Source organism: Protopterus annectens, chromosome 14.part0, assembly GCF_019279795.1.
Source record: "Protopterus annectens isolate FY-2018-M chromosome 14.part0, PAN1.0, whole genome shotgun sequence".
Lineage (NCBI taxonomy): Eukaryota > Metazoa > Chordata > Ceratodontiformes > Protopteridae > Protopterus > Protopterus annectens.
This window is the reverse complement of record NC_056748.1, coordinates 801,283,896-801,355,984: the sequence shown is the minus strand read 5'-3', so window position 1 is coordinate 801,355,984 and position 72,089 is coordinate 801,283,896.

Below are 72,089 nucleotides of genomic sequence, written 5' to 3'. Positions count from 1 at the left end.
CAAATAATATCGCAACTGCCTGTGAACATCCAAAGTGTGCAAAATCTTTTCCCCTTTATTTTGGGGGTTTGCATAAAAAGTAGGCAAATGAATAGTTTGGTTTAAAGCCACACTAGAAACCACTTTAGGCATAAAGGAAGGATTAGTATGCAAAGATACCCTATCCTTATGGAAAATTAAGAAAGGCTCAACCGCCATAAGGGCCTGTAATTCAGAAACCCTTCTTGCAGAGGTAATGGCCAACAAAAAGCAGTCTTCCATGATAAATATTTCAACTCGGCAGTAGCTGCAGGCTCAAAAGGTTGTAGAGTGAGTTTCTCCAACACAAAATTGAGATCCCAAGCAGGAGTAGGAGCTCGGGGTCTTATATTCTTTGCCCCTCTAAGGAATTGCTTAAACAAAGGATGAGAAAACAATGGTGGGTCACAGTCATAGTGAGCAGAAATTGCTGCAGCATGAACCTTAATAGAAGAGAAGGACAAACCTTTGTCCAGTAACTCAGTAAGATATTGAAGAGCCACACTTAAATTAGGCTCAGAAACATCAAATTCCTTTGCTGTACTCCAAAATAAAAATCTCTTCCATTTATCTCACTTTCCTTGTACTAGGCCTTCTGGCCTCCAAAATAACATTCAAAACTTGCTGTGGAAGCTGAGACCCTCCAGGGTTCAAAACAGAATATGCCAGGCTGTTAGGTGAAGAGAGTGAAGTTTGACATTGAGTAAATGACTGTTCTCCTGAGACAGCAGGTGTGGAATCGAAGGCAAAGGCCATGGAGGCTCCCATACCAGACTTCTCAGTAATGGGTACCAGTGCTGTCGAGGCCAATCTGGAGCTATTAAAATCATCTTTGGCTTGTCCTGTCTGACCTTTAGGAGTACCTTTGGGAGGAGAGGCAGAGGTGGAAAGGCATACACATGAAGATTGCTCCAATTGAAAGAAAGAGCATCCACTTTCCAGGCTGTGGGATGAAACCTTTTGTGCAAAACTTTGGCAGCTGGTAGTTTAGTGGAGAAGCAAACAGATCTATGTCTGGAGTTCCCCATGACACTGTCAATTTCTGAAATACATGAGGATCCAATTTCCACTGGGATCCATAATTCTGCTCAACACATCTGCTAAGGAGTTCTGTGCTCGGCAGAAACCTTGCCTGAAGATTTAGCTGTAAACTGAGAGCAGTCTCCCACAAAATCATTGCTTGCCTGCATAGAGGATAAGAATGTGTTCCCCCTTGCTTGTTGATGTACCACATGACAGTTGTGTTGTCTGTTAGAATCAACACCTGCCCTGGAAGAAGTAAATCCTTGAAAGCTATTAATGCAAATTGGACTGCTAACATCTCCTTCAAGTTGATATGTAGATGTTGTAGTCTGGCGTCTTGTATCCACTTTCCATTTAGATGAGCTCCCCAAGCTTTGTCTGAGGCATCTGTCGTTAGAATCTGACTCTGGCGGGTCACAGAGAGTCCCTTGTTTAGGTGACATTCCTGAGCCCACCACAAAAATTCCTTTTGAATGCAAGGTATTATCTGAATGACAGTGTCCATATCCTGGCAGTGCTGTGTCCATACATTTTGAGATACCATTGTAGCTTCCTCATATGCAGTTTGGCATTGGGAAGCACCAGAATACAAGATGCCATGAACCCCAAGGCTTGAAGGACTGTCCTTGCAGTCAGCCTGGACTGATGAGACAATTGATGGAAGTAAAGGGATAGATTCTTTTGTTTGTCCGGGGTCAAAAAGGCCATCTGGGATGCTGTATTCAGTCTCACAGCCAGAAAGCACATGTCCTGAGAGGGTACTAGACTGGACTTTATTTCGTTCACAGAATACCCCAGGCATCTTAGCACTGCTATCACATATTGCAAATGATGAAGAAGTTCGTCCCTTCCTTGAGCCAGAATCAGGCAATCGTCCAAATAAGGATAGATCTGTATTCCTTTTAGCCTGAAGAAAGCTATCACTGGAGCCAGAACTTTCGTGAACACTCTAGATAAGCCAAAGGGCAATGCAGAGAACTGATAATGAGAAGTCCCAGCCCTCCTGCAACTTAGCCTGATAGGAACATGAAGGTAAGCCTCCTTGAGATCCAGAGTCACCATCCAGTGATCTTTGCCCAGCAGAGGTAAAAGCTGTTGTAACGTCAACATTTTGAACTTGGGAATGTCCAGATAAGTGTTGAGGATAGATAAATCCAAAATTGGTCTCCACGTATTCCCCTTCTTTGGTACTAGGAACAGGCGAGAATAAAATCCTAGGCCCACTTCTGGCAGAGGGACCGGCTGTATGGCTATTTGAAGCAGCAGAGAAATTTGTTTGTGAGCCTCTATTCTTTGCTGAGGAGGAACGTCTGGCATGCCTTTGAAAGGAGGCAAGGTATGGAAATAAAACTTGTAACCTTGGTGTATGATATCCAATACCCATCTGTCTTGGGTAATTAAACTCCAATTTTCCTTGAAGAGTGCCAAGGCTCTGGCAGCTGAAAGGGTAGGTCATTGGGCCTGTTTACGAAAGGACTGGCCCCTGCCCTCACCGAAGACTGTGCAGGTGAACTCCCTGTTCTAGGCCTGAAAGAGCCCTGAGCTCTGCCCCTACCACGTCTAGATCTACCCCTAGACTGTGAATCATAAGAACACCCCTTAGCAGGCCAATTCCTACTAAACTTCGGAGGCTGAACCTGCAAAAAATCTTTAACAGTCTGCATAGACTTAGCCTTGTCTTCTATTTTCTTTAAGACTGCCTCCACAGGTGAACCAAACAACACATCAGACTGTAAAGGAGCATCTAAAATCCTTGTCTTAACATGGTCAGATAAATTCTGATCCCTCAGCCAGGCGTGCCTAGAACTGACCCAGTGGCAGCCACCCTAGACGAGGCCTGTACAGCATCAAAACCACATTGTAAAGAATGCTTACCCACCTGTTCAGAAACATGTACCAAATCTTTTAATTCTTTACACTCAATACCTTCGAGCATCTACCTTAGACTTCAATTGAGAAAGTAGATAGTTTTGATATTTCAACATGTGAAACTGGCAATTCAAAGCCCTCATAGCTAAGGTGGAAGAAGTATAGACTTTCTTTCCCCATCTATCCAAAGCCCTGGCCTCTTTATCTGGAGGAATTTTACAACAGAGGCCTTGACACCCTTAGGTCCCTGACTAACAGTTTCTGGGTCCGCCCTAGGACTCTTATAAAGATATTTATGAGCTTCAGGCACCCTGTAATACCTATCCGGTTTAACAGGAGCAGGAGGCAAAGAATCAGGATTAAGTGAAGCCTCTGCAAACACATCTTCCACAACATCCAGAACAGGAGGTATAGCCAAAGGCCTATGCTGGGGTAAAAGCAAAATTCCCTAAGCCTTTTCCTGGAATCAGAGAAGTCCTGACCTTCCCACTTAAAATGTTCCCTCATGGAATGAAGAGTCTCTGAAAAGAAAAATCCTCTGGAGGAGAAGCAGAAGGAGTAGAATCATCCACATCAGAATCAGAATAAGGAGAATACTCCTGCAAGTCTTCAGCCAAAGACTCTGAAACATCCGAAGCCTGCTCAAAACTCCCCAACTCTGGTTCCACCCTAGGCCTCTTATCAGGAGGGGGCAAAGAACCTCTAATCAAAGTAATTAAATCTTCTGCCATTTTAAGCATGTGCTTCTTGGGCACAGATCCTGATGAACTAGGAGTGACACCAACAGAAGCTAACCCTGGCCTGCCTCTGGGAGAAGCCTTAGAAACAGAAGGAGAGGGCCTAACCACCCTAGGAAGGGAGGGGAGTACAGTAACCTGAGAAGCCCCTTCAGCCTGACCTGCCTCCTGAGAGGCCACATCCTGCAATAACAAAGTCTCCCCCTGGGACTCCAGAGAAACCTCCGCGGAACCACGGTTCCACTGACACCTCTAAAGAACCTGCCTGGGTTTAGCTGCTTTGTCTTTGCGCTTCTTGAGCATCCGGCGGCATATTATAATTGCACCGCTTCCCAAAGACCAACCTGGCACAATCTAACCTTCGCGCTCAGGCCCCAAACAAGGAATACACAAAGTATGATAATCTCTATATCTGTTTCCCACAAGAAATACAGTTATTCACTTTTTCTGACATCCGGTAAACCACTGAGGCAAGAAAAACTAAAATATTTACTTAGCCAACTTTGACTCGGTCTGAAACTCAAAATTTCAGAGCTGCTTCTGCATCGGACCATGCGGCAAAAGACTGAGGATATGGTCATGCGCATTTGTACCCTGATGTCCTGATGTCAGTCTTAAGCACCTTGACCGACGTCAGCCTAATACTTTGATATTCGGGCCGACCGAGGACAGCGGACTACCCAAGTGTAAGGACTGCAGCAATGTGAGATGAAGAACATTTGGGAAATCAAGAAAAAGTAACAGTTAAGTTTGGAGGAGATGACATAAAAATGGTAATGTATAACCAATCTGCAGGAAAATCTCCAAGGATAGATGGCATTCTGGTGGATGTTTGGAAGCTAGGAGGGAAGAAAGTGATAAAAATTTGGAAGGTTTTGTTTAACATTATTTCGAAAGGAGGGGAGACAGCAATATCCTGGAAAAAACTGTGGTGGCTGTAATACCTAAAAATGGTAAAGACCCCAGTGATCCCACTTTGTATAGGCCTATTTCAATCTTAAACCATGATTATAAAGTGTTTATGTCTATAATTGTGAAAAGAATTACAAAGGTGTTGCCGATATGGACCGATGTGGTTTTGTCGAGGCAAGGCATGCATTTGATAACATTAATAACACAAAGATGATCCAGAGGAAAGAAGAATCAAAGAAAATACCATTGTTATTGGTGAGTCTTGACTCAGAGAAAGCATTTGACAGAGTAAGCAAGGATATTATGAGCACTGCAATGGAAGCATTTGCATTTCCTGATACAATAATAAGGTTAATTAGAAGGATGTGTGAAGGATCATAGGCAAAAATCAAAGTGCAAAGGATTCTCACTGATAAGTTGTCTAAATAGAGGAACTAGGCAGGGTGTCCTCTTTCCCCTTTTTTATTTAAATTATATTTAGAACCATGGCAAATTGGTATGGCGTTCAAGAAAAGATGGGTTTATTTGCAGATAATATTTTGCATCAGTGGAACCAGAAAAGGATATATCAGTATTGTGGACTATTCCAAGATAATCCCATTTTTTTTTGAGATATAAAATTAGTACAGATAAAACAAAGGCTATAGCAATAAAACATGTACTGGCATATGAATTGGTTTAGCAATAACCATATTTATGGGTACATGGTAAAATTAAGTATTTAGGAGTATGGATTAAAAGGATTCTTTTTATAGCAACTAAGGATATGTGGGAAGAGACTAAAGAGAAGATAATACAAAAACTGAGAAACTGGGGGCTCTTGTTTATTAATATGGATAGCAAGATACAAGAGGAGAGAATCCGATTTTGGATGCAAATCCTTAAGAGAATAAAAGCAGCCATACAGAATATTCATAAAGTAGCAGAACGTACTCTAAGAAATAAGCCAACTTGAGAATGGATAAAGAAGATTGTGCTGATAGGGATAACTGCAGTTAGGGATGCAGACAATATGGGGCTGGAATTTACTGGAGAAAACTGGCAAAGGAGCCAAGGCATTGGCAGCAAATAACAAGACAGGGAAAGGTAACAGAACTAGAAGAGGCCAAAGTCCAGAAACTGCCTTCCTTATCAAGGACTGATATCAGAGTATAGGCAAAAAGAAAGGGATAGGGGAAGCCTAAGAGAAAGGACTGCCCTGGTTCAATTTTTTAGTTGAATCTAAAACAGAAGCTTATGTTAAAAAGGGATAATTAGCATGACATATAAAATATTGCACAATAACTATAGGAATAATCAGAGAAGGTTAGAAAAGATTGGGAAGAGAGATTGGCTAAGCAATTCACAAGGAAACAATGGGAGAAGATAATGTGTTTATCCCAAATATGCAACAAAGTCTAGAAGATTTTGGATTTTTGCTTGAAATTGTTTGTATAAGTATTTTTATACCCCAAGCAGACTGCAAAGAATTTTTCCTCAGGTAAATGGTGGCAAATGTTGGAGATGTGATGGGGAAGAAAGAGATAACTGGGACCATATGTTTTGGGAGAGTAATGAGTTGACAGACTTTAAAAATTTCCTATAGAGTACTCTTTCAGAAATATTAGGCGAGTAAATGAGTCTAAGGAAATGATTTTTGAGTTGGAGACAGGATCTGTATTGCCTAGAGACAGTAAGACCTTGTTAAATTTAATTCTGTTGGCTGCTGAAAAAGCAAGTACTAGAAAATGGAAATCAAAGTATAAACCAACTGTGCATGAAGTAGTGAAAATTGCAACAGAGATAAAAAAAACTGAAATGGGATCTTTAGAAAAGGGAAGGAGCAAACTACACAGAAAAAAATGGAAACTGCGGAAAAAATTAATGCAAAATACTGTTTTGGAAGTGGAGTGAGGTTTAAGGGGAGGCAGGAACTGAGCGATATATATAATGCTGTTTTGACAATAATTATATAAAAGCATGCATGAGATGTATGTTGTTTGTAATTGTGAACATGTTAACATTGTTTGTTTTCTTTTATATAAATGCATGTTGGCTCATGTCTTAAGTTATAATTCGATAACAAGTTGTCATCTTTCTCCATTTTTTGTTTGCTCTAGCAATGAAACTGTTGGTTAATTTGATAAGGTACAAAAATTAATAGAAGGCTTCAGGTTGAGTGAGAGTTGTTCTTCAAAAATATAACTTTTATTTACCACTAACTTTAATAAATTGGATTCATATCAACTTACCAAAGGCAATTTTGGCAAAAGTAAACAGTGAAAAATGTCTCTGCACTCTCATATCCCTGAACTTATATAGACAAATTCTGGAGTCACACCTCAGTAGAGAAAAGGCAAACTCATCTGGTTACTGAATGTAGTTTCTAGTTATTTATTTATTTATTTATTTTACATTTGTTAACCGGGCTAGTCTAGCTGGATTAATGTCCATTTTCAGTAGAGGCCCGAGGAGAAAAGCTCCACTATAAGCACTAACAGTACATACAAGACTAAAAATACACAATATGAAGGATACAAGATATACTTATTAAGCAGTGTCATATAAAGTTTGACAAAATCCATAAGTTATTCAATAGATAGTACCATAGATAGTACAGGGAAAAACATTTTCAGCACTGTCCTTACAGGGAGAGGCACAGGGTTTAAGGAAGAAAAGAAAGAGAGTGGTGAGAAGTATAGCATAAAAGGATAATCAGGATTGCTGCAGGGGCATAACCAATGGATTTTCAGATGTTTTCTGAGATTTTGTTTAAAAACAGGGAGAGAGGGAAGTAAGGTAAGCTCTATAGGTAGTTGGTTCCATAGTTTACCTACAGTATTCGAGAACAAGGAATCACCTGCTTTGTTGTGGTTGCTTGAAGTTTGCTGGAGGAGCGTAGCGAGTCAAAGTTTTTGTAGGGGATGATGAGGTCAGAGAGTATAGGAGTATTGTTAGAATGGTAAAATAGCTTGTGGGCAATGGTAAGTTGAGTATATGCCAGAAGATTATGCAATTCTAGCCAGCCTAGTTGCATTAGGGTCAGACAGTGATGGGTTCTAAAGGGATTACCAGTAGCAAAACGGGCAATACTATTGTAGGAGTAAGTTAGTTTGCTAAGGTTAGTTTTTTTAGGTTAGAGTAAATGGGTGAGGCGTAAAGAAGTGTTGAGATTAAGTGCGAGTGAGCAATTTTGGTTCTAGCTGATTGTGTTAGGAAGGGTTTGATTTTATATAAGGAGCCCAGTTTTCTGTTAAGAGATTTTATGGTGTTATTAATATGGTTGTCAAAGTTAAGGTTGTTATCAATAGTTATTCCTAGCAGTTTGGTGGTGGAGTCTGGTGATATGAGGGTGTCGCTGGTAGAACTGATTGAGAAGTCTATTGGGGAAGACTTACTGGTAGGAGTAAAGAGTAGGAGTTTTGTTTTCTTAGCATTAAGAAGGAGGCAACGCTTTAAGAACCAGGTCTCAATTGTATTAAATACCTTCTGAGTCAGAGAGAGTAGATTTGAGGGGGAGTTAGCTGAGCATATGATTGTTGAATTGTCTGCATATTGTATGCAGGTAGCTTGAGGAATTGCTACATGCAGGTCATTAATGAATAATGAAAAAAGGATGGGTCCTAGAATGGAGCCCTGAGGGACTCCAAGGGTGACTGGCAGGAGGGATGAAATGTTCTGCTCCCAGAGAACTGCTTGCTGTCTATTACTAAGGTAGGACTTGAACCATTGGACAGCAAGAGTATCGAGGGAAAGGGACTCTAGAATGTTAATTAGAAGGGTATGGTTAACCATATCAAAAGCTTTTGAGAGATCGACAAAGAGTACAGATGAGAGGATATTATTGTTACAATTTTTAGTAATGGTATCTGTGAAGGATAAGAGGGTGGTAGTGGTGCTATGAAATGGCCTAAAGCCATGTTGACAATTGGCGAGAATGTTATGTTGGGTTAAGTGGTCTAGAAGCTGATAGTGAATACACTTCTCCATAATTTTAGCTAGGGGGGGATAAAAGGGCTATAGGCCGATAGTTAGAGTAATCTTTTGAGCTGCCACCTTCATATCAACAAATTTACTTCAATCATTTTACTTTCAAAGAAACTAAATTCAGCAAACAGACATGTTCCCAACAAATCTTAAATCTTCCTCAGCAGCCCAGGAAACACCCTTTCACCTCAATTGATGCTTTTTTAAGTTTCTCTTATTGCATGGTTCCTGAATTGCATTTTTTAGGGTCATCATTATTTTTTCACTGTAATTATGTGTACTTATTGTTGCTGGTACTTTGTACCTTTGAGGCAATGTTAAATTTAATAAAACTGATTCCACTGCCAATGCTGTTATACCAAATACAAATAAATTCACTGGAACTTAATAAAATCAATTAAATAATTAAACAAGACATTAACTTCAAGGAAGGAATACAATTTCTTTATCATTATTATTTAGGACATAGAGTAATGGTAGTACAGAGTTTCCGGATACTGAAGTCTGTCTTACAGCTTCTATGCTCAAGACCACAGCACACTGGACAGCTGTTTCTTATTCAGTTAAGTGGAAGGAAATGCATTAAAGTTTGTGAGAGTAAACACTGTAATCCAGCATGAACTGTTAAAGCTAATTAATAATATGCTACAGATTATAAATGGATATATACAAAATTCTCCCACATCAACAAAATATGGATACATTAATTCTATTATAAAACATTTTAAGAATTACATATTTAAATATCCTACTTTAAAATGGAATTTTAGAATATTTCATATTTACTTTCCTACTATTGATAGGTAATACTTTATATTAAACCAATAAAGCTCATGGAATCCATATTGTAGCAAGTGAAACATTTTGCAATATAATGATTCCAAACTATCAAATACAAGTACACGTGCAATTCCCTGCACATCAGTTATTAAGACCCTTCATCTCATGCTCTACTGGCAACACTCTGGGATTCTGAGTAATCTGCCATATATCAAACACATTTTAGAGGTTTCCATACCAATCAAGCCACACATCAACAATACACAAAACTCTTTCAGTTATCATATATCCCCAAACCAATAAATCCATACATCATCCCAACATACACACATGGCTGAATAAACCCATCAATATGTATTACTAAAATATTAGAATTAAAAATAGCCACTGATAGCATGTATTAAGAACCTAATTAAATTAATAAATTCAGAATTTCATACTAGAGAAACATATTAAATTCTACAAAATATGTTGACAAAGAATTAAATATCTTTTGATCCTACTCTTCTATTTGGATAAAGCACCTTGGATATATTCATTTATATCTTTGGAAAGATCAATCAACCATATGGATCAAACTAAAGAACACAGCACTGCACTTCTACAAACAGTAATACTTATATAACAAACAAGAAGATAAGTTAACTATCAACTGGCTCATAGAATCTCAAACACTACAATAAAGTCCCAAGAGCTTATCAAAAACTTTGAGTTTGCAAGATATGCAAATCAAGTTAGTATGCAAAAAAGTCACACGATTCAAAAATAAATTTCTGCCATTACAGCAGCTTACATTTAAAGAAAAAAGTACACTGTTGAGAGTCCTCCAAATACACCAAATCATGTCTGCTGATAATGTTCTTTCACACTATGCAAATGTTTCAATTAATGGATATCAGTCCATTATGAAAAATCCAGGTCACAACAGTCAACCATATCATGAACTCTAAAATCCATAGCTCTATCCACATATCTCTTTGTATCCACAAAAAGTTTCACGTCTTGATAAAAAATAAAAAAATTAAGAAAAGCGTATACATTTTGAACTTTAACCAATAACAAATTAGTCAAAAGACTAAAAAACTAAAAAAAGAAAATAAAATACTTTTTGCAACCAAACTGATGAACTGGAATCCCGTTTATTGCACAAAACTAACACAACTAAGCGCTTTTGCCTGTATTACATATAGGCTTCTTCAGAGTTGTCTTAGCATAATTAAACACTCTTTAAATACCATCAATTAAAACTACCCCTACCAATCACAATAAGGGCGTAGTCTGCAACAGCAACAGAATACATACCTGTTCATGTCAATTCTGAGATTCACAAACTACGTAAGCTACTACATAAAATTCATTACATTATTTCCTTTTTCCTATTAAGGAATCAATTCATGTCTTAATTTTAAAAATGGTTTTAAGGAAATAAAATCACTCAAGCCAGGAGCTACTAAAGAATTTAAACACAATTGCCAGTTAGATTATTTTGCTTCAAGGAGAGTTTTACCATCCCCCCCTCACTGTAAGTCACCTTGTCTATTATAAAGAAAATAAATTTCTTAAAATTGGGACACTTGGTGGTATGCAGGTACAGAGCATTGTGAACGTCCTTGTTTTTAATAGCCCTCACATGCTCTTGTATCCTCTCCCTTAATCTTCTGATGTTTTTTCCCACGTAAAACCCAGGACAAAATAGGCAGGTAGCAACATAAACCACCATCGAGGAGTTACAATTGCATCTCCCAGGACACTTCAATGTGTAATTTGTATTTGTTACAGAAACATAGGGTCCGTTGTTAATAAATTTATTTACAGGAACTACAGGCACCACACTTGGTCATAATAGATCTATATGATCCTGCTTCATTGCTGTGTTTTATTTTTGTAACTCCTCGATGGTGGTTTATGTTGCTACCTGCCTATCTTGTCCTGGGTTTTACATGGGAAAAACCATCAGAAGATTAAGGGAGAGGATACAACAGCATGTGAGGGCTAATAAAAACAAGGACGTTCACAATGTTCTGTACCTGCATACCACCAAGTGACCCAATTTTAAGAAATTGATTTTCTTTATAATAGACAAGGTGACTTACAATGAGAGAGGGGGGATGGTAAAGCTCTCCTTGAAGTAAAAGAATCTAACTGGCAATTGCGTTTAAATTCTTTAGTAGCTCCTGGCTTGAATGATTTTATTTCCTTAAAACCATTTTTAAAATTAAGACATGAATTGATTCCTTAATAGGAAAAAGTAAATAATGTAATGAATTTTATGTAGTAGTTTACGTAGTTTGTGAATCTCAGAATTGACATGAACAAGTACGTATTCTGTTGCTGTTGCCGACTACGCCATTATTGTGATTGGTAGGGGTAGTTTTAATTGATGGTATTTAAACAGTGTTTAATTATGCTAAGACAACTCTAAAGAAGCCTATATGTAATACAGGCGAAAGCGCTTATTTGTGTTAGTTTTGTGCAATAAACGGGATTCCAGTTCATCAGTTTGGTTGCAAAAAGTATTTTATTTTATTTTTTTAGTCCTTTGACTAATTTGTTATTGGTTTTAGTTGGTGAATTTTCCCACCATCTGTGACAATATATCTCATGGGTACTATCTAATTACTACATTGATGTTATCAGAATTTTTTTCGGTTTGTTCCAAGGAGCAAGTATTATTTTATTTTATTATGGAAAGCCTTTTGGGTGAGCTACTATCATCAATACAGAACTTAACTACTTTACTGCTGAAAGAAAGGACTGCTGCCAATTCGGAGCTGATTCCTGCTACTAACTCAGAAGTGATTCCTACCACTTCACAGGTTGAACTTTTTACTATGCATTCTCCAGTATTGGGGGACAACCGCCAAAAGACTGTTCGCATGGAAACTAACAATAGCCGGCAACCCAGAAGAGATTTTACAGCATATTTCAGCGTTCCAGAATTTGAATTAGGAGATGGAGAACTGGTGAGCGCTAATAGACCCATGCTGAAACAACAGATAACGAACTTTGAGAAACTATGTACAAAATTTTGTTCCATTCAGTTGGACAATGCTTTTTTACGAAAGTCTATTTTGTTAAAGCAAGTACCAAAGGGTTTACGTTTGTGGAAACTACCGATGGGTATCGAGAACGGCTCTGCGGCGTACTGTGAACTGATAGCCTTACTAGATTAGGCAGGACTTGAAATGTTAACTGTTATCATAAACAACGACAGTAAGTTAAAAACCTTGGAGAATGAAATTGCTAGCTTAAACAAAAGTATTGTCAATGATTTATTATTTGCCAATAATCAGGCTATGTATAACAAGGTATTGAATGATGTAGAGGGTTATGTTAAGAAAAATGTTTTGATAAAACAGCGCAAACTACGCAGAGATTCCGATGAATATAAAAATAAGACTGTACACCCCACTGGGGCAGATGGCACCTTAAAGGGAGGATTACATGATATTAATGTGAATGATCGAGTTAACCTAAATGGGGCCAACACCCAAAGAACTGAAATTAGACAGACAGAGCAAGGGCAAATCTCGAATCAAGAAGATGAAGTTTTTTTAGAGGAGGGAATGCAACCCAGGAGATCAGAACATTTGAGAAATCAAACGAACAGGAACAACAGGACTGCATATCAGGGGTACTACAAACAGAATCAATAAAATACACGCAATGGGAACACATGGATGGGGAGGAATTACAGGAATTGGAATTAATTGATATTAACAGACAGTCATTTTTTTCTAATGATGGGTTAGGTTTGGTAGAACAAACGAGTGAGGACACATGTTTGAATGTCAGGTGTTAACAAAACAAGGTTTTATAACTATAGTGATATACAAGTTACAACAACACACTTTGACCTGTTGAGAAAAGGAATGTCATTTGTTCCATCCTTCAGAACTGATGTAGCTGACATCTTATTGAGTCTGAAATTGTCCACCAGACAATTGAATTTAAAGATGTTTTTTCAGGGAAACGAGAGTGATTATTCCAATGGACACCTTAGGAGAAAAAGTGTGTTCATTCCTCCCCAAAATGCAAAAGTAGCTATGTTTGAGAAAATCTGCGAAAAAGAAATTAGAAATACTATCAAAAATCAAAAAAGGCAGAATGTTACAATAATTTAACAATAGAAGAGGTACAAGATTTGAAAGGACTGATTAGTGACAAAAATCTACGCCGCATGACCCCGGATAAAGGGGGAGGGGTGGTAATAATGAGACAAACTGATTATGTAACTAAGTTGGAAGAAATACTGAATGATTCCAACACATACGAGAGAGTATCAAGGCATGAAATAAATAGAGCATATGCCTGGATTGATATTATATTTGCTGAGGCATTGTTGCATGGGGAAATAAGTGAAAAAGAACATAAATTCTTAACAGTAAGTAACCCGAAAATACCAAGTATTTTTGGTATTCCCAAAACAAACAAGAGTATTTCTAACCCCCCCATTTAGACCCATAGTTGCAGCAAAGGGGGCAAAAATAGAACTTTTGGCTGCATGGGTGGACAACAAAGCTGGTCCTTTGGTAAGAAGAATAGAACATATTATCAAGGACTCTTGGAACTGTCTTGAAAGGTTAAGGAACTTTAGAGAAGGACATCAGTACACATTTTTGACCATAGATGTGGTCAATTTATTTACTGTTATTCCTCACGAAGCAGGATTAGAAATGTTCAAAGGTAGTTTGATTAATACAGGTCAATTAGATTGTAACAGTGAACACTTGTTGACACAGTTTATGGAAATGATTTTGAACAACAATTTCATGATGTTTGAAGGAAACTGTCCACCAAAAGGCAGGGGTGGCTATGGGAGCTAAATGTGCTCCCACGTATGCAAATTTAGTCTTGCTTGACTGGGAAACCAAGAAAGTTTTGAATTCACATTTTAGTGAGAAAATTGCCTCATACAACAGATATTTGGATGACATTCTCATTCTGTGGAAGGGTACGGAGGAAGAAGCACATGATTTTGTCCATTATTTGAATAGAACAACTAATTTCTTAACATTTACTAGTTGTTGGAGAGCGGGGGAAATTGATTTTTTGGATATTCATTTAACAACTACTGAAGGGGCCCTTGAGAGTTCTGTGTACAGAAAACCTACCTTCTCTAACACTTTATTACACTATGAGAGTAATCATCCTAAACATCAGAAGAAGAATGTAATAAAAGGTCAGATGGTTAGGATCTCTAGGTTGACCAGTGGGGAGGACACTCTTAAAAAGGAAATGTATAACCTGATAGGTTTATTCATTGAAAGGGGATACCCCCCTCAAACTATTATTAAAAATCAGAAAAGAAGTGAAACAAAAAAGAGCAAATTCTTTTGCCCCTATTTTAACAAATAATAAGGAAATAGAAATGTTAAAATAAGAGAAGAACATGAATCAGGTAATGGTAGTTCGCTTTAACAAACTATCTTTCAAATTAGTTGACATTGTTAATAAATGTTGGGTATTTTGCCTTGAACCAGACACACAACAGAGGTTAGCGTCAAAACCTACCATGGTGTTCAGTAGAGGTAGGAATATTAAAAACATGCTAGAAATAAAACACAGCAATGAAGCAGGATCTTATAGATCTATTATGACCAAATGTGGTGCCTGTAGTTCCTGTAAATTTATTAACAACGGACCCTATGTTTCTGTAACAAATACAAATTACACACTGAAGTGTCCTGGGAGATGCAATTGTAACTCCTCGATGGTGGTTTATGTTGCTACCTGCCTATCTTGTCCTGAGTTTTACGTGGGAAAAACCATCAGAAGATTAAGGGAGAGGATACAAGAACATGTGAGGGCTATTAAAAACAAGGACGTTCACAATGCTCTGTACCTGCATACCACCAAGTGTACCAGTATTAAGAAATTTATTTTCTTTATAATAGACAAGGTGACTTACAATGATGGGGGGATGGTAAAACTCTTCTTGAAGCAAAAGAATCTAACTGGCAATTGCATTTAAATTCTTTAGTAGCTCCTGGCTTGAATGATTTTATTTCCTTAAAACCATTTTTTAAATTAAGATATGAATTGATTCCTTACTAGGAAAAGGAAATAATGTAATGAATTTTATGTAGTAGCTTATGTAGTTTGTGAATCTCAGAATTGACATGAACAAGTATGTATTCTCTTGCTGACTATGCCCTTATTGTGATTGGCAGGGGTAGTTTTAATTGATGGTATTTAAACAGTGTTTAATTATGCTAAGACAACTCTGAAGAAGCCTATATGTAATACAGGTGAAAGCGTTTAGTTGTGTTTAGTTTTGTGCAATAAATGGGATTCCAGTTCATCAGTTTGGTTGCAAAAAACATTTTGCATTTTAAGTTTGGTTTTTTTTCAATATTCCATTATAGCATCAAGGAATCAATGTCTGTGTTGGACTGTTCATTCTGGAAAATCATCATCAAGAAAGAACTTTCTTCCATCTACTATTCATATTTGATATGGTCTCCAATGGTTAGATGTCTGCTCTTTCATAAAATGTTTCCAAATTAGGCCAAGATAGTTTCAGGTCACCCGATCACTGTGTATACTTCTAATGAGGAACACTGATGCACTTTATCACTTCCAATATTTTTTGCTAAACAAACATTCAAAGCAGCAAATCTCCCCATTCAAATATTCAACACAGTTTGGACCTTCTTTTCGTTATGGATCCTCTTTCACTCGATTCTTTCTCAGAGCTTTATTTTCTAATTCAAACAACTTAGTGTCCAGTTGTTGCAAACTTCCTAGGGAACTCCAGAAATTGTTTCCTTGTGTGTGTGTGAGTGTGTGTGTGTGTGTGTGTGGGTCTGTATCATAAGAGCGACATCTTAAAATGCTGACTCTCAGTTGTTCGACACAAAAATGTCAAACTCCAACTTTCCCGAATGACCAAATCACCGATTTCTTTCCAACAGAAAAAATTGGTTGGCCAAATACCAACGTCACACAAAAACATACTTATTTAACTGGGGGGCTGTGCCCCCCCACCCTCCCTAACTAAATATTCTAACTCCGAGACTGCACTACAGTCAGGGAAAGGGCAGGTGTTAACAGAATGGTGATTTGGCCATTCGGGAAAGTTGAAGTTCAACATTTTCGTGTCGAACAAATGAGAGTTTACATTTTAAGATGTCGATTTCTTGATATACACCTGTGTGTGTGTGTGTGTGTGAGTATGTGTGTGTGTGTGCACGCGTGTGAGTGTGAGTGTGTGTGTGTGTATACATACACATGCAAAGACAAACAAGCAGCATTCTATGAACAAGCCTTCTCAGAATTTTCCCCTTCTTCATGACCCATTCTCTGAAAAAAATATGCAGTATAACTAAAATATTTTAGAGCTCTGACAAATTGCTTAATGAGGGATCTAAAGCAGTGTCAGAAGTAGTTGATTTGGAAGTTTTGCCCTTAAGTTTTTCTTCAGTCTTCATCACAGCAATGTAGACGATGAGCAAGCCAAAACTTCAGTCGTTTCAGTGCCAACTTATTATATTTTCTAACCTTACTCAAAAAAAAAAAAAAAAACTCGTACAACAAAGCAGGCTGCTTTCTGTCAACATTTGTGAGTATAAATTATAATGTATGTAAAAATGTTTGCAGTCATATTGGGAGTGAGTGGTAAAATACATTTCATTCCGAAGCACTGTAATATCTTCTAAATGTCTATATTTTTGCATATCTAGTTTTAAGTTAAAGGAATTTAATTATTCAATAAAACATACTTTATACAAATTCAACCACATCATTCTATATCCTCTCTTTCATTAGGTAGCAATCGGTGAGTATGTGTCTGCAATCATCAGATTAGTAGATATATTAGTAAAAGTATGGGAAATGTACAAATATTACACTCAAAGATCCCCCTTTCAGTATTTCAAAGTATAGCAATCTCAGGCTTATATATATGATGATTGCAGACACATACTCACCGATTGCTACCTAATGAAAGAGAGGATATAGAATGATGTGGTTGAATTTGTATAAAGTATGTTTTATTGAATAATTAAATTCCTTTAACTTAAAACTAGATTATAATAAAATACTTAAGCAGAAACACAGAGAAATTTAAAACTCACTAGTATTATTTAAATTCTATGGGATTGCCCATGTCATCTGCTACATATATATACATATATATATATATATATATATATATATATATATATATAGCAGATGACATGGGAGCAATCCCACTGTAAAAAAGAATTTAAATGGCCACTAGTGAGTTTTAAATTTCTCTGTGTTTCTGCTTAAGTAGCTATTTATTTTTGGACATTTGGGGCAAACGGTCATAGGTTTTTGCAGTAATGATATGAAGGTGTGTGTGTGTGTCTGTGTGTGTGTGTGTGTGTGTGTGCACACATAACACTGATTAATCTTGCAAGGAGGCAAATAAAATACTGAGATTACTATCTCTAGTCATCAACCAACAATTTTCTTCCAAGTAAGACATTTCAGTACTATAATATGAAATGAGGGCATATCAAATATGTAAATGTAATTGCACCATAATCAATAATGAGGACTAGCAAATTCCAAATTCGTCACTCTGAGCACTTACTTTGCATAAGGCCTGGTAAATTCTTATTGTACTCTACCCTTCCCTTTCTCTGCATCTTTGCACTGTTACTAAAATGTCCATCCCAGGTCATACCTGTAAGAGGTCCAAAATGTCCATTAAGATTAGCACACAAACCTATTTCAATAAACATCCAATTAATTAAAATATAACTGCATGCTGCTTTCTACTTTTAATACAAGCTGTGAAAGAGGGGACTGTAGCTGAGAACATCTGGAGACTACATCAGGAATCCCTCACCAGCATTCAAGTTCACAGACCCTTTGGTCTTCAATAATTTTATTATACAATAGTCTATTAATTACACAGTCTTACTGCTTCCTTCTCTGTGTTTATGCTGTTAACTCATTAACACATAGCCTTTGTGAAATTTCACATCTCCTGACACCCACAGATTTCCTGGCTGGGCAGCATTTACTTCAGCTAAATTCCTGAAAATGCAATTTTGCAACCAATCTATAAAATATATATATATTGAATACTGTAAAAAAGGTTAAATAATAAATGTTCTTTAGCACACATCTACTCACAATGCTAATATTAACACTTCAGTCAGATATAATGGTGATTTTTTGTTGAAGATGTAATTAGATATTAGATACACTTTATTATTTTAATACAGACAATAGTTATTTCTTTAATTATAGGAGATAGAGCCCACACCTGTTTTATTTTTTTTGTGTGGATGTGAGCCTCAATTTGCTGCAAAAACATTTTGCAACTGTCACCTATTTGAGGTATTTGCATAATTATGATTTATATGCATATTTGCATATTAAATGGACAAATAAATGTAAATATCCACAAGTCAGTGTTAGACACCAACTATCATTGCAGATTTTTCCAGCATTATATATGCATCCATTTGATACCTTGGAATACCGCATAAATACCTTCTAGTTCAAGTTACTATAATTATTAACATGTGACGCAAATTCATAATATTCCACCAAAAATACCTCAGGACCCAATTTGTCTGGGCATCCATTATTTACCTCTATATTACTGAGCATGTTAAAAGTTGTTCTACCATGTGTCCAGGTGGACAATGCCTGAGATAAGTAAAGATATTTATACATATATGCATATTTTATTAAACAATAAATATCTGCAAAGTAGTGGTAGGCAGACAAAACTTATTGGTGGCAACTGTTTTTAAAAGTTGCATACAGGAACAAACACAATAAAACAAATAACTATGAACACCAATTACTGCTATATTCTTTGCTAAAATTCATTAAACAGTGTTGTATAGTGATATTTTTCTTTATCCAATGGATTCATGCAGTTTTTTTCCCAAATGGATGGATAATCAGAATTTAATGAAAAAGATGCTATTTGAATAGCTGTATCTATAGTTATATAATTTCAAGATCAGGAAATCCTATTCCACCATTTTTCTGTTCTCTTACATGATGTCCTATGTCTGTTCTATATATGCTGGGATGCCTTGAGGACTTCAAACAAATGTTAAACTGTTTAATGTGCTCTTTAGAAGGAACTAAAGTTTTTTGTATAATGCATAATATTTTAGGTAAAATAACCATTTTGATAAAATAAACCTATGTTCCATATAAAAGAATAACTCATGCCATTTAGTTGCTTTATTGTTATCTAAACTATTTCTGTAATGCATTATTGTGGTGTCTTTAAAATTGCATACAAGAATAACTCTTAAATCATTTTACTACCCCATTTAAATTTTCTCATAGTTTCCATCAAATAATTTAACTCTGCATTAATTAATAATCAGTTTTACTCCGATTAAACTTTGGAAAGGACACCAATTCAAACTATTTTAATGAACTCTCTATATTTATTACTGAAGAATACATATCTATTCTTAACAGTATACTGTGTGAGTTTTGGAAGTATACTGATTATTTATTTTAAATCCTACTATATTGCTAAGTTTTATGTAATGGACTATATGTTGAATAGCCAAAGCAAATAATAAAGGAAACAAGAAATAACACTGTTTCATGCCCTTCTTTATCTATGTTGATTGAGAAGTAAAAGATCCTAGCTTAACATATGAGAATGGATTCTGATAAAGATTATTTTAACAGATACAAATTTACTTGGAAATCTGCGTATTTCTCATACTTTATTAAATAAGATGAGTTTACTGAATGGAAGGCTTTTTCTATATCCAGACTAATTGTAGTCATTGTTTATTACAATAATAATTAAAGTAATTGTTACTATTTTGATATCTTTTGTTTAACAACACAAACCAAGAACTGAAGAACCACCAAAAAAACTCTAAAACCAGATCAGTAGGCCCAAGAAATGAAACCTCACACCATTCCATGAAATCTGAGGATTCTGAGGAAATCCAAGTTATAATTGGACGAAAGCACTAAATTTTTGTTTTAATAAATGTTGGTATTTAAATATATATCTTGTGTTTACCTATTTAATATAAAGTCAGTTTGATCATCTTCTATTAATGTAGGTAGTATATTTTAATCTACTGACAAGAAGTGACATAAAAATGTAATCAACATTCAGTAATAATACAGAACATTCAGTAATAATACAGATGTATAAGAGCAGCAACTTCATTGTTATTACTGAAGTCTAAAGACTGTTATATTTCTAAACCAAAGAGTAAAAATGTCACACAGAAAAAAGCATTCATTAAAACCTTCCAAGAAAGACCAAGCTAAGCTACAGTCCAGTGTGTAACACCTTAATCCTGCTGTAGGGGAGGCCCATGGAATATATTGAAATGACCCCTTAAAGATATACCAATGTTTCAGCTACATAGCTTTTGAATGACAATGAGTTAAAATGTTTTAAGTCTTTGCTGGAGCATACACAACAATAAATCCAAACCCCACAAATAATGTGTTTCTCTCTTTTACTTAGCTTATCAGGACAACATGAGTGCATTGTTTGGCTATATTTTGGAAATGCAGAACATAAGACCAAGAATGTCCATAAACATTAAGGTGCCTGGAAAATATCCTAAATGACATCAAAGACAAAAGGTAAAACATTCAGACTAAACATTCAGTTAAAAAAAAAAAAAAGACCCAGCTCAGCTAGAGTCTTCACTGTGTAATGCTTTATACCTCCTACAGTGTAGGCCCACCGGATATATGCAACTGTCAATTTCAGTGAGTTCAAACCAGTTTTAAGTTACACTGGCCAGATTGTACCAGTGAAGACACAGCATAACGACCATAATGATATAATGATAATTAGCATACGATAATAGTATACATTTATAATCACTATACGAGTCAATAACCATAGGCATTATAACAGAATTTCTCCAGAAGATTAATGCTCCTCTTCTCTCTAAAGTTAGAATTGGCTAGTAATGTACATTCCTTTACATTTAATCTATTAATATCATCTCACAATAAATGAGTTTCTTGTACAAAAAATCCATCTGTGTATTATGCACTTTTAAAGTCTTAAGTTACCTTTTTTTGCCACTGTTGTGGCCATTTACATTTAAAGAAACATTTTAAAGAAGACATTACATCTCCATAATAATCCAGATTTTTAAATAATTGCTGTATGAAAATAAAGGAAAACTTTTGCATAAAAACTCATTTTATTTGACATAGACACAAAAAATAGAGCTAACAATATTAAAGATAAGTAAACTACAAGTAAAACATCTCCCTTTCATTGAATTTATGGTTTCTACTCTGAATAGAAATCCCATTCAAACTACCCCTATAATTCCCTTTTACTTTCTTATTCCCAGTTATACTAGTTGCCCTTACTTTAAATATGTAGGCTAATATATATCATCAAATGAATGCTTTATATAGGTTACTTATAAATATCCATTGTTGAATATTCTGCAGCAATGCAATGGATGACAGACAGACAGGTTCATAGAAGATCATTAGGCTAACGGCTTAAGAGACCTTAAAAGCCTAGAAAATATAACCCAATATATGGCCCCTCGGGACAAGAGGATGGAATGGATTTGTGCCTATGCACTGAGTATCTTACAGATTGCCTCTATCCATAAACGACATAAAGCACTACCCCATGTGTGAATTTGCGATTCCCCATCCATTGATCCAAACTGCATTTGAAGAGGGTCAGGGAAGGACTCTGCTTAATGTGAATAGAAAGCTTGTTCCAAAGAAGAGGCAATGTCTGAGACACATATCTGTCTCTTCAGTATGTTTTGTTTGAGAAGCTGACTAAGTTTAGATCCCCAGTTTGAGTGATCCTCATGATTTGAGACTTGCAGATGTGCAGCAGCTGCATCACAACTGGATTTGTGAGTGTCTTGTAAATCAGGTGTATGTCACCCATTAATAATTGGTAGAAGACAGAAAGGGCTATTGGTTTATCCACAAAGGACATGTAGTTTGCACCCTGTATTTTCTTTGTGAGGAACCTCTGAGGTCATTCCAGCTGCTGTGTCTAGTCAAGTACATGCCAAATGGTGCACTGTACTTGATTATTGGTCTAATGAGGACTGAGTACAGAGGGACTATAATTTCCTTGTATCTGGGTGCCATACCTTTACTTTTACATTGTGCCACACAGAAGGACTTCCTCATCACTGTGGACACATGTTCAAAGTTCAAGCCACTATCTATCTATATACCTAGATCTCTCACCTCTGAGTCTACTCTTAGGGGTGTGCGATTGATGTTGTAATTTGCAGAGGTATTTGACTTCCCAAGGGGTATGATAATGCATATTTTTGCATTTAGTTTTAGACCATGGTTCTGGTACCAATGATTTGTCAAATCTAGACCCTCCTGAAGGATATCTACATCACTGGGGGATTCAATGAATGTCCCCAGCTTGCAGTTATTGGCAAACTTTGTCATCCAGAGGCCTTCCACATCAGTCTTGACTTCAGAGAAGTATATTCCAAACAGGAGTGGTCCCAGCACAGAGCCATGTGGCACACTAGTAAATGGCCTATTGCTGGATCTGGATTCACCCTCTTTAACCATGTGTCCCGTCCATGAGCCAACTAGCTATCCATCTGGTGACATAGGGATTTATGCCCAGTTTCATGAGTTTATTTATAATACCTAAGTGGGGAATTATGTCAAATGCCTTGTCCAAGTCAAAGTAGATGGTATGCACTGTTTTACCCTCATCCATGGCCTTAGTGACTTTCTAAAGAAATCCAGCAGATTCAGTAGGCATGACATATCCATGACAAAGTCAAATTGGGTCGGGTCCAGTATTTTGACGTTTCCTACTCTATTATTTATCAGGCCGTTAGTTTTTCTTTCCATGGAGTAACTAGTCAAACGTCTGGGTCTATAATTCCCCGGGTCAGTAAATGGCACTCCTTTTTGCAGAGGTGTGACTGTTGCTGTTCTCCACTCTTCAGGACAAAGTCAGTCCAGAGTATGTGGTTAAATAACGATCCTAATGGGCTTGATTTAAGCTGTTTAAGAGGCAACTTGGTATGTTGTCAGGAAATGAAGCCGATCTTTTAGATTTAGAGAACACAGTGGCAGCCTGTTCTTTGGTGATCTGGTGATGGAGTGGTGCCAGGTATTTCTTGGGGAAGAACTAGGAGTGATGGGGAGATAAAATATGATTTGAAAATTTATTGGCCAGCAGATTTGCAATATCTTCCAGCTGGGTATAGGTGATACCATCTACAACTAATTCCACACATTGCTGGGTGTTGCTCTTTCATGTTCAGTGGGTGATTGGAATGTATGAAAGGCATTATAGCCATGGACTGCAGGAGTGCTTTCCATGGCTTTGAACCATGGTAACTCCACAGATGTCCACATTCTCCAGGGTGAGGAGAGCTTCCAGGGAGTGTGGTTTCTTGTTGAGACTTCTAGCACTGATAAGTAACATCTTTAGCGTGTCCTGAGTAGCTTTTGATGTCCTTACATTGACTGGTGCAGTATTCTTAACATATGGGATTCCCAGCTGTGGAAGTGCAACAGCCAGTCAGTCTACCAAAGACTCCTGTTGCTTTAAAGATACACAGAGCAACAAACATTCCTTGTGTAGCACAAGTTCATATGTGTTTACTAGGCTAACAACTACTAGGGCCTTTTTAAGCCTAGCCATGCATCCCAAATCTCTGTCAACTTCTAATACTCTTGATAAGTGTAAGCAGGGGTTTGGGAGTTGAAACATTTACAAGCAGGTGCCTGGGAGATGAACCATTTACAGGTAGCTTGTGTCCATTAGAGACATAGGTGCCAAATCAGGGATGAATTTTCTATTCCCCATCTAATTGTCCAAGTTGCACTTGAACTGGGTTAGGGAGGAACTCTGCTTCACATGGATGGGATGCCTGTTCCAGAGACGGGGTAGTCTCTGTGATACAAATCTGTCTCTCCAAGAGGTCCTACTTATATCACAGGCAAGGTTTAAGTCTTTAGAATGGGCAATTCTGGTGCTGTTTCTTTTGTGGATATGCAGGAGTTCCATCAGAGTGGGGGTCTGACAATGCCCTGTATGCCAGGCATATATCACCCCTTAAAAGGCTGTAGGAGACAGAATACAAGAACAGGGCCCTGAGGCAGTCTGCACAGGACATTTTGCTAATGCCTTGTATTCTTTTAGTGAGGAACCTCTGTGGATGTTCCAATTATTGGCTATGCCTGGTTAGGTACATACCAAAGGGGGCATTGTACTCAATGATAAGTCTGATGAATGCCGAATATAGTGGAACAATGACTTCTTTGGACTTAGATGTCATACCTTTGTTTCTAAGTTTTGCAACATAGAATTATTTCCTCACTACTGAAAACACATGATAGTCAAAGGCTAGATTACTTTGTGTGTCCCTAAGCTCCTGACAACTGGGTCAACTCTAAGGGGTGTGTTGTCAATATGATAGTTACCTGGGGTGGAAGACTTCCAAAGGATACTATTATGCATTTCTTGGCATTTAGTTTTAGTCCATGGCTCTGACACCAGTTGTTTGTCTGTATCAGCCCCTCCTGGAGAACATTTGTGTCAGTGTGGGATTCAATGACAGCTCCTAATTTGCAATCATCTTCCAATTTAGTCAGCCAGAGATCATTGACATTGGCCTTGACTTCAGTGAAGTAAATGCCAAAAAGCAGTCCAAGGACTGATATCTGAGGGATTCCACTTATGACTGGCCTCTCTGTAGAGGTGGTCTCCTCAATTATAACTTTCCTGGGTCCTATCTGCGAACCAGTTGGCTATCCACCGGGTGACATACGAGTTTGTACCTAACCTCTTGAGTTTGTCAACAATGCCACAGTGGGGTATTGTGTCAAATGTCTTGGCCAGTTCGAGGTAGGCAGTGTGAATCATTTTTCCCTCATCCATTGCTTTGGTTACCTTCTCAAAGAAGTCCACCAGGTTGAGTAGGCAAGATCTGCCATTGATGAAACCATAGGTCATAAAGGTGACATTCAGACCTACCACAGTCAGAACTTCTTTATTGCCAGTCAGAATGTATGTTTTCACTGTCAGTCTGTTTACCTGTATCCATTTTCTGCCCGATGAATGCATTTTCATTCTCCAGTGACTACCTGTACCTGTTTGATGACTTCTTTGCAGCTGCAGATAAGTGCCCCATTGTTTTTTTTTTTTCTCATGGGTCTATATCATATGAGCGAATCACACAAATTGCAAACGCTCATAATATTGAATGTACCGGACCTCAAAGTGCTTTTTCTGAGATCATGGTACAGTGATGAATGGGATATTTGCCCTTTCTTAACTGTAGTGCAATCTTGGAGTTGGAATATATAGTTAGCGGTGGGTGTAGGGGGTGCAGCCCCCCACAATAGGAAGTTCGAGGTCCAGTACGTTCGATATTATGAGCGTTCGCAATTTATGCGATTTGCTCATATGATGTAGGCCCGCTTCTCACGGCCATACAGCTTGTTCAATTTGTCAGGCGTTTGTCCCAAAAACCCTTTGCAGTAGACTTTCTTCCCTGTCCCTGTATCTTGAGATCCAGCATCTTAAGCTTCTCGCTAATGATACAATGGAAGGAATCTCTTGCCCTGAGGGACAGCCATTAGGGAAGAAGGTAAAAAATGTGCAGCCATAATCTTCTGCTGTCCAGCTTCTGCCAGGTGTTTCTCCCAAGGTCGTTACAAATCCAAAGGCTCGCCTATCTTTGTTGTCAAATTTCTCTGACATGGCCATGATGGAGACCGGTGAGAATCCAGCTGGCAGCACACCCAAAGAGGCTTTATAGGCATCCATTTTAGACTTTCAGGGAGAACTACAGTTGATTTTTCCAAGGGGCCTGGGGAAGTTCCTCTGTTTGTAGTTGGGGAAAAAATTCCTACTACACTTCTTGACTGTTGCCCTTGGTATCAGCCTTCTCAGTTTTTTGGAGGGGAAGTTCTCTTAAAAAATAAACAAACATGTTTTGTCTGCTCCTAGGGATCCCCATAGTGACTGGCAGGCCTTTACTCATGGGCTATTTACTGCTTTAATGTCCTTAAAGCCTCCTCAAGGGGTTTCTGTTCCTGCTCCTTCTTGTTCCTCTACTCCCCTTAAAAGGCCTAGAGAACAGGATTCTTCTGAGGATGAGTCAGATTCTGATGATGAATCCCTGACTTATTCTACTCATATTCCTTCTCCTTTAGACTATGGGTCAGAGGAGGAGGAATCTATTAGTCCTGATGTTCCTTTTGAGGAAATTTCCTTTGGGGACGCACGCTCTAGGATGATGGATTTTTTTAAGTGGGATTGTGCTCAAGTCTCTGATTTCCACAAGAGGTACTAAGAGTTGCTGCAGTTGGAATCTCCTAACCCTGCAGCTATTCCTCCTGTTTTGGCTGCTTTGCTGGATGCTTTTTCCAATGTCTCTCATGCACCTGATTCTCTGCTCCCAAGAAACTTGGCAGCTTTTATAGGGCGCCTGAGGATTGTTATTTTTTATATAAATGTCCTGCTGCTGACACCTCTGTAGTGTCTGTAGCCTCTGATAAACCATCTCAATTGCTTCCTTTACCCAAGTTATTGCCTTCTGACAAGAACAGCAGAGCTATGGAAAGGCTGGGTAAGAAGGTTTACTCTTCTGCTACCCTAGCTTTTAGGGCTATTAATTATCAGACCTATATGTCTAGGTATGTGTTGACTCTTCTTTCGCAGGCCTCCCAACTTTTCTGATTTTCCAGATTCTGAAGGTAAAACTTCTGTTCTTTCCTTGCAAGAGACTTCCTTTCAAGTCATTCATCATTCTGTTAAATGTAATCATGATGTGCCAGATGCCTCTTATAGGGCTGCTGTTTTTGGTTCATTGACGAGAAGGTATTCTTGGCTTAGGCTTCAACCTCTACTTGATGATATTAAAGCTAAGTTTATGGATGCTCCTCCAGATTATAAGGTTTTGTTTGAGGAAGTAGCTGCTGGTTTAATTCCCTTCAGAATAAGGGTAAGGCTTTACAGGAGCTTAAACATGTTTATTTTGCCTGTGCATAAATTTCAGAGAAAGTACCCTGCTAAGCTTGCCTTTGTTCGTAGGCAATCCCACCCTTCTACTAAAGGTAAGAAGAGTGGCAAATGGGCTCCTCCTGCTGAGGCACCTCAGTATTCAGGGACTCCAAAGCCTTCCTTTCCAGACAAACCAGGTGCTGTATGACTATCCATCCTTTCCCAGTGACATTCCTCTTTCTCTTCCCATTTGGTTTCAGGTCACACAGGATTCTTGGGTTCTGTCAATCTTTTATCAGGGATACTTCATGGTGTGGAAATCCCATCCTCCTTTTATGGGCATTCCTCAGGCTCCTTGGGAACAACTTCCCTTTTTCCTACAGATTCTTCAAAATCTTTTGACTCGAGGTACTATTCAAGAGGTGCCTGTGTCTCAAAGGGGAAAAGGGTTCTACTCCAGACTGTTTCTAGTGCCCAGGAAAGAGGGCACTTGGAGACCTATTCTAGACCTCTCTTATCTAAACACTTTTCTAAAAATGCCTTCCTTTCAGATGTTGTCCCTTCACATACTGTTTCCTCTGTTGCTCCCTCATGCCTATATGGTCTCTCTGGATCTCAAGGATGTTTATCTCCATATTCCAATCCATCCTCTTTTCAGTAAATTTTTATGTTTCTCTGTTGCTTCCTGGTATTTTCAATTCTCTGCTTTGCCCTTTGGCCTTTCTACTGCCCCAAGGCTGTTCCCCAAATTCCTTGTTCCTGTGACTGCTTTTTGCAGGTTTCAAGTGATCCAAATATTTCCTTACTTGGATGACCTGTTGATTCAGACGTCCTCTCCAGAGACCCTTTAGCAAAACCTTCATTTTGCCATTTCCCTTCTTTAGAGTCTGGGGTTCACTGGGCGGCCACGGTGGTGCAGTGGTTAGCATTGCCGCCTCACAGCAAGAGGTTCTCCGGTTCGATCCTCGGCTGGGGTGCCTTCTGTGCGGAGTCTGCATGTCCTCCCTGTGGTCGCGTGGGTTTCCTCCGGGTGCTCCGGTTTCCTCCCACATCCCAAAGACATGCTGCAGGTGGATTGGACACTCTAAATTGGCCCTAGGTGTGCGTGTGAGTGTGCCTTCTGTGGAAGGTTGGGCGCCGGGCTGGCAACTCGACACCGTAAAACTCCACTGCCATTCAATGTGCGGACAAGGTGATCCGCTGTGGTGACCCCTAACCGGGAAAAAGCCGAAAGAAGAAGAAGAAGAGTCTGGGGTTCACTATAAATTTCAAAAAGTCTTCTCTGACTCCTTCTCAGGATCATGTTTTTCTGGGCTGCAGGATTCAGATGGTGCCAGTGCTGGCTTCCCCTGCCCCCTCCAAGAGCCTTAACTCTCATTTCTTTCTTTCACACTCTTCTACCTCTAGCTTCCATTACCACCAGGGGGATTCTGAGAACTCTGGGTTTCATGGCATCCACCATTCTGATGCTCCCTCTGGGCAAACTTCATGAGAAAGTTTCAGTGGTTTCTGAAGTCAGTGTGGCTTCAACATGGACATCCTCTAGACTATGTAGTTCAGCCTCTTCCTTGTCTCAGACAGGAACTTCACTGGTGGATTTAGCAGTTGTCTCTGAATTCAGGAATGCCTTTTCATCTCTATCTTCCCTCTCAGGAATTGTTCATAGATGTTTCAGACATGGGCTGGGGTGTGACATTTAGCTCCCTAAAGATTCAAGGGGTGTAGCAGAAGGAGCACATCAATGACAAAGAGATGAGAGCTCATCTGCTGGCTCTTCAGGCCTTTCATCCTCTTTTCTCTCCAGGGCCTCTCAAGCTGTTCACAGACAATACTCAGTGATGTGGTACATCAACAAACAAGGAGGAATGAGATGTTATCTTCTTTGTCGGATGACACTTCTGGAATGGGATCTTGCTGTCAAGTATCAAGTGACTCTTCAGGCAGTTTATATCCCTTCCGGTCAGAACATCCTGGCACACACTCTGAGCAGGTCCTTAATGCAATCTCATGAATGGATGCTTCACAGGGATGTGTTTCTGGACATTATCCACCAGTGGGTACTCCTCAAATGGATCTTTTTGCCTCCCCTCTATACAGACTACTTCCTCTGTTTTGTGCCCAAGTCCCCGGTCCTCTGGTGGAAAGGTTGGACGCCCTCTCATTTTCTTGGAAGTCGCTGTTTCTTTATGCATTCCCTCCTCTTCCTCTCATTTCAAAAGTCCTGTTCAAAATTCAACAGGATGCTCCCAAAATATTGTTGGTGACTCCCTTTTCTTCTTCTGCATTTAGCCAGAAGCAATCATCACAAGTTACCTCACAGGGTGTATCTACTCTCACAAGACAAGGGATCTTTCATCCATCCCCACTTGTACATGCTTCAACCGACACTGTAGGTGATAGGATTTTGATTCCTCACAGTCACCTTTTTTTCTGAGGATGTGCTGCAAGTCCTGCAGGAGGCCAGTAAACCTACTACTAGGAAATCCTATCTATCCAAATGGAAGAGGTTTTCTATTTGGTGTCTCTCTAGTAACCTGGACCCACTTACTGTGGATATTCCTTTGGCTCTCTCTTATTTGTGTGAATTGCTCAATGCTGGTTTGGCCTATTCTTCTTTTAAGGCCCACTTATCCGCTATCTCTGCTTGTCTGCCTTTATCTCCTCCTTTAGCTTCTATATTTGAGGTGAAACAATTTCTTAAAGGCATCCTTAGTATTAGACCTTCCAGGAAGTCTGTTCCTCCTCCCCCGGGATCTTAGTTTTTTTTTTTTTGGAGAAGTTGACTGAGCCTGCTGCTTCAGCTTCCATGCAAAATTGTTCCTGGAAGGCTGTTCTTTTGTTAGCTCTTACTTCTGCCAGACGGGTGTGTGAGTTGCAGGTCCTTATGTCTTGTTCTCCTTTTTTGATCTTTCATGAGGACAGAATGTCCTTGTGCACTAACCTTTCTTTTATGCTTAAGGTGGTTAATGAGCTATCACTTAATCAGTCTATTAATCTGCCTATTTTTCCCCCTCTCCACAAACTAACAGTGACAGGTGCTGCATACTTTATTTGTTTCTTTTCATCCTAGATCTTTGGGACTTGCTGTATCCAAGCAAACTATTTATTCTTGGATTTCTAAGGCTATTTCTTTTTGTTACACTATTCATGGCAAGTGTCTTCCCTTTTTAGTCAAGGCTAATTCTACTAGAGCTGTGACTTCTTCTGGTGCTTTTTTCAAGGGCTTAGATACTAATTCTATTCTTGAAGCAGCTACCTGGACTTCTATGCATACCTTTACCAAGCACTACAAGGTGGATATCATCTCTAGAACTAGGGCTGGTTTTGCTAGTGCAGTTCTTCATGGCTTTTTAGGAAACTCTTCTGCTCCATCCCTCTCCCTAGTTTCCTCTTGCGCTTTGGCACTCCCCCATATGCTAAGAATACTGCAGCAGTGAATGTAAGGATATAGCACAGTTGTGTAAAATTTTGCCATAATGGTATATGTCCTGGCCTTCACTGCTGCAGTATTGACTCCCTCCCTCCTTCCCACTAGTCCTTTGTCTTCCTTGATGTACACATTTCCTCTTGGGTTCCATGGACTGTATTCCTACTGGGGCAATCAGTTCTGACTATTGTAGGCCTGAACATCTTTATGCCCTTTGCTATGCAAGGAACGTTTGGGTGATGTTTGGTGCACCTTTAAAGCAGCAGGAGTCTTTGGAAGACTGGCAGGATGTCAGGCTTCCATAGCAGGGAATCCCATATTTTAAGAATACTGCAGCAGTGAAGGCAAAGACATCTACCATTATAGTAAGGTTTTATACAACTATACTTTATGTTGGAAGGTTTGTCTATTTGGCAGTGCCTAAAAAGGCACTATAGGTATACCTCTCAACTGTCCAGATTTTCGCAGATATATATATGGGTCTACTACCGTTTATCGAAAACTCACATTTTTGAAAAACATAAGATCGAGCCCACTTTAGTGAAAGCCGATTCAACAAAGCACGGTACAGTGGGATAAGGAAATATATCCTTTTCCCCACTGTACTGCTATCTCGGAGTTAGTAAATTTAAGTGGCATGGGTGCAGGGGGGCTTTCCCCCATGCAAAAATGTGTTTTTACTGTTTATTGTATTGTTTTTGCTGATACGGTGAATCGGCTTTTGCGAAAGTGTACTTTCATTTAAGTGCACTTTCGCTAAACTGGGCTTGATATCTTCTGTTTTTCGAAAATATGTTTTCGATAAACAGAAGTAGACCCATATATATATATATATATATATATATATATATATTTATATATATACATACATATATAAAAAAAATCTTTGAATAAGCAGGTTTAAACATAGAATTTAACTTCATGAAAGAGGGAATGAAAGAAATGAATAACTGTAAGGATCCTGTTACACATGAATGATCATTCAAAAACAAACAGTTACATATCCATATAACAAAATTAATTCATAGATCTATCCATATCAGACCTTGTACCTCCTATATTAAAGGCAAGAAAACTACCATTATTTCAAACCAGGAAATTATATTTTAAAAATAACATATGTACTTCTTTAGTAATTATAAGTCAGTCAAACTAATGTGCAATTTCATTGAGACTATTAATGTGTGTATCTTGTTTATCCAGACAAAAAATATGTTTAGCACGTTTAACCTCACATAACATGCTGTTTTTGTTTGCATACCTTTCTGACACCTCACATTGTGCTCTGTTCATTTTTCCAGTTAGTAACAGATCCCTACATGTAAACAAGTAATTCTAGACGTATTTTAGGACATCTGATTAACTGCACCTAGACAGAGAGATAATATAAAGCAGGTAAGCTCAATGTGTTCCCTCTCTGCTCAACTATCCACCAAACACGAAGCTCAACCCTACATGCCCTTCTGCAGTAAAAAGTCACAGTGATTCCACAACTTTTTTATACCTTGATCTTTTTAAAACATTCTAAACTGACTTTTATTGCTTAAACAAGTAAGGGAGCTCAAGCTTCTAAGAAAAATTATAACTATTAACAGAAAACCACCAACACCATTAAAATGCATACTAATGAGCCTGTTTGCATAGTAAGTACGCTACTCACCTAAAGCTACATTATGGTGGCAGTAATACTGTATTTTAAAAAAAAAGACTGTACATTACTGTAGACCAGTACATATCTAAATTACAGAACATGATAAAAATGCCAAATAAAAGTTTTTACATTAATTGATATACAGCTGTACTCTAAACATTACTTACCTAAATAAAACATTAAAACAAGGAAGAAGACTTATCTAGGGCAGAGCTTACCAAACAATATGTAATATATACAGTCCTTGTATTAAAAATAAAGGACATGGTTTGAAAACTGCTTTGTACTTAAGCTAACCAATTCAAGGAATAATACTTATTTTTCAAGACCAGTACATGGCTGCCAGAACCACAGGGTGAGGGGGGTGTCGAAAGCCCCCACCCCAACTTTCAATAGCTGCCCAATGTGCCTTCAAACTGACCGCCAGAGTAGCAATTACATAGAATCATTCACATTGGCATTTCTGAGGTAACTGCAAGCTCAGGTAGCTAGAAGAAAATGATTTCAGTAATGAATCATCTTCTTCCAGTTGCCCAAGCTAATGGTTACAATGTTAATGCCTAAGCAAGTGTTTCTGAGGCATATAGATCAACTTCTTTCATCAAAAATTTGGGATACAGACACAAACAACAAGGAAATTAATTCTAAAAACCAGGGACAATTTTTAACTATTACTTAGCCGAAAGACATTGCTTTGCTTACTTATTCATTTAAAATTCTAACAGAGGAAGATTTGCACCATAACACATTTTCTGAGCAATAGAAGTATGAACTTTTAAGGTTTGGCATTAGTGACCGACTGCAATCCTAAATATGTCTCAACTTTTGCTTAAAAAGTCTAGAAAAAGCCAAAAATAATTGGGGGTAAAGGCCAAAATCAGGGACAGATTTTAAATATTGTTCTTATAAACTTAAAAAGCTACTAGAACAACAGGTTTTGCATCAGCATACATTTTCTGAAGGATATAATGTCTCAGACTCAAATGTTTCATTACTTAGTGAGCACAATCATCAATGGTTTGCCAGAAAATCACAGATTTTTATGAGGAACAAACTGAAAATATGAGTAACAATCTGGTCATTCTGCAACATTCTGGAGAGCTGAGAGGTACGATCCTCGATGATTTACCGTAAAATCAGACATTTTAAGAGGGACAAGGCAAAATCAGGGATGTTCTGCAAAATTTTGGACAGTTTATTTATTTACTGACTGACTGAGATTTGTTTACCAGATAAATGGGCTGGTCTAGTGACCCTTTTCAGACACTATCTGGGATCAACAGCAGTAAAGAAAACACTTAATAAAACTATGGTAAGACCTTAAATTCATGTACATATTTCATACAGTGGAGAGACATGTTGGCTAGATTAGACAGGAAAACAAGAAGGATGCTTCACGCTCACCAAATGATTTATAAAAATCAGTGCATACCAAGATTATATATTCCCCATTCTGAAGGAGATATGTGCCTCTTGAAAGTGATTACATGTATAGATCTGCAATCATGGGGCTGCACACATATCTGCTGAACTCACAAGACTCAAATGTAGTGAAAGTTTGGAAACATGAGGAGAATAAATCTAGAAGCAGCATATCAGCATCAAGCAGGAATGGAAATCAAACCAGAAGTAGATAACAATCAGGCAGCAACTGAATGTGCCAAAAAAACAAAAGAAAAAATATAAGGTGAAGGATCAGATGAGAAGGTAAGAAATGTGGAAATTGCATAAATATAGTTGCAAGTATTGAAAACATCTAGAAGAACCTCACGTTGATCAGGATCGAATCCAGGAATGGTTAAGAAAAGGAGAATTCAAACCAAAAGATGAAAGGTTAATACTGGCAGCCAAAGATAGTGGGCTATGTACACATTGGTTCACAAAGTCCAATGAACATGTGGGAGAAACAGACAGAATTGGAAACAGCCGCACACCTTGCTGGTTGTCATTTACTAATGGCAGAAGGTTTGTATACTGAAAGGCATAATAACGTGGCAAGACTGCTGCACTGGGGATTGTAGCAACATTATAATACTGAAGTACCTGAAAAACATGGGAAGCTTGAGACACAGAGCATCATAGAAAATGAAGTCTACATCACATGGGATCACCCATTACCAACAGTTCAAAAGACAGACGTGAGAAAAACAGATATAGTGGTCCATCAAAAGACAAAAGTAGCACTGATCATTGAAATTGCTACAGCCAGTGACTACAGTGTGTTGTACACAGAGACACAAAAAGTCATAAAATAACAGGATCTGCAGGCAGAAATGAGAGCAATGTGCTAGAAAGATACCCAGACAGTTCCAATAGTAGTAGGAGCAATGAGTCTTATAAAAAAGAATCTACAATCGTATTTAGATATGTTACCAATACACATAACGCCATACAAATTGCAGAAGGAGACATTACTGGGCACATTTTGCAGGTACTGCGAAGAGTACTTTTGGCTGACATCAAACACTGAAACAAAACTACTTTCACAAACTTTAATCATACTTTGACTTAGGAATGGGGTCCATTCTCATCATGATATCATGGTATTAGAAACCCGAAAGACTTGGAGAAATTAAAAATTGAGAGATGTTCTACAAGTGAAGTTTAATTTCCATAAGCTGGTGCAGAACTGCATGTTTATTGCCTTTCACCCACTGAGTACCATTTTATTTTATTTTATTTTTTTTTTTTTTCGAACCCGTCTCCCACACCAAACTTCTTGGGGTGACCATAGATAACAAACTTAAATTTGATACACATGTCAGTCTGACCATTAAGTCTGTAAACAAAAAACTCGGGTCTTTGTATAGAATAAAAACTTTCTTAACTCCGCACACCAAACTAACCACGATAGCCTTTTGTTCTCCTGTCTAATAGACTGTGTTAGGCAGTATTTTCCACAGAGGTACATTTCACTGGAGCTAGACTTATTTACAATGTAGTAATCATTTAGCTGCATTTTATTATAATTCTTTCTCTTACACCCACTTTATGCAATCAGGATTATATGGGTGTAGGCAGAGATTTCCTGCCAAGCCATGGGAGTAAGCCATAAAAACAGTTTAGATTCATAAATTCATAAATATTCCAAGGCCAACGAATCTTGTAAACACTTAAACCTTGCCAGTATCCTCCCTCAGGCAGCACTTACATTGTCCAGGAGGGCCATAACAATAAAACTCAGAGTAAATTTGTAGATACCCAGTCACTACTTTATGTTTAAAGTAAGATAGTAAATGTCACTGCTTAACATGGATGGGAAGTTTATTCCAAAGGTATGGGAGGGGCTGCCTTATAATGTGCAGTATTTAACTGTTGGTGCTATAGTGTTATAAAACATTTTATGAAGAGTAACAGACCTTGTTGATAAGCTGTGTGATATACTTAAATGAGGCAGTCCCTGGCAGTACTGAATATTTTGACTCCGGACTTTGGTGAAATGAAACCCCTGGAAAATGATTTGATGGGTCTTCTGCTGTCCACTGTCCTCCCAGTGTGCCCCCTACTTTCCCCCACGTAGATTACCTTTTTCCTTGTTTTCTCATGTTTTGTTGCACACTTCAGATTTTTCCAGTATTGTTTAAATACATCCCATGTCTCCACAATTACACCATTATAATAAATGAGGAGAAAACAATTAGACTGTCAGAACCCCACACACACACACACACACACACACACACACACACACACACACACACACACACACACACACACACACACACACACACACACAAGCCATTGAGTTCTAGATGCTCTGAGTTGCATTTTACAGCTTTTTTGTTAGACCTTTTGAGACAAAGATGGCCTGAACAAAAATTGTGGCTAAAGAAAGAAATTCCTTCTTAGTCTTCATTTTCTTCCTGCATCCTTTCACCACTCCCTAAATGGGACAAACTGCATGTAATAACTGTAGAGAAAATCATAGAATTAAGCTAATAGTTGGGAGGCTGCTTGGGCCTCAGAAGCCATGGGATTCTATATACTGTGAGGTACATTTTAGATTTTTTCCCCCAGCCTTTTGTTACAGACACAAATCATGACTAACTAAAGAAATTCATTCTTACTCTTCATTCTCTTCCTTTCACCTCTGCCTAAATGGTCAAATCTGCAGCATAATAACTGTGGAGAAAATAACAGAATTAAGCTGATAATCTGGAGGCTGCTTGGGCTTCAGAAACTATGGAATTCTAGATGCTGTGAGGTAAATTTTAGAACCCCCCCCCCCCACAGCCTTTAGCTAAACTTATGGCCTACACAAAAATCATAACTAACTAAAGAAATTCAGTCTTATTTTTTCCTTTAAGGAAGAAATTAGCTGTACCTAAGGCTTAATGATCTTTTTCTTCTTCTTCTTCTTTCGGCTTTTTCCCGGTTAGGGGTCGCCACAGCGGATCACCTTGTCCGCACATTGAATGGCAGTGGAGTTTTACGGTGTCGAGTTGCCAGCCCGGCGCCCAACCTTCCACAGAAGGCACACTCACACGCACACCTAGGGCCAATTTAGAGTGTCCAACCCACCTGCAGCATGTCTTTGGGATGTGGGAGGAAACCGGAGCACCCGGAGGAAACCCACGTGACCACAGGGAGGACATGCAGACTCCACACAGAAGACACTCCAGCTGAGGATCGAACCGGAGAACCTCTTGCTGTGAGGCAGCAATGCTAACCACTGCACCACCGTGGCCGCCCACCTAAGGCTTAATGATCAATGTTGACAAAAAAGTAGTTCCCAAAAAAATGAGAAGATAAATGCTTGCAAAAATACATTAATCATATCTTAGAATAGTATATATCTCCCTGTCAAAAGGAAAAAAAGATAGCCACCTTCTGTGTATCCCTCAGATGTTAAATTGGGATGAAAGTAAATGAATAAATGGCTTTAGACAGGATTTAGTCATATATTTCAGGTTGCTGCTGTCACATATCATTCAGGTTGCTGCTGTCACACATCATACAGCTTGCCTCTTCACCCCTACCCCTAAAAGACAGGTACCATTCTGTGTATCCATCTGACAGCCAAAATATAGTAACATATTTTAATTTGTTGATTTCATATATATATATATATATATATATATATATATATATATATATATATATATATATACATATATATTCACAATATGCCAACTTACCCCTACCTCTCAGTATTAGCACCTATATACACTACTTCTATGTGATTGTAAGGAAAGAGAAAAAAATCACACATATATTCAAGCCTGTTTCTCCTAGACAGTACATTGTCCATACACAAGCTATAGTGATTTTGTGTGCATACTTGTGAGGTATGATTGTGCAAAAAAAAGATGAAATAATGACCACACTATCAAAGCCCCACATAAGCCCCAGTGACCTTCTGTGCATACCTCTGAGGTTTAATTGTGAGGAAAATTACAGACATAATGACCACACTCTCCCCAGTCCCAAACCAGTTATAGTGACCTTCTGTTTGACTGTGAGGAGAATTTAAGAAATAGTAATCTCACTGTTCCCAGCCCCCACCACCCACAAACACAAGTTGTAACAATATTCTGCACACAACTCTGAGCAAGGCTAGTTGTAGAACAGGTGGGTCTAGGGCAGAAGCCCTCAATAGGCCTTTGTCAAACTTCACTTCTACAACTTGAATTGTGGACACTGCCAGGATCTAGATGTTTTGTGATGCAGTTTGTGTCTTTTTTTTTTTGAAAGATAATGACTTGCAGTGTAGCTTTTAGCTCCAGTCACACACTGGACTATCAACTGCAAAAGAGTGGTGGGAAGTTGTTAAAACACTTCATTTAGACTATTTTCTACCAGTCTGAATGCAGTATTTAACAGCTTCCCAACACACTTCTGTCATGGCTGTTCTCTGTATGGAAGCTGTAAATGTGTTATGTTTTTGCTCTAACTTTTGAATATATGACTCCTGGATCACATACCATGCAAGTGCAACATTAGCTTCATGTTTCTATGAAACTTCTATGCAGTCATTCCAAAATGTATCTCGTATTTATGCTATATACATGTTGTTTCATGAATATGCTTCTGTTCTGGTAGCAGACAGCCAAAAATCTGCTCTTTTAAACCAAGTGCCTCATTTGCCTTCCGCCCCCACAACCTTCAGCAGCTTCTGGCATCGCTGGAGCTGTACTTTAAATCTTCATAGAAAATGGATGATGATGATAATGTCACATTCAAGTCCACAAAGCTATAGTCTTGTGTGAAGTTTATATATGTATACTACTAGATATTTAAAAGCATACTTTATTATAGAGAATCACTAGTCCAGCGTATCAGTGTTCCATTTTCATGAGTCATTTTGTTTTTTGTTACAGCAGTCGGTCTTTGGTCTAGGTCTTTCTTCTTATTTCCTAAGAAGTGTATGGCACTAGTCCACTTCTTCCTGAAGATTGCTGATCTTATAGGTTCATAGGTTAGTTCTAGGCTAACTGCCCATGTGGGCCATTTTAAGCCTAGCCAGTTACCTCATGTGAGAATCAAACTCTGCACCTTACGACTGTAAGGTAAACATAAAATGTGACACATTAAGCATGCCTTTCTTTTTCCATTTGCTTTCTCTAAACAGTCATTTGATCGAGGCAAGTGCCAGTATGGCCAAATGGAGTTTTGTAAAGAATGTTATGTCCTTTGAATATCAAACTGATTTATACAAGATGTTTCTGTTACAAATGTATTGGAACTTTATGTCATCTTTATATTAAACTGATTTTGTACAGATGTTTGTGCTGAAAATGTATTTGTGACCTTTGCTTATGCTGAAATATATCAACAGTAAACCCTGCTGAAATGAAGAGAAATGTACATGCATTATTGTAGCTGAATTAAATGTATATGTTTTAATACAGGATACTGGCACAGCAGAGGTTAACTTTAAGGAAAATAAGGGAAATGTAAATGAGCTGTTAAACCATTAAAATGGCACCCCACAGTGCTGAATGGGACCAGAGACAATGGGTCTGGGAAACGACCTTTGTTCATCAGCTCAGTGAAAAGAGGGGAGGCCCCAACCACTGCCATAAATATCTGGATGTGTATTGTGGCCATCTGTGCTAAATTACTGTCTCAGCTGTTGGAAATTATATTTTAGATATTACAAAGAGAAATCTCAGAATATTGAGTATTCTGTTTAGGAAGCCTGACTAGAAAAACCCTCACTCGCAGGATCTTGCCTTGCAGTAGTAAGTAAATTAAATAGGGAACAGTAATTCTTTTATATTCAGTCTGGAATATAGTGGAGCTTAGTTTAGAGAGTCTTTTTCTTTATTTGTATGAGTCTTTCCATCAATGTTAATTTCAATATTTTCTGTGATTTGAACTCTGTGGTTTACTGTAAATATATATTCAATATTTTCATGTTCTTTTATTATTTATTATTAAATATATTTAAAACTTTTATTGTGACTGGCCCTTGTAGAAAGTATTTAACCTGCTTGCATTTATTTGGTGACAATGGGCCACTCCAGAAGGCCTAGTCATCTTGGTGAACTACTACCTTTTGTATTAGTATTAATATTACACAGTATAATTGGACACCATTGGTTAAGTGCCTTAGAGTAACTTATCATGGAGTGTCTGGTGGCGGTGAGAACTACCTTATATTCTGGGCAGAAGGGGACAAAGCAGGTAAATCCATGCCAGCCATTCTCAGAGGTGTGTGTGTGTGTGTGTGTGTGTGTGTGTGTGTGTGTGTGTGTGTGTGTGTGTGTGTGTGTGTGTGTGTGTGTGTGTCTGTGTGCGTGCGTGTGTGTGCATGTACGTGTGTGCGCATGTGTGTCAGCTACTTGGGGCAGGGACACGAAGCACTGGGTTTACAGAGAGGGTGCTGGAGGACTTTGCTTGGACACTTGGCTGAGGACCTAGCCCTACAGCTGTACCTGTGGGGAGTCTTATTGGGGACCTGGAGGGAGACAGATATAGAGACATCCAGACCCCGGGCTGAATGTGTTCCGTGTGTACTCTTAAGGGAAATTGTACTTGATGCAGAGAGGTCTGCATCTGGAAATACTAAGCACATCCATTTGTATTCCAAGTGCACATCCTTCTTCAGTGTCAGTGGTGAGGAATCAGGCTCCTTGATTACTAGACCAGCATGAGGACGACACATATTGGTGGCCATCACATATTATTAGCAGTGGTGGGCATCACAGCCATTACCAAATATTATATTTGACAGAACTACCAATTTTCAGAGGGGGGATTTGCCCAAGCAGTTCTAAGAAATGTTTTATACTGATGCAAGGACATTGGCAAGCATACATGATGTAAAATATACCATACATATAATCAGAAAACAGGGTAGCAAAGCCACGCTGTAATTTTTTTCTGCATTCTTTAATTTGTTAGGTAGACTCAGCCACAGGAATGCTGTCTGTTTCTGGCTGTCACACTTCAGAAGTCTTCAGAATGTAATTAAAAGTTGCATTACAAGCTGTATTGTACTACTTTCGATAGGTGTTAAAATACTTCCCCACACCTCTTCTGTTAAACTAAGTGGTGCAGAAGGGGGGCTGATTTAGTGACACTGACTGGCATTCTCACATCACTTTGACTTACCTAGTTCGTTAATTTTGGGAACAAAGGGAAGTAGCAGCAAAAAGTACACCAATGTTGTAATACTGCAAGTCAGCACTGGATCAGATGCTATACTCTGTCAGGGGGTGTCATGACTGTCAGCTTTTATTAGCTGCAGCAGTTTATCAGCCTGAGCTAATTTAAATGTAGGTTCAAATATCTGATTCAGGCTTTACTGTACAATCTCATATATTAGCCAGTCTGCTGATGGATAGTGTCGTCCCTTTGTGCATCAGTGCTTGATGTCTCATTCTTGGATTGCCTCAGTCAGATCTCCATTCGGTTGTTTGATTTTGTGATGGCTGCTGTTGTAGTATGTGCCTTTTCTTGCTGTTCATTCTAGTCTTTAGGAAGCTAGTAGGGCTCAGGAAGAATTCTCTACTTTTGTGCAGTCAGTCCTCACTGAAGACAGTATCCAGACAATGAAAAAAATAATTGTAAAGAAACATAAAATCTGTGCTGATTTTGAAGTAAACAGCAGAGTTTCCCAACAACTGGCAGGTCAATCAGTCAAGAAGACACAGCCTACTACAATCTCTTCAGACCACCTGATCCATCAGGCAGCACAAACACTTCTGTAGTTCATTGGCTCCTAGGTATATACTAGACTAATGACCAACAGGGCCTTTATTCACCTAGTTATCCAACCCAAACCTATTGCGTCCCTGTGTATCATGGGCATTTATTAGGGGGAGGTATGTTAGCTAGGAGGTTTCTAGATGATATGTGGAAGTTTTTGCTAGTTTGGGCATTACTGTCTGCCTCTGTCACTGAGAGACATGGAGACCAGATTTGGGGTAAATTTCTGATTTCCTATCCATTGGTCAACATTATGCATAAATAAGGTTAGGGATGGACTCTGCTTCACATAGATGGGGAGTCTGTTCCAGAACATGGGGATTCTTTGAGATACATATCTGTCTTGCCAACATAACTTATTTATGTCTCAAGCAAAATTTAAATTCTTGGATCTAGTGATTCTGATGCTGTTCATTTTGTGGATGTGGAAAAGGTCCATCAGAGCTGGATCCAAGAATGCCTTGTATGCCAGGCATAGTTGACCTCTCGGTAACCTATAGAAAACCCAGTATAGAGACAGGACTTTAAGGTGATTCATATACCCTGGATTCTCCTCATAAGGAACCTTTGTGGCCATTGCATATGTCTGGTCAGATGCACTATATATTATCACACGTTACTTACCAACTCACTGTCACCTACTCCCCACTGCCCCATCTATACCCAATAACTCTCCCCTAGACTAAGTTGAAAAGCTTTCCCTTAAAATGTCACTGCATCTCATATGAACTTGTCTATATTCTCCTCTTTTTTATTTTTTCCTTTCTTGTCTTATCTTTAGTACATCTTCAAGATTATCTCTACTAAACATACTGTATGAACACCATCACATGTTACTGACTGCTATACTTTTAATTGTATGTCTAAACCACTATACTTATGTAAATATTTTATGCAATCATTTGTTGTCTGCTATATTTTTATAACTACATGTGTAAATATCTTATGTATAGTATGTTATAGATTGTTCTGGAGCTTTTCTCTCTGGGCCTCCACTGAAAACGGACAGCTCTGTCCAGTCGGTCCTTCCCGGTAAACAAGTGTAAAATAAATAAAAAATACACTTCTGGGATATTGGCTTGGATGTCTGCAAAATAAACAGAAATCTGGAGAGGGCCCAGCATTGATGCGTGTGGTACCCACTAGTTACAATTTTACAGAGAGAGGGTACCAGCAACTTTCACAACTTGGGTCTGTCAGAAAGCCAATTTGCTGTTCAGAGGACAATGCATGGGGTTTATATAAAGTTTGCCTATAATACCACCATGTGGAATAGGATCAAAAGCCTTGATTAGGTCAAGATAAGAAGTGTAGATGGAGTGATCACTGTCCATGGCCTTTGTAACCTTTTCAAAGAAGTTTATTAGATTCAGGAGAAAGGATCTGCCTTTAATAAAACCAGAACAAGGTGGATCTAGATCAGTTAAGTTGTCCTTGTCCACATAAATGAGTTCCACTATGATATGTTCCATGGTTTGGAGTATAAGGCTGGTGAGAAAACAGGTCTATAAATATCTGGTTATGCAGAGGAACAACCCTTTGTAGGGAAGTCACAGTGGCTCCTCCCCAGATATCAGGGTGGAGAAACAGACTGAAAAGTTTAAAAAGAGGCACAAATAGTGCATACTTGGCACTAATGAGAATGCAATATTCTCATAGGAATATTATTTTTGTCCTTTGACTAGGATTCTAAGACTTTTAAGTACCAATAAAGACCAAAATATTCTGGATCTGGTACTCACTAATATAGCCTCTGCCTGTTCTAATCCTCCAGTCTTGCCTTCTACAGTTATGGCAGATCATAAACTGGTGACATTTACTCTCAAAACCACCATATCCTGTTCCAACATCTCCATATTTAATGACTTCAAAAGGGAAACCTTAAACATGACATCACTACCACTAACCCTGACACAGCAGCCAACTTCAGTAAGTTTTATACCCACATTGACAGTACATAAGATTGAGCAGTCCCAACTCGAGCCAAATACAATAAACATTTAAAAATAAATCCCCCTGGTGGTCAACTGACATAAGCAAACTTTGTAATAAAAAAAAATCCTTAATGTGTACATTAAGGCTAGAACTCCTCAGAATGAGGATAGTATAAAAAATATCAACAAGAAACTTTAGAGCAGTACAAGGACCAGTAAAGCAACCCATGAACACAGATTAGTTTCTGAAGTGAAGGGCAAATGCAAATCCTTCTCTAGCTATGTTAGAAAACATATAACACCACTCACCATTGCTCTGAACTTGACATTGTAAATATACTAGCAACAAGTTCTCTGAAAACTTCACACACAAAATGCCTATTTTAACACCATTCATCCCAGAATCCCTTACAATCCCTAACATCACTGAAGAACATTCTCCTGAAGTGTTATCCTTAAACAAAAACACTTCCTTTGTGAATCCTGCCAACATGCCTAGTTGTTTATTCATAGCTATATACTAGGCTAATGACCACCAGGTCTTTTATAAGCCTAGCCATGCAATCTAACCCAATTGTATGCCTAGGTATCATGGGAGTTTATTAGCAGAGGGTATGTTTGGGAGTTTATTTGCAGAGGGTATGTTTGGACGTTTCTAGAGGTTATGGCATGTGGGGGGGGGGGTATGTTAGCTTGGGCATTAATGTCTGCCTCTGTCTATCAGAGATATGGAGGCCAGACCCAGGGTGAATTTCCAATTTCCCAGCCATGGGTCAAGATTATGATTAAATAGAGTTAGGGATGGACTCTGCTTCACATGGATGGAGATCCTGATCCAGAGCATCGGGATCTTCAAAGACACACAGCTGTCTCACCAACATATCTTACTTATGTCACAAGTAAAATTTAAATCCTTGGAGCTAGTGGTTCTGATACTGTTTATTTTGCAGATGTGCAAAAGGACCATCAGTGCTGGACCAGAGGATGCCTTCTATGCCAGACATAGATCTCCTTTCAGTAACCTGTAGGAAACAGAGAAGAGAGATGGGGCTTTAATGTGATCCATATAGGGCAATGCGTTTATACCCTGAATTCTCCTGGTAAGGAATCTTTGTGGACATTCTGACTGTTGCATATGTTTGGTCAGGTACATGCTGAAGGGGGCATTATACCTAATGATGGGTCTGATAAGGGCAGAATAAAGTGGCACAGTGATGTCTTTGGACTTGGATACCATCCGTACCTTATGTATAATCTGGGCAACACAGAATAATTTTCTTACTACCTTGGCCACATGTTAGTCAAAGGCCATATTACTGAATACATATGTTCCCTGATCCCTGCCTATTGGTTCAACTCTTAGAGGTGTCGTTTTGATGGAGTAATTAGCCTGGGTGGCAGTTTTCCTGAAAGGTACTATAATACATTTTGTGGCATTGAGTTTTAGTCCATGATTTTGGCACCAGTCATTTGTCTGTGTTAGACCCTCTAGTAAGATGTTTGTATCATGGGGGAATCTATGATGGCTCCCAATTTGCAGTCATCTGCAAACTTGGTCAGCCAAAAACCCTTGACATTAGCTTTTACCGCCAAAAAGTAAATGCCAAATAGGAGCAGTCCCCAGCCTGTGAACTTGGTCAGCCAAAGGCCCTTGACATTTGCCTTTACCTCAGAGAAGTAGATGTCAAATAGCAGCATTCCCCAGCACGGAGTCCTGAGGTACTTATAGAGACCTGTTCCTTTGTGAAGGTGGTATCACCAATCCTAACTTCCTGGGTCCTGTCTATAAGCTAGCTGGCAATCCAGCAAGTGATTCAGGGGTTTATGCCAAGTTTGGTGAGTTTGTCAACTATATCAGAATGTGGTACTGTACTGAATGCCTTAGCTAGGTCCAGATAGGTGGTATGCACCATTTTCCCCTTATCTGTTACCTTGGTGACCATCTCAAAAAAGTTCACCAGATTTAGCAGACATGATTCTCCATTGACAGAGCCAAACTGGGTTGGGTCCAGTGTCTGAAGGTCACCTGTGTCTTTGTTGATCATTTCCATGATAATTTGTTCCATGGCTTTGCATATTAGACTAGTCAGACTAATAGGTCCGCAGTTTCTGCAGTCAGTGGATGATCCACCCTTTTGAAGTGAAATAACCATTGCAGTCCTCCATTCTTGTGATACAAGGCCTGTTTTGAGCCTATAGTTGAAAAGTGCCTCAACTGGTTCTGATGGATCATGTTTGCAGCTATTTAGGAGGCATCCCAGGATATTGTTGGGGCCCCACTAATGCTGTGTTTTTCTTCTTAGCAAGTGCCTAATAATTAGGGAGAGACATGCTAGTAAGTGTTTCACGGAGGGAGGCGGGGGAGTGGGGGATGACGTCTGAGCTAAATTTGTCAGCCAGCAAAATCACTATGTCACTCTGCTCAGCGAAGATGACACCACTAACCACCAGTTCAACACTGATGTTTGAGGTTTCGGACATAGCTGTAAGAAGGCCTTGTGGTTGTCTTCAGTCAGTGAGGCTATCTTGACCTCGTAATTGGCCTTGATGGACTTAATTAGTCCTCTTAGTTTCCTGCTTAGTTTAACTAGAAAGCTCCTATTATTATGGGAGCTGCTCTTCCTGATTTTAGCCATTACTTTTTTATGTTAGGATTCTACCAGTGTGGTTTGTTTTGGGTTTACTTCTAGTGGGTACAGCAGCCCTTATGAAGCCATTTACATGGTTTTACAGAGTCTCTGTGAAAAATTCCACATAGGTTGTTGAGAACTCTGAGTCGGGAGGGCAACAGCGAATTCTGATAAACTATCACTTTTTTGGGTGTAGTCTGCTCTGGAATATTTCCTGTTACAGGGTTTGCTGGGGTTACAGAGTTGATTTTTGTTTTGAAGGAGACAGCTTTGTGGTCTGACCTCACCAGTGAGGGCATGACACAGGTGGGGAAGGAGGAGATGCTGCAACATTCTCCCATATTTGTGAGTACCCGATCCAGTATGTTTGAATCTTTGGTGGGCTGGTCAAGGGTATTTGTGTTAATAATGTCCAGGAGTCGTGTCTGGGATTACGATACAGTCTATATGTTTCTCAGTCTATAGAGGGATAGTTAAAGTCTCCCATGAATGGGGTATTTGGTTTAATGGTGAGTGTCTCCAGTAGGTCTGGTTATGAGCTGTGGGATTCTAGGGACATAGAGGGTGACCTATAGCTTGCTAGGATATAGCATGGGGCTTTCTCCTGTTTAACCATCATAGAGTTATGCTTGCTGCTAATATAGATTGAGAGCCCTACACTTTTTGTCCATGTCTGTGCGGCTGATGGTCTAAAAGTGTGGAAGGCACTGAAGCGTTGCACTGCTGGAGTACTTTCTGCAGATTTAAACCATGTCTTGGTAACAGCACAGACCTCTGTTCTCCAGAGTTAGGAGAGCTTGTAGGGTTTTTAGTTTCTTGTTTAGGCTCCTAGCCATACCTCTTAACCTCTTAGAGCAAGAAATATGAACACCACCATACATAAAAGTGAGATAAAGGCCCAAAAATAGGGACAATTTTTAAATATTACTTTTACAAACTTAGAAAGCTGATAGAATAACAGGTTTTACATTAGCATTAATTTTCTGAATGGTATGAAGTCTGAAACTCAAATGTCATTATTTTCTAACTTCAGTACTTGACGATTTGCCACTAAGTTGCATGAAAAATAGACCAAAAATATGAGACAAAATCTGGACATTCTGAGAAAATCTGCACAGCTGAGAGGCATGCACTGAGCAGTAACACCTTTAGGTTTTTCTGGGTTTTATTTGCTGTGTCGGTAGGTTTGTCCATTTGGCATTGCCTTAAAAAAGTCCTAAGGGGTGGAGAACATTTTAACCAAGATTTGGAAGCCTGGGGGGGGGGAGACAGGTGCAGACCATCCTTTGCAAAACAATGGGGTCTATTAACCATGTCCTCCCATAATGACAAATACTGAATCCTTCTGGAAAGACAGAAGAAACTAAGACAATTATTCAAGTCAATCATTTGTTCATACTGTAGTGTCATCCTTGGCAAAGGAGAATGCTGTTCAGTGCAAGGCACATACCTGCCTGAGATACATATTCAGTGAGATCAGCAATGCCTCTTCTCATATAACCCAAGATGCAAGCCTGAGGTTGTTAATGCCCACACGGATTATAACAGAATCGTACGTTGTCGCCTCACAGTAAGACGCTGATCGGTTCAACTCTCAGCTAGACCGTCTTCTGCGTGGAGACATGCGTGAATGGGCGTACCTTCAGTGAAGGTTGTGCGTTAGGGCTGGCAACTCAGCACGTAAAAATCAACTGCCAATCATTAGCGGACCGGAGTTCCACTGTGGCGACCCCTAACCGGGACAAGCCGAAAGACACAACAACTGTTACCTGTAGTATAGTGACCTGAATGCATGTTTAATTTGGTGGATCATGACTAACCATTATCTTCTCAGTTTGGTGAGTGGGGCATCTGTGTTGTACAATGAAGTCCCCTATGATAAGAGTCCTGTGTAGTATGCTGGCTTGCCTTACAGGCTTTGATCTCTGGGCTCCACTGGATGTAGGTGTGGTGTTTAGTGTTGCTTTTGGTAAGTGCTTTAGAGACTGCCGAGGATATCCATTACCATTTACAGGTTTAGGAGATCTTTGAGGTTTGGGAAGGTTGCTTTTTAGTGCTTCTGCATAGGTTGGTCTATGCATGTGGTGAACACTGCGTGTGGTTGACGTAGTGCATGTGTTCTTTACAACCTTGTTTGTAGGTAAGATTTTTGCCTCTAGTGAAATTGTGTATGTGCATCTCTCACATACTGTTTGTTTTTTTAAGGATTAAATGGTTGTCTGTGAGCATGAGACAATTTCTACATTGTCTCAAGATGCCCAGATCTACCAAGCTGGCTAAGGAGAAATTTGGAAATTGCATAGCCATGCCATCCAGACCTGTATTTGGGGGGGGGCTACTGTAGGTCTTGAACTGGGTTATACGGGTTATACAGAGGTCTCCTTGGGTGGTCTGTGGAGTTTGACACTAACTAAACTATGTCAGATTGTGCTATGATTTGATAGTAGTGCTGTTTATTGTGCAAATTAGCTACTCCAAGCTTGTCTCTACACAGTGGCTTTGTTTTTGCCCCACTAAGTTGCAGGTTTCAGTTCTAAGGGAAGTTTTATAGATTAACAAAATAAAAATAAATAAATTTACTATCTGGGCATTTGTGTCTGTACAAACAGGGTACTGCTAACCTCTTGCTATAATAACACCAAAAAAAAGATTATATACCATCAAACAGGCTCTCAATGAACCTCACCTTAAACCCTTTAATCTAAGCTTAGCCACAGGCTTTGTTCCCACATCCTGGGACACTGCTGAGGTGATGTCCCTCTGTAAGGATTATTCTACCACGGACATTGGAAATTGCAAACTAGTCACCTCAATGAGCCTGATCTGTAAAGCTATCATGCTCATCATAACCAATCTCATTAGGTTTGACCCCCAACAATATGGCTTCACCAAAGGGCGTTCATGCCTGTTAAGCCATGTTAATATCTTAGAGATGGTTGCGCAAGCTATCAACAATGGTCATGCTGTTAATGCAGCTTATGATGATCTGGCCAAAGCATTTGATACTAAACCTTATGCCAGAAGTGTAAGGAAACTATCATTGTTAAAAAATATATCCTTATGTGGTAAGTTGTTGGCTGAAAGACAGAACCAACTTTGTTCATGTGGCAGTTACTTTTTCAAATAGTGATAAGGTAACCAATGGACTCTCCTGGGATCTGACCATGTTATCCTCTATTTTAGTATTGACTTCTCACATCTCAACAACCCTAGGTCCTTGGGTTAACCAGATTCACAGATAACTGCAAACTGGGTGTAAATCTCAAAACCTCAGATATCTGAACTCTTCAGGGAACAGCTTAATACCTGGTTGTATGGAAGATGAGCTTAAATCGAACATTAAAAAAGTACAGTATTCTTTCTTTCTTTCAGAAAAGAAAAATTACCCGCAACATACAATATAGAAAACACACCCTTACTAAATGTAAAGTTGGTCAGGTACCTAGGCACTTGGGTTGACAGTTCCCACTCCTTTGACTGTCATATGGAAACTGTAGTCAGGAAATCTTTCTACTTAACACAACTAACAGACAAAACTATTTTATCCAGTTACAAACAAGTTACTGTTCCCTTTTTATCCAGCACTGATCAGAGCCAATAAAGAGCACAATTCTCCATTTGGCATGTCTTTCACTCGACATATCAGCAGTAACCCCATAAGTTCCAAAAAGAAAATATTTCTGGTCTCAAGAACTTTAGTCATCAGGACAAACTGGAATCATTGTCATTGTATTCTGTGTCTCAGTCACTCCTGAGAGGAATCAGTGCCTTACTTATTGTGCCAATAGAGATCCAGTGGTCCTTAACCTGTCACAGCTCATTAAGTCAAACAGGTCAGCTAATACTAGAACAAGAGAGCTAAACCTTCATCAGCAAGTAAACAGCAGGTGATGAGAAATAGAGAGAGAGAGATTCATCACCCAGTACCTCAATGGAATAAACTTTCTCTACAGATTAAACAATGTGATTCAATATCTTCCTTCAAACTAAACCTGAACTGTATGGATGTTGCTAAGTTTTCCCAGGACTAACTGGCAAGGTGTACATGGTCATTGGACTAGATAACCTTGAAACTCCTGTGAAACCTATGATCCAAGGTGCTTTCAAGGAAAGACTAAATTTTCTTGGATAGTGAGAGCAAAAATATGGGTAGATGGGGTAAAATTAACATCAAATTTGTCTGCTAATACAATAGCTATATCCTTTGGCTCAGAATGGCATTTCTGGACAATATTTATTAATTTTCTGACATAAGAGAGGAAAGATTTGTAGTTTCTTTTTGTATCTACAGTAATCCAATGCTCATACTTTGGCTTACACTTTCTAACAGTGCTCTTAAACTCCTTACTGACATGTCTCAGTGTAGTCCTGAGGTAGGGGGTATGGGGATTGTGATTTTTCACAACTTTTAAATATTTTCCTTCTTTTGTTATACTGTTTATTAATGTAGGAGTTCCACCAGAGTGTTTCATTGTTAATTTCCCAACATATGGAGAGGTATGTTTTTTTCTATGCAACTGTTTAGATGCTGATAAGAACTGGAGGGGAATGTAGCACCTCTCTCAGTTGAGTCCATATGCTGTGGATTATTAGAAATGTTACACAAGTCTTTTATAAGTTGAATTAGAATAGGTCTGACCTGGAAAAATCCCTAAAAATGCTTTCATTAGGTGATGTGGTAGTATCGCTAGGCCTGACAGAAAAGATGCCTGATATGTGATCAGATTTAACCAGGGATGAGGAATTGTACGGTGGGGGCTAGGTTAGTAACAACCAGGTCAAGAATACTAAAGCCTATGGGGGGTAGTTTCACAAGTTGCTCTACTGCACTTGGATTCAAGTCTAGCAATCACTGAGCAAATTTTTCTTCTAGAATAATAGAAACTTTAAAAATTGAGGTCCTTTCAACATTTTTTTTATTTGTCCCTTTCCAGAGAGCAAGCATAGCTGACACTTTAACCAGCTAAAAGACTACATTCTTAAGTAGATCTTTTCAATTTTGTTTAGTAAAAATTGTATGGGTATAAACAAATATTTACATAGTAGGAACACAGAATTGTTCTTAAAATCCAGCATTAAATTTATTTGAAAATGTACATTAAAAAGCATTCAGAGAATTTTGAATATCAAGCCTAAGGATGTTTTATAATTTGACTAAAGAGTATCTAAGTTGCATTAAGACTACTGACAAAAGATAGGACCATTAGACTGACTAAAACAGATAGTAAGGTGATATGATAAACATGGGTGTGGAAAGTTACTACAATAAAAAGTCAGATTTAGTTTGTAATACTGATTTTTATATAAAAAAGAATGACTGATTACAGGAAATAACCAAGACATTTAGATGGTAGTCTGTATGATATCACCTTTGATGGTGTTATGTCAACAAAGTGGACTGGTAGTGTTTTCTGACATACCCATGATCTAGAAGAATGAAAATGAGCCACTCCAAAGAGCCACAGTCTCAGGAAATGGTCAAAGATGGAGATGTATTTTATTTTGTGGGCCTTGTCTTTTTTATACATATATGAGATAATTTTAATGACAAAATTCATACTTAAAAGATCTTTATATTAAAGTGACTATCTCAACAATTCTAGTTACATTTGATATCAAAGCACTGTACTATGTCATTCCCCATGATATAGGAATACAATAGATATTTAACATTCTCTTGCAAGGTGCAAACAGTGTACAGTGAGTGAAATCAGACTAGTTATAAGTGCACTGAAGAAGTGCTTCATAATACAATTTTCCTTTTCAGTGGCACAGTATATAAACAATTGAAGCATGTGGCCATAAACACCATGATGGCACCAAACTATGCAAACCTTGTACTGGTATAATAGAAAAAAACACTTCCCCTGGGATTCATGAACAATCATGTATACTTCGTACTAAGCCTAGACAATTTAAGTGTGTTAGAGCAATGAGCAGCAGCTCTTATTGAATATGCATGCTGCTCATAAAGCATATGCATTTTTCAGCACCTTTTCAACGCCAGCAAAAGTGTTGGCAATCATGAAAAGGTGCAGGGAAGCTTTGAGCATGCAAATGTAAACAAAAGGCAAACCTAGTAAACAAGCACACATGGACAGTTTATAGAAAATAAGGGCAAGCTGAAAAAATAAAAAAAGCAGGGGAAGCTAAATGGGGAGAAAGTACGCAGAATACAATGGGGATTTCAGCATGAATAAGTACGAGGGAAGGGTAAATGGGCAAAATGTACTCTAAGAATTTGTTCGAATGTACTTAAATCACAAAGAACATTTTCAACATAAATACTTCCATACTGATGTAATAATAATCCTGTTCACAATTCTTGATCCATGCACATAAATAAAAACAGGCATGGTAACAAAGGATGTCAGAAGGACCCAAACAAAAGTGGAACAAAGGGGACTAAATGTGATATAAATGCAAATTAAATTCTGAGTTGAGATAACAGTTATCAAGGACAATAGATACATTAGGGGATATCTGCACAGACTGCAGTTATTGCATATGAGATGTATTTACAGGGAAGTTATTAGTGCTATGTGACAGCAAAACTGTATTCTCTGTGTTAGCATTTATAAACAAGAAATTAACCCTTCAACTGTTGTGTCATGCACATCAGAAAGGGACTTGTTTTAACCATTTGTTATAATTTGCAACCTTAGAAATGGGCTATATTACCTTTAAACATGTAGTAGACAAGCATGTGTTGTATATTCATGTAAATCCTAAACAGTAATATAACACTCAAAATATACCAGTGACAAAATGACAAAACAGATCCAATACGTCATTAGTTCAGGTCTCCAGTTGCAAATGGGTTGTAGCTACCTGAGTGATTATATTGGGCATGCTCGTAAGAAATTACAGTGAACATTGTCTTAACAGCAAATAACACAAACACACAAGAATGTGTCCTAACAGAGGCCCAGTTACACTTTATGATGATCTTGCATCATGCCATACAGTTACAAATGTTATGTAAGCCATCATGTCCTAGAAAGTTCTACAGAGTGAAGAAAAAAATTACAGTAATACATAAATGTTTGGATGAAGACGTATAATACAGAGCATTAGTTCAAAAATAAGTAGTGTGTGTACGCAATCAATGTCATTTGCATCTTGACAGACTCAAACACAAGCAAGGACAAATATTAGAAAGCTGCATAACAAGTGATGCCATAGAAACTGGCATGCCATTTACATCATAAAGAACACCCTTGAAGCACTTACAGCACCTTATTTATTCATTTATTGATGCTTGACTACCAAGAAAATCCAACTATGTAGGCGCCCATTTTCAGAGGAAGCCCAGAAGAAAAGCTCCAATGTATTGCAAAACATTTTCAATACAATAATGTTACAGTCTTTAAAAATAATATAAAAACAACTACAGTTGAAATAATTATACCAAATTAGACATAATATGAAAACATTGGTTAAGAAAAGATACAAATTATATGGCAACTATTTAATAGAGAAATGTTTGCCTATTTGCAGAGAAATTAAAGGTAAGTTAATATAATACAAACAGGAAATGCAATACGAAGTGAGAAAAAAACAGGCTTATGGTATATTTAGAGAGAAAGCCAGGGGAGAGAAATTGATTAAAGTAAAGAAGTGAGTGAAGAAGGCAGAGTAAACAGATATAAGGTATGAAGAGGTGGTAGTTCACATTTAGGGATATAGTTTATCCTGGTGTTGAGTAAGAACAGTGGCAGCTTTAGGAAGTCTTTCAGAATGGTTTTGATGAATGGGAGGGAGGGAGGGTATTGACCTAATGGATAGAGATAAGGAATTCCAGGCCTTAGCAATGTGGTACAAGCACAGACAATGCCCAGCAGATTTGACGGGTTTGTGTTCAGACAGGAGTTTTTGGTCATTGTATTGCAATGACCAACTGGGAACATAGTTGTGTAGGGTGTTATTTAGTGCTGGACAAGCAGATGGATTCTGGATAATTTTATAGGTGTTAAGAAGCTATGTATATGACAGTTGATGGGGTACTTCAAACCAATTTAGGATTTTGGTTTTACAGAATGGTGGGTTCTGAAAGCATTATTTGTTGCAAATTTAGCAACTTTGTTACAGTTTTGATTTTTGTGATGCTGAAGGTTAGTAAGGATAGGACTGCTATAAAGAAGTGTGGGGAAGATATAAATTGTGGCACATGCAGCTTTAGTTGCATCAGTGAGACAGTTTTTTGCTTTATAAAGTATCCCTAGTTTTTGATGGGTTTTTCTTATGCAATTTTGCTATATGCAGTTCGAATTTAAAATTATCATCCACTATCATCCCTAATTATTTTCAGAAGTGACTTCAATGGTTGTATTATCAAGACAGAGGACTTTAAATTTTGTTTTTTTTCATGGAAGAGGGATTTGGAGAAAAAAGTAGTAGTTTGTTTCTTTAAGGTTTAGCTGTGAGTTGCAAAGTCATGTTTCAGCTGCTGTTAAAGCTTCCGGAGTAATTTTTTGGAGGTGTGCCATGTCAGATGTGAAAATGAGTCTGGAGTCATCTGCATACTGTATTAGGGAGGTCTGTTTTATGGATGTGTGGAGGGTGTTGGTGAGGATGTTCAAGACAGGGGCCGAGGATCGAGCCTTGTGATCCACCAGTGGTGACTGAGAGGTATGGAGAGAGAGGCTAGAGTGCCATTTTATTGACTGATATCTGCTGGATAGGTAGCTTTTGAACCACAGAAGGGTGGACCGACAGAGACCTAATGAGGACATTTAAAATATTACTTTGTTATAACAAACTGTGTCAAAAGCTTTAGACAAGTCTAGAAATGAGGAGACTTGTTTGCAGTTATCTCTAGTTTTATTGATAGCATCTATATAGGTTAGAAGTGCAGTGTTAGTACTATGGGAAGGGCAGAAGCCATATTATGTGTGGAGGATGAGTTCTTCCTGCAGAAAATAGTTTAGCAATTGTTTTTGAATATATTTTTCAAGTATATTGGAGAGGGAAATATGTTTGCTGTGGGTCTAAAGGTAGTAATGTCTGCTGAATTTCCTCCTTTATCCAGGGAGGGATAATGTTTGACTTTTTTCAGTGAAAGGGAATGTTGAATTCCTGGAGTGACCTATATATAAGGATTAAGATGGAGTAGGCAATTCTAGTGGCTGCTATTATAAGAAACTTGCTTGGAAGGTCATCAGCTGAAGTAGAGCATGGTTTGAGCTTGAGAGTAGTTTTATACAGGATGTGGGCACAGGTCTGAAGGGTGAAAGTGGATGTGGTGACTCATGGCTGCTGGAAAGGGGTAGGATTAGATGTTGGTGAAATCCTTTGTTAGAGATGCTATACAATATAGGAAATAAGAGTTGAGTAGTACTGTAGTTTAAAGTGGTGAGTTATTGGGACAAGGATTAGAGTTGAATTTATGGCCAGGATGCAAGATTTTTTAATAGCTGCGCAAAGTTTTTTTAGGGCTGTTTACTATTATTCTGAAAGTTATTATACTATAGATTTTTGTCTTCATTAATTTGCTTTTTAGTATGATTGTGAAGCATTCTGAAGTTTTCAAGATATTGTGGTGTTTTACATTTTTTGCCACTCTTTCCACACTTTTTCTCTGTCATGCATTAGCATTCTACTCATTTTGGATAGACAAATTTATTATTTGTTTTAGTCTCTTCCTTCTAGGAGGTGCGAGGCTATTTAGGATATTCAGGAAAGCTGTATTAAATTCATTTACAGCATCATCTAAATTGAGGATTTTCAGTAAGTTCCAGTTAATAGATGATAGGGTAGTAATGAATATTTCTGGGTTAAGCTTGGAAAGGTTATGTGTTATTTTATAAACATGCTGTTTAAGTGGATGTATGAGATGTCTGGCTCTTAATTTCTCCAAGTGTTTTGTATTTCTAATACCATGATGGGAATGGACCCCATTCCTAAGTCAAAGTATGATTAAACTTCATGGCATTAGTATTGTTTCAGTCTTTGATGTTAGCCAGAAGTGCTCTTTGCAGCACCCGCAATGTGCCTAGTAATAACTCCTTCTGCAATTTGTACGGTTGCATGTATCAGTAACATATCTAAGTATGATTGTAAATTATTTTTATAAGACCCATTCCTACTACTAGAGCTGTCTAGGTATCCTTCTACACTGCCCTCATTTTTGCCTGCAAAACCTGATACTTTATGACTTTGTGTCTCTCTGTACATAAGACACTGTGGTCACTAGGTGCAGCAATTTCAATGATCAATGCTGTGTCTTCGTTTCATGGACTACTATATCTGGTTTTCTCACTTCTATTTTTTTGAACTGTTGGTAATGGATAATCTCATGTGATATAAATGTCATAATTTTCTATGACGCTTTGTGGCTCATGTTTCCAGTGTTTTTTCAGCTACTTCAATATTATAATGTGTGCACAATCCCCAATGCAACAGTCTTGCCACATAATTATGCCTTTCAGTATACAGTCCTTCTACCATTAGTATATCACAACCAGCAACAAGATGTGCAACTGTTTCCAATTCTGTTTTACAAAACTTTACATTTGTGTGTTTCCCCACATGTTCAATGGATTTGAAAAACAGCGTGTATGTAGTCCATTATCTTGGGCCACCAATATTAACCTTTTATATTTTGGTTTAAATTCACCTCTTCTTAACTACTCCTGCGTTTGATCCTGATCGACATGAGGTTGCTCCAAGAGTTTTCTATACCTGCAACTATATTTATGCATTGTTCACATTTCTTGCCTTCTCATCTTATCCTTCACCTTATATTTTCTTTTGTTTTTTTGGCACATTCAGTTGCTGCCTGTTTTTTTTTTTTTTATCTACTTCTACTTTGGTTTCCATTCCCGCTTGACACCAATATGCTTCTGCTAACCTAAGCAGGGAAGTCATCTTAGACTTATTCGCTGTATATTTCAAAACTTTCTCTACGTTTGGGTCTTCTTAGGTCAGCAGATGTGTAAGCAGTCCCAAGATTGCAGATCTATACATGTAATCAATTCAAATGAGGCCCATCCCTCCTTCAGAATGAGGAATATATAATCTTGATATGCACTGATTTTTATAAATCATTTGAAGAGCATGAAACAATCCTTCTTGTTTTCTTGTCCAACTTATCCAACACCTTTTGGGGTCAGTCAGTCACTCCAAAAATTTAAGTTTGGACAGGATGAGCAAATTGGTTTACAGCTTGGACTTTGTTACTAGATGTGAATGCTGTTTTCAGTATTAATTTTAGTCTTCTAAACTACTCCTAAGTTTTAGTCACATTTATTCGTGTTTTATTGTTGATCCTTCATCAACTCCCAAATATTTATACTCTCTCTCTTGCTCAAGTTCTTTTATACCACATTCCTGTCCCAAACTGATGTTTTCTTGGTGCTGCAGCTTTCCTGCTTTAAAGGTTGCTTTTGCACATTTATCATTTATTTATTTGTTTGTATAGATTGAGAGATGATCACTGAGACAGTCAGACATTGTACCTGAGGTGGTGTATTTGCTAGGTTGATACTAAGATCCAGTTTAATAGGAAATTTCATGTCTTTCTATAATGTGTAGGGCTATTAGTTAGTTGTGTGAAACCAAATAAGTTCACACTAGCTGCAGGGGAATTAGAGTTTATGCCCAAACAATTGACATTCACATCACCTAGTAGTATTTCTCTGGTGGAATTGTTATGGAGATCCAATGTAGCATATCTTTCAGTCACCAGCAGGGATGGCAAGAACAGTAATACATATTTGGCTCTGATTTGTTTAATTTCAGGAAAGTAATAAGAAGCTCTGTTGGACTGAATTTTGGTGTTTGTTGTAAGGAGAAATATGGTAGTTATTGGGAATTATACAACGACTGAACATTAATATTTGAAAACAAGCACACTGATTGGCCAGCCCAACCAGTGTGCCCATTGTAAATCCCAGAATATACCAACAGAAAAAGGTCCGGTCACCCAGACTTCTTTCTTTTCGTATATTCCATAACTTTTATATATATATTTTTTTTTAACAAAAAGTAAAAAAAAAAAAAAAATCTATAGTACGGACTCCAGACATACCAGAGAGGCAGCATGGAGGAAATACAAAGACAATCAGGTATGTTATTTAAAAATAAAGACAAGTACCTGATTTTCTTTGCAATTCCTCCAGTCTCTCTCTTTCTCCCCTACCCCTAAAGTAGCCAAAACTTTTTTTTTTAATTAAAAAATATAAGAAAACAAAACAAAAACAAACAACTGAGACATTCTTTTCTCCTTTGTTTTCTTTTCAGAGCATTGCTGTACTGGGTATGCGTGTGAATGCAAGTCCCATACACATGCGTAGTACATCAAAAAAGGCAGCAGGATACCACTAGCCGTGGAAGGACAGTACGGTGCCGTTATACAAAGACATTATTTAAGAAAAGTATTTTTTTCCTTAAATAATGTCATTGTATAATAGCAATAACCAACTCCATGGTTGTGGTATATTGAACTTTACCCACGGTTGGCTTTATTTAATCACTCAGGCTTCGCCCACGTGATTAAACCAGGCCAACTGTGGGTAAATCTTCAATATACCACAGAACATAATCGGTTATTGCTTAAATATTAATGCAATACCATTACCTTTCCTCTTTAGACAGTCACTGTAGATGATGATATAGCTGGGAGGTGTAATGTTGGAGTCGTTTATGTGGGGCTTGAACCAACTTTCAGTAAAAGTGAGAATATTAGATTTATGTTGGGTAATCTAGGCATGCAGTTCAGAAATTTTATTTCTTATGCTTCTAACATGTATGACAGCAAAAGATAAATTACCAGGGATGGGGGATATCCATTGTATGGTTACATTAGTCTGTGGAGGAGAATGGTCTTCATGTTCACTGTGTAGGTAGGTTAGGATTAGGGTGAATGTCTCCTTCTAGAAGGATTTTATTATATTGGGGAATTACTGATACTTTTTTGGAGAGTATTTTTCCACTTAATTTTGTTTTGGTTTGAGTTGAAATTGAGTTAATCAGTCTGTATTCGGTATAAAGATGAGGAGCATCATTAAACAGGTTTGGTGCAATGTGTGGAGAGTGTACAGAGGAGGTATGAATAGGTGGCTGGGACAGAGTTGGAGATACACTGAGAGCTATTACAGAGCCATGGTAGGATGAGCTATGGCCCAGTAGCAGGAGAAGAATACAGGATAAGCAGAGGACTAGAATGATTAAGTAAAGGGATCTGTGTGTTGCAATTGGCAGGTAGTAGGGAAGTAGGCCTCAAGAAGGAAAAAGAAGTTGCAGGGCAGAAGGATATTTAGTGTTGTTGGAGTCTGAAAGCTGATAAAGGATAGGAAAGAAGTATTTTCTATGAAGGAAGAGAGTTGGATTGTCCTTGTATCTTCTCTGGAACGTAAGGTACAGAGGGGTGAAAATGCCACAGATTGAGAATTTAGGTAAAATAAGAAGTGGTGAGGGTTTATTTCAGAAAAATAGAAGATCTGATGTAGAACAGGTGCTGTTTGACTATGAGTGATTATAGTGAAAAGCAGTATGGGAGGGACAAAGGCAGTTGGGAATGGTGCTAAAAGATTAAATGGAAGCTGGTACTTAAGTAAAAAGAAACAGAAGTGTTTGTATGATAGTAAGGTTGTTTGGGAGGTTTAGGGAATAGGAGTTACAAGTGAAATGTGCACTCATGAAGTATAACAGTAGAGTAAGAGATGGTGAGGGCAGGGGGGTAGGACCCTGGGCTTCCACTCTCAGGTCAAATTATAACAGAGTAATCAGTTTATTGCCAGTACAAAGCAATTAACAGAGAGGTACAAAGCAGAACAGTTTTTTCTTGTCATTTCCAGAATGCAGAAATCTGTCAGCCAGGAAGACTACAAAATTGACATATACAGTGTAAACTTTTAGTCAAGAGAAAAACAATGGCCAAGTTATAGTAAGTGGTCCTTAGAGTGCAAGGACCACTCTTTTGGTGGGGGATGATTAAAGCCAATATCGAGCACAGGCAGGTATGTATTTAACTAAATGAAGTTAACACACAGCAAGGTTTTTCAAGTTAAATTTGCATACATTGTACAAAGACAAAATTCTCAGTGAAAACGTTTGGGAGTTGGCCCTTGTGGCAGAGCTCCTGCAGTATCAGGATCTGATGTAGTGACCACAGGCTCCACAGTGTGAAAGAAGTTTGTGAATGAGTGAGAGAGAGAGAGAGAACAGCGAGGGGATACTTAGTATTACATTCTACTACTAGCATTTTCCTGATGTAATGGGTACTTGGAGTGTCAGCCCTTAAAATTGTGGCCCTCTGACTGTGCCATAAGTACTTCCTTTGCCTAAGTGACTCCTGTCTAACACAATTATCTGACAGTCTGATGTTACCAGATTCAAACCCCTGTCTATCATACTATACACCCTACAGAGCTGTGTATTGAATGCATGTCACAGAAGATAGCAATGGAGCTTGTCACAAATAACTGAAATTAATGTATGAAGAAAGGTACTTGGATGATAATTTGTACAATATTAGTTTGTCAGAATAATGACAAGGAGGTACCTATGTTAATGTTCACATAACTATGAGAAGTCCAATATCAAGGTTTCTTGGCAAAGAAAGCCTTTTCTGTTTTGTGCACACACTCTCTCTGAGAAGTAAACCAAACTATATCTGTGTGGATATGCTTCACAAGTCAGTACTCAATGCATGCGCCGCAGGAGCACTCACAACCCAGCGCTCCCAGAACAACTTGTCAATGCCATGAAACTACAAAATGTATTTATATTTGTTTAACCGGCTTAAAAATGGATAATAATAACTTGATGCAGTGTTGTTTGTGTAACATCAGTGGAACTGGACAGCAAGCTATGTAAGCCCATTGACTAATGAAATGTGTATGACTCACATGCACTGCAGTGGAAGGCATAACACAGTCGTGAGACTCCACACATGTGAAATCATTATGTCACATAATTGTAATGCACACAATTTGTACAAGATAAAATGGGACTCTACCATTGCAACTGTACACTTTATAACTGTGGTGGATATCATTCATTCATAACAATGTAAGGAGACACAGTGTGTACACAGTCAGACAATCTGGGTTTTGAACACCTGACTATGTGATGACAGAAGTTGCATCTTATTGTGAAGAAGGAGCATGCATGGTACAAGTGTTAACAATTGTGAAATATTTGGGTATATGAAATCATGCAGCTGCTGCAAGTGATATGTGTATCAGTAATTTGTTTAAATGACTGTTGCTATATGTCTATTTGTCAAATAACATTGCCCATTGCCTGATGCTAGGTATACACAAATACACATGGTGTGTAATGCAGTTGTCACTGTGACAGTATGATGGCAATCATGCACAATGTCTAGATAATCACGAATTCAAGTACATGCCTTATTAAGGCAACAACATACAGAACACTGTTTAATTTCCTCACAACTTAACACATCTTTTAGGAAAGCAAAATTTCATCAAATGACATCATCAGCATTTAAAGAATTTCTCTGAATTTCTCTGTTAAAATTTAGTAGAAGGACTTGTAAGAGGAATCCCCAGTTATACATGTACACACCAGATAGATGAGTGACAACATTGTTACCTAAGTGCACGTTCACAGACATACTGACTCAACTGGGTCTAAGGAGTAATGGCTGGATTTGAAGTTGCTATCTAGGATCACACAGTACAGAACACTGGCTTAATTGTACACACCACATGAGATGTTGGTTTACAATTATGACAGTGCACATTTGAATGGATGACATCATCAATGTTTAATACAGTGATGTTTCTGCTAAAAACAAAAGAGTGGTTGAACAGCACAATAACACTACACTTCTAGACATCCTATACACATTAGAAGCCTTTTCTTCACAGCATGACAGAGAAACAGACACTCAGAGTAGTCAGTCTTTGCTGGATCCAAACCACCTACCTATATGGTTACACAGTCTAGACAGCACAGTATCAATAGCCAGTACCACAGGATAAGTCATACTACAACTACAAGGTAGTTCAGTTTTGAAAGCATGAATAAATCATTGTATTTCCAAATCTGGGTTTTGTCTGTGGATGCTAGAAATTTGTAGGGTAGTCCTCTGCCAGTGAAAATATGTCTCCTAAGTGGATGTTTGCATAAGAGGTATTGCCACAGAGCCAGTTATACATGACAGTACACACATTCACATTATTTAAGCAATATTGGATTCATACTGCCTAGCTATCTTGTTAATGAATCTACAGAACATAGTATTAACCACAAGTGCCACAGCAGAGGTCTGACTTTTTTAGTGGCAGAGTGCACTTAGGAAAGGATGACCTCATGAGTGCATTGCAGATAAGATGTTTGTAGTAAAAGCAGGATAAGGTAATGGGGAATCCTGTCCCAGTTTAAATGCTTCTCCTGAGTAGAAAGAGATACAGCACATCTGTTAATGAAGCTCTACATACCTGACATTAAAGCCACACATACAGTAGCTCACCACTGAGAGATTTGGACTTCCCACCTATTTATATAATGTAGAGAACGTGGTATTAGCCACAGGTGCCACAGAAGTAGTCAGACTTTTATAGTGATAGTGTGCATTTATGTAAGAATGACCTCATTAGTGTGTTGTAGAAATTATGTTTATGATAAAAGTGGGATAAGATGAGCCCTCTCTCTGAAAATATTCCTCCTGAGTTGAAGTAGATACAAGACTTCTGTTGATGAAGATATATGTAACCTGACTCTTGAGCCACACACACATGCACATTCAGCATTATTTTCCTGTAAAAGTGGAATAAGGAAATGGGAAGTCCTCTACTTTAAATGTTTCTGAGTGGGGGTAGATACATGGCACCTGTTGAGGAAGCTATACCTACCCGCAACCTGACATTTAAGCCAGACACACAATTCACCACTGTGAGATTTGAACATCAACGCCTATCTAGATACACAACTAGAGAACACAGTATTAACCACAAGTGCCACAGGAGAAGTCTGACTTTTAATGGGAGAGAGAGTGCACTTTTGATACAATGACTTCATCAGTGTATTGCAGATAAGATGTTTGTGTTAAAAAATGGGATAGAGTGCATAGGGAGCTGTAGCCAAAGTTAAAGGTTTCTCCAGAGTAGAAATGGACACAGCACATCTACTGTTGAAGCTTTACTCCCCTGGCACTAAACCCATGCACACACACACACATTCATGGCCATCAGATTCTAATCACCTACCTAAGTATTTCCACAATCTAGAGAACACAGTATGAATCACTAGCACCACAGAAGAAGTCTGACTCTTAAGGGAAGATAATGTACTTTTGACCAGATGACCTCATCAGTGTGTTGAACAGATGTTTGTGTTAAAGGTGGGATATAGTGCAGAGGGACCTGTGCTCAAAGTTAAAGTTATATCCAGAGTGGAAGTGGGCACAGCACATCTGTTGTTGTAGCTTTACTTTCCTGACACTAGAACCACACAAACATACAGAAGTTCACCACTGTCAAATTCGAATCACCTAACTATATGCAAAATCTATAGAACACAGTATGAATTGCAAAAGACACAGAAGAAATCTGACTTTAAAGATGTCAAAATGAACATTTGTATGTATTAAAACTTCACTGTTTTGAAAATCAGCTACTGTGCATCACAGGTTTTGGGAAAAATGCATTTACATTGACAGGCCAATGTAACAACACTGACCTTGTCAAATGCAATCACATACTTCTCTGATCAAATCTACATACTATCATTATTATACACTGTGTTACTGTGAGTGACATGTACATGCTTCATAGTATATGGTGTCAATGACAATCACAATTGTGAAAAAAGTGGACTGTCAAGCAAGCATTCACAACAGTTCATACTAGGATGATTGCATGCAGGTAGTAACCATTTGTTGTATCACTGTCAGTTGTATTGGCTCATGCTTGAGCAATGTGCACAGACAATACAGACACTTCCTAAATATAACAGTGCACTTCTGAACAATGATGGATTGTGTGTGAAAATCTTACACACTATTGTAACAAACTTGGAAGTGTAACCATTGGAGTGCAGGCCTACATTAACCGACTGAATGATATGACTCAACATCACTGCAAAATCCAGATATCTTGGCTCCAAAATTCCAAGAACACATACAGAAGTTATAAAACCTACTCACATAGTTCTTTGGTATAATTTTTTTTCCTCTCACTGAAGTGCACCCTGACAAGCTCATTTGTGTGGCTGATGTCAAAGTATTAGCACATTAATAATCACACACCGAGATGTCGAACTTAGAATGGGAATTAGCAGTGTACTATGGTGCTCTGTGCCAACCTTTATGTAAATAAGCAGTATACACACACACACGTCTGTATCTGATGGAATACAGGACAGATATGTGTTATGGTCATGTTTTTAATGACTTACGTTTGCCATGACAGTTGCAGTTCTTCACTCTTTATATGTATGACACGGATGTACTATGACTCATGAGGGGCTAGTTATGTTATTGCTGCTGGAAGCATGGCTTATGGAAACAGTATTGAATAAAAGAGGTTGATTTGAAAACATGGGCATTTGGAGATAGGAACACTCATACAGAAATGCTAACAGATTACTTTATGGTTCATGTCTGCACATATTTGCATTACTTTGTGTTATCCTGCATTCTATGACCTATATAAATGTACAAAATTAAATCTGCAGCTTTTCCTAATGCCTCCAATTGTCAATAATTCTCAAAATATTGTTAAGGGTAGGGATAACGACAAACATAAAGATGCATAAATGCCTGAAACTCTGTCTACTTCAAATGCATTGCTATGTACAATAAAGTGTTTCCAATATGCAGGAAGATAGTGTAGAATAGTGGAAATATGATGAGAGTGGAAATATATGCAGCTTCTAAACGCTTTGTCCCATCCATGGGTCCCTGCAAATTATCTATGGTATGATCCAGTTATTCTCATTAGCAGCAATATAATCCTCGATTATGGGATGGGTAAAGCTAATCTATAACCAAATGGGATAGGTTATGTCAAGCACAAAAAGGGAAATTGGCTAGGCTTAAAATGGCCTGCAAGGGCAGATAGCCTAGTACTTGCCTATGAACCTAGGAGGATATTGCTGTTTGACAATATATGCAGTACACTTACACAAATATTATGCAAAACCATTAAATAAATGTATGATATACATCTGTATATGATCCTTTGATAGTATAACATAAAAGTGTACAGACAGGAGAATTATCTCAGCTCAACACATAGGAACTCAAGAGTTGTTAAATTTAACTGACACATTTGAAGGGACATTGACAAAACATTCAAGCAAGGGAAAATGTAGGCATCAGCCTTCATCACTGTAAGGACAGGTGTGACAGCCCATAATTTGTATATGACATTTACCAGCCTAATACATATCTTACAAGAACTGTCTCACAATAGTACTATCAGTCTATATTTTTATAGTGCAGCAGGGCTACGCACATTTCTGTGAAATAAGCCATACTAGTATGGTTAAAATTAAAATTTTCAGCTTTTGTCATAAAGCATGAAATGTTACTCATCACTTATCATTGGTGCATGATACCAAGCTCTGTGCAAAACTGAGAACACTACACAGGGGAGAGAAATGAAAAGACATGGATAGAGACATAGGAAGAGATTTGCTTACGTTCCATTTCTGCACATCTCTGTGTTGTGTCGCTCCGGTTTGTCAGCATAATTATTCAGGCAAGATCTGTAAAAGACAATGTTCCCAACAGGGAGTAAATGGATTAATACAGCAGCAGTATAATGGTGTGTTATTAAAATGTGTAGCCAATACTGACTAACAAATGAGTCATACAAAATATTCAGTAAGACTTAAACATGCATCTGAATTTGAACCTTGACAGTATTCCAAAGCAAATCTACAGACCTGAGTATTATCTAACCACACCACACAGGAACTCCTGCTTCACATAGTTCAAATATGACAACAGATTGAAGCAAAGAGAATGTATGTATTAGTCTTCATTGCACCCATGACAACTGTAAAATCCCATAATATATACATTACATCCAGTAGCATAATTAATATGAAACAGCAAAAAACTGATGATATAGAATTGGAGACAATAGAGACAGAAAAAGAATGTTATATTTTTCTGGGCCATGTTTTAACAATTTTTGTGCTGTGTTACTATTGTATTTTATCCTGATAAGTAATCTATCATGCTATATAAAATCAAGTGTTTCTGACAGAGAGTGTGACCTCCCCTTTCTGGGCCAGTAATCAAGGAGCCTGAATCTTTACCACTGACACTGGAGACACTAAGAGTGTGTCTCCCATGTAGTGTCCTCTTGGAACAAAAATAGATACACACAGTATTTCCACATGCAGCTCTCTACATCAAGCACAATTTCCCTTAAAAGCACACAGGGAACACACTCAGTCCGGGGTCTGGGTTTCCCTGTCTCTCTCTCTCAAGCCCCCAGTAAGACTCCCCGCTAGTATAACTGTAAAGTTGAGTCCTCAGCCGATTGTCCAAGCCAAATCCTCTAGCACCCTCTCTGTGAGACCAGTGCTCTGTGTCCCTGCTCAAAGCAGCTGATACACGCACACACACACACAAACAATCTGAGATTTGATTTTCACATGCACAAGAAGACACCTGGGAAAGGCTGGTGCAGATTTACTAGCTATGCCCCCTTCTGTCCATACTATAAGGTAGTTACACTGCTAGCAGACACTCCAGTGCCAGCTACTCTAAGGCTCTTACAAGAGTACCCAATTTTACTGAGTTAAATTAATATTAATACAAATTATAGTGTTTAACCAATGCAGTAGGGCTTTTATGAGTGGCCAAAGAGTCACCAAATAGATTTAAGCACTCTCATAGTTTAAAATATTCTCTAAAGAACCAGCCGTGATGAAAAGTTTAAATATATTTAATAATAAATAATAAAAGAACATGAAAATATGGAATATCTATTTACAATAAACACCAGAGTTTCAATCACAGGAATTATGAAAATAACACAGATGAATAGATTCACACAGATACAGAAAAACAGTATTTAACTAATGTCACTAAATTTTCCTGACTGATCTAAAGAATTACTATTCCCTGCTCACTTACTAGAGCAAGGCAAGATGAAGTAGGTGATGGGCCCTTCTTTGTCAGGTTCCAAAAACAGACTACCCTGAGACTTCAGTTTCATCTAGTATTAAAACATTGTTTTTGTCCTGGATTACAGAATGGCATTACATACATCTGGTCATCTGACTTCTGGTTCCTATACTACCCCCATTACTGGAAAATGAACCTGAATCTCACACATATGTGTTACCACACACACACGCACACACACAGAGCTTTGCTATGATGTGTTAGAGCATCTGGAAGCCATAAAACCACTTCAACATTTCTAGCCTTCCAGGGTAGCAATTAGTTCACTGTTATGGACAATACAACAAAGATTCCTAGTCATCGTTTTCACAGACATTTTGTCTTGGGCTGCAACAAGAACTGTAAGATACAATCTTTAGGGGCTAGCAGGTAATTTAATTTCAAACTATTTTTCAAAGTTAGCTGGACTGAGATTAACCTCCTCTTCCAGTATCCTCTACTACAATATATTATTTTCAATAGTTTTAATATAGTCAGACATGCAAGGACACACTGTTGATAAATTTTTAATACAAGCAGTTTTACAAATACATTTTCAGCCCAAGCATCTGTACAAATCAGTTTGATATACAAATGGCTTATAATTCTTAACAAAACTCCAGCTAGCTAGGCTGGCATATGTTACACATACACTGCCCTACTTCTCCTAGCATAGCTGGCAATACCTCACCTCACATTGTCACAGGGAGTAAAAGCAGGGGTCAAAAAGTAGAAACATGAATAAATAAAAAATCCCAAAGGCAGTCAACAAATGTAGAAACAGCTTGAAGGATGACTGTAGACTGTATACAAGTACTCAAAAGGTGCAAGTACCACATAAAACAATAAACACATTTTTATCGTTTTATGTATTAAAGTGGTGCATGCACCTTTTGAGTACTTGTATACAGTCTACAGTCATCCTTCAAACTGTTTCTACATTCGTTGACTGCCTTTGGGATTTTTTATTTAGTTTTGTGAATTTTTGGCTTGTTAGAAACATGATTAAGACATAACCAGGAAAATGGTGGGATAATAAGATATGTACATAATCATCATCATCATCATCAGACCTCTTTTTTCCATTTTCTACATGGGGTCTGGGTATCATATTAACTGTCACCAGCTCTCTCAATTCAGTGCCACATTCCTGCCTTCTTCAACACTCATGCCTGACTTTCGCAGATGATCTTTCACACAATCCATCCACCTCTTTTCTGGACATCCTTGCGTCCTCTTACCATATTCCTGTCTGTCCAAAATCTTCCTCAACCAGATTGTCTTCTGCTTTTCTACACATGTGCCCAAACCACTGTAATCTGTTCTCTTTGATCTTTTCTGCAACTGGAGCTACTTTGGCTTCTGCTCTTATGTCCTCATTTCTTCATCTGTCCCACAGTGTGCATCCTACCACCTTTCTCAGGCACTTCATTTCCATCACCTCTAGCTTCTTCAACTGTTCTGCCTTTACTGCCCAGGTTTCTGTACCATACAGTAGTACTGGCCACACCACTGTCTTGTACACCTTACTTTTCAGCTTCTTTGGCATTCTTCTGTCATAGACTGTATCTGATACTCTATGCCAGTTGGCGGCAGCCCCTCTGATTCTAGCTTTGACCTCTTCATTCAGACTACCCTTCTCCTTAACGACCCCTCCCAGATACTTGAAGCTGTTTACCTGTTCCACTATCTTCCCTTCTATCTCAATTCTCAACTTCTTCTGATTTCCCCAATTTTCTCCCATTACCACCATCTTATCTGTGCTTAGTTTCATCCCATGTGCCTTCAGATTTGCATTCCATTCTCCTATCCTTTGCTGAAGTTCTTGCTCAGAGTCTGCCTGTACTGCTAAATTGTCTGCATATAGCAGCTGTGTTGATCCATCCCCTCCATCCTGTTTGCTAATGTAGTGCATCACCAGTATAAACAGCAGTGGGCTCAGAGCTGAACCCTGTTTTACACCCATTCCCACTGGGAACCCCTCTGTGAGACCAAACATTGTTTGTACTGGAGTCATTGGGTCCTTGTACATAGCCTGCACTAATTCTACCAATGTTTCTGGGACTTCAAACCACAGCAGTACTGCCCAGATCAGCTTTCTTGGGACCTTGTCATATGCTTTCTCCAAGTCTAGGAATGCCCAGTTGGACTCTCTCTCCTCATCTCTAGCTTATTCTCAAGCATCTGTCTCAATGCAAACATCGGGTGAGTTGTGCTACATTTTGATTTGAATCCAAACTGCTCATCTCCCATCTTACATTCTACTACTCTGCATATCCGTTTATCAATCACCTTGTCCAGAACTTTCATGCAATATGTTAGGAGTTTGATGCCTCTGTACTGCCCACAGTTGTGGATGTCTCCTTTGTTCTTGTACAGTAGCATGAGTATGCTTATTCTCCAGTCATCTGGGATATGCCTTTCTCTCCAAACTGCTATTAGTTACTTTCAGAAGCCATTTCTCCCCTATCTCACCCAGCATCTTTATCATATCTGCTGTGACCTCATCTGAGCCTGCTGCTTTCTCTGACTTCATCTTCCTTAGTGCTGCTCTTACTTCTTCTAGGGTGGGCTCCTCTTCTTCTCTCACCGTAGGCTGTGTCTGGGGCAGTACAGCTTCTGTGGGGTTTTCTTCATTCAGAAGCTGCTGGAAATACTTCTTCCATCTGCCTTTGATGTCCTCTGGACTGGTGAGAAGGTTGTTGCTGGCATCCCTTATGAAGGGTGTCTGACTATCTTCTTTATCTTTCTGTCTTTATCTTGCAACCTGATATAGTTTCTTTGTGCCCCTTACTGAGTCACTTTCCAGAAGCTGGTACAGTGCCTCCAATGCCCTATTCTTTGCTATTGCAACTTCTTTCTTAGCTTCTTTGTTAGCCAACCAGTAGTCCTTCCTAGCCTGGTCAGTCTTTTCTCCAACTTCTTCTTGAATTCCTCCTTTCTTTTGATGACTTCCTGGACTTCTGCATTCCACCACCAGCTTTCCTTATGTACCTTATTTCCATACCTGGCTCGGCCACATATCTTTTCTGTAGTCCTAACACATGCTGTTTTTAGCCATTGCCATTCTTCTTCAACTTCACCTATTTCCTCCTCTTCTTGGGGTGCTAGAGCCCTGAGTAATTCCTTGAACTGTTGTACTTTCTCTCCAGTCAACTTCCAGGTCTTCATCCTGATCTCTGTTGACCTTAGAGCCTTCTCGGACCACTGTGTGCAGTTGATTGTGGCAACTAGTGGCTTATGCTGTCGGCTGACTGTTTCACTGGGGGTGACTTTGCAATCATGGATTCGACCCCAGTGCCTTTTCCTTACTAGGAGGAAGTCTACCTGAGTTGCTTGTTGCCTACTCTTATATGTGATTTTTGTGACTGTCTCACTTTCTGAGCCATGTGTTGGCTACTATCAAGCCATTTGCCAGACAGAAGTTTAGAATGGTTTCTCCTTCTTTATTCCTGTTGCCCCACCCATGTGGACCCAGACAGTCCTCATATCTTGCTCTGTCTGTCCCAGTATGTGCATTCAAGTCACCCATTATCAACACCAATTCATGTTGTCCTGTTTTATCTAGTAGGTCCTGCAACTGCTGTCTGAATGCACTCTTTTCCTTACTATCACAACCCTGCTGTGAGGCATAGGCTGAGATTATGAATACTGCCCTATCATTACACTGGAGTCTGACTGCCATGAGTCTGTCATTAATTCTGACGATATCCCTTACTGCCTTCTGAAACCTCTCTCACCACAATTCCTACACCATTTCTAGCCTGCCCTCCACCTGAGTAGTAGACTCTGGATCCCAAGCCAAGTGGCTTTGCTGCACTGCCCTTCCATCTCGTCTCTTGGATACACAAGATGTCCAGCCTCCTCTGTTCCATCATGTCATCCACTTCCAGCTTACATCCTGTCAGTGAACCTACATTAAGCATAGCAATTCTCAGTTCATGTTTGGCAGGTTGGTTGGTTTTATGTCCAGCTTTCACTCAACACAGCTATCCCAGATAACCCAAGCTGGGCAACTAGACAATGACCAGCCAGTAGCTTATTGACCCAGGGCTGCTGGGCTTTATGGTGGGCACACATTGACCAATAGGGGCACATATACCCCTCCCACCATTAGCAAGGGTCCCTGGCATAGGTCAGAGTAGGCCAGGTCCTCAACCCACTTATCACCGGTAACTACCCATGCCCATTTTTGGCAACATTAGTCAACATGACCGAATCACCTAGAGCCATATTTTACACAGACTGGCTAGCCCTGCCACGATGCACAGTCTGTGATACATGTTCTCCTATCTTGAGGATACTGCACACCACAGTAGATGCCCAAAGCGGTTGGTCTGTACAACGCTTCCACCATGGGGCACCATGTACAGTCTGTGCTGCTGCCCAGAGCTCCATTGATTGGTGAGTTTGAGATGGAAATGCTCAGCATATTTTTCAGACATGGGAGAAACCCCATAGAGAGACGGGGAGAACATGCAAACTCCAAACAGGCATTGGTCAGAGGTCAGGATCAAACCTTGTACCTTCTGCATGGGAGGCAAAAACATTAATCACTAAGCCATCTAGTCTCTATGATATGTACATAACACTTACATATATAATTTTAATATAAATAAAACATTAAATAAGACTTTCACATATTTATGGATTAGAACCCTTGACATTATGCCAAAAGTATTTTACAGACACGTGAATTATGTCAACACACCACACAGGAAATGTTATTTTTACAACATTCAATTTACTGGTTTGAAGGGACAGTCACAAAGCAAATGAGACAAGGGAGAATTCAGGCATCAGGCTTCATCACAGTAATGACAACTTTAACATTGCATAAGGTGTATATTATAAGCAGCAGCATAATACATGATCCAGTGCAGAAGAGAGATGCATTATCTTTAGGGGTTGCATCACAATTTATACAGTTGTCATGAATCCAGGAAGTTTTGGG